General features: G+C 39.4%; 3 protein-coding genes and 1 pseudogene across 4 annotated transcripts; 2 read left to right on the top strand and 2 right to left on the bottom strand.

The window, feature by feature from the left end:
- The first annotated feature begins 3,959 nt into the window (after nucleotides 1–3,959).
- On the top strand, nucleotides 3,960–6,021 carry LOC129766421 (acetyl-CoA acetyltransferase, mitochondrial). Of its 2 annotated transcripts, XM_055766951.1 has the most exons (3): nucleotides 3,960–4,115; nucleotides 4,285–5,489; nucleotides 5,725–6,021. In XM_055766951.1, exons 1-3 carry the CDS (start codon nucleotides 4,095–4,097, stop codon nucleotides 6,014–6,016), a joined length of 1,518 nt encoding a protein of 505 aa, XP_055622926.1. In that variant the 5' UTR covers nucleotides 3,960–4,094; the 3' UTR covers nucleotides 6,017–6,021. The 2 variants fall into 2 exon arrangements, with proteins under 2 accessions (XP_055622926.1, XP_055622927.1); XM_055766952.1 differs by lacking the exon at nucleotides 5,725–6,021 and having other exon boundaries at nucleotides 4,285–5,674.
- Nucleotides 6,022–16,668: 10,647 nt separating this feature from the next.
- Nucleotides 16,669–18,023, bottom strand: LOC129769339 (ribosomal RNA-processing protein 8). Its single transcript, XM_055771548.1, has 4 exons — nucleotides 17,863–18,023; nucleotides 17,305–17,804; nucleotides 17,002–17,238; nucleotides 16,669–16,937 (listed from the first exon to the last, which is right to left on the bottom strand). The coding sequence occupies exons 1-4, from the start codon at nucleotides 17,947–17,949 to the stop codon at nucleotides 16,724–16,726; spliced, it is 1,038 nt and encodes a 345-aa protein (XP_055627523.1). The 5' UTR covers nucleotides 17,950–18,023; the 3' UTR covers nucleotides 16,669–16,723.
- Nucleotides 18,024–20,185: 2,162 nt separating this feature from the next.
- Nucleotides 20,186–20,397, top strand: LOC129772190 (U4 spliceosomal RNA; annotated as a pseudogene).
- Nucleotides 20,398–47,884: 27,487 nt separating this feature from the next.
- On the bottom strand, nucleotides 47,885–51,669 carry LOC129767251 (serine protease 53-like). Its single transcript, XM_055767949.1, has 6 exons — nucleotides 50,572–51,669; nucleotides 50,398–50,516; nucleotides 50,217–50,326; nucleotides 49,747–50,158; nucleotides 48,972–49,688; nucleotides 47,885–48,913 (listed from the first exon to the last, which is right to left on the bottom strand). Exons 1-6 carry the CDS (start codon nucleotides 50,708–50,710, stop codon nucleotides 48,728–48,730), a joined length of 1,683 nt encoding a protein of 560 aa, XP_055623924.1. The 5' UTR covers nucleotides 50,711–51,669; the 3' UTR covers nucleotides 47,885–48,727.
- Between the last annotated feature and the right edge of the window lie 20,420 nt (nucleotides 51,670–72,089).

The following is a 72,089-nucleotide window of genomic DNA, read 5'->3' on the forward strand; positions in this document are numbered from 1 at the left end:
GCCCATTTATACGTTTCTAGTAGCTGACTTCACAGTGAACAGCTACTGACCCGGTGAACTCGCTTAACAAATGGTTGACTTGTCTTGTCCGTTCACACAATGTGAGCTGCTGGCAAGAAACTAGATACTACGGCACAGGTTTACCAGAGATGCCAGGCGATTTTTCAAATGTCCATCAAATAGTCAGAAACAGCAATCAGGTCCGAATTTGTCAGATGATTGATCCGAAATCGAATTCTTTATTGGCAGTTTTCGTCTTAGGTTTTTAGTTGAATTTATCATTACACAATTTTATCGCGAAACACACGCTGGCCGTGTTTAAAAATATTTTGTGCTGAATTTCTTTGAACTGAAGGTACTATCCGGAAAAAGCAGAAAGAAAAAAGGGTTCGGGCCAGGAATTGGATGCAAAAAAAAGGAGCAACAAATACAACATTGAAGTAACTCTACGATGATGATCCCCGAGAGTACAAAGCAGTGTTGAGAATAACACTTGAAAAAGTGAAAAAAATGTTGGATTTAATTGCTCCACAAATACAACACCAAGATACACACATGAGGGATGCTATACCTACATGAGTGAAATTAGAAATGATGTGCCTTTCTTCTGGAATATCGTTCAGATTATTGTCGATATTTTTTTAGAATCTCGAAAGCATCCATAGCTAGAATAATTCTGAAAGTATGTGGTGCTACAAATGGCAGTCTAAAAGATTTTTCAAAATTTGATTTATTTCGCCTTGACAGCAGCTTCGTGTACCAATTTGTGAAATGAAAATGATAGTAGATTTGCAGGAGGAATAAATACGACTCAAAAACTAAAATAATGAATGAAAATCTACTTAAAATCTACTACTGAATTTTGAACGAAAATTGTGGCCCATAATGATTTTATATTTAGAATCACAAGAAAACTATCTCAAAAAGAAAACGTGCCCCACCAGCGTGCAAAACAAAATAAAATGAGTAAAGTTAAACGGTTTATTTGTGATTAAACATAATAATGTACTAAAAGCTAGAAAATAATTAGGCAAGTAGCAGTTAGAAGTTATCACACCTCTCCTTCATTAGTCTAGGGCATTGATGAGACTAAAATAAAATCGTGGGACATATGATGAAGTCACTAATTGTGGATAATGAAAATCCAACGTGCCCCACGATTTTATTTTAGTCTTATCAATGTCTTAGACTAATGAAGGAGAGGTGTGATAACTTCTAACTGCTACTTGCCTAATTATTGTCTTGCTTTTAGTACATTATTATGTTTAATCACAAATAAACCGTTTAACTTAAAAAGTTTTTTTTACTCATTTTATTTTCTAGTTTTTAGTACATTATCTGTTTCATTAGAATATTTCTCTACAATAAAGCCATTGAACTGTATTCTATTAGTCAAAAAATTTCATTTGATACCGATATTGAATGGATTGCAGAAAATACATAGTTTGTTCTCCAAGTCAAGTTCGTTGGTTTGATACACATATCTCAATCAACCTTTTTCTTTTGAGATGATATGGAATCAGCTATTTTGAAGCGGCGGCCAAATTGGATTTTTCAAGATAAGCAGTTTTAAAATGACAGCAGAGATAAAGGTATTTTATAAATTCGGTCAGTTCCCAGTTCTATTAATGTGGGACAATCCTACAGACATACAAACATACATACGAACAGTTCAAGCTAAATAAAACCGTTTAATAAAGTAATTTGCTATTTTGTGATTGCGGCCATCTTGGATTTTTATTTTTCATGATCTACTGTGATCTACTATTCAAGCCCTTTCATTTGATACCCATATTAATCGAAAATGAGAAAATATGCAGCCCGCCATTTGATAGTGGCAGCCATCATAGATTTGCATTTTTCATGAATAACTGTGTTCTACTAGTCAAGCCCTTTCATTTGATACACATAATAGGGTTTTTAGAAAATATGTAGTCCGCCATTTTGTAGTGGCAGCCATCTTGGATTTACATTTATCATAAATAACCGTATTCTGCTAGTCAAGCCCTTTCATTTGATACCCATATTATTGGGGTTTTGACATAATATGTAGTCCGCCTTTTGGTAGAATTTTGATGGATTTGCATTTTTCATAAATAATCGTGTTCTACTAGTCAAGCCCTTCCATTTGATACCCATAATAATAGGGTTTTTAGAAAATATGTAGTCCGCCATTTTGAAGTGGCAGCCATCTTGGATTTGAATTTTCCTTAAATAACCGTAGTCTGCTAGTCAAGCCCTTCCAATTGATACCCATATTGATGGGGTTTTGGAAAACCCACATTGATGAGGTTTTGAGGAAGAAAGGGATCCGCCATTTTGTAGCGGCCGCCATCTTGGATTTTAAAGGTCATGAAATACGCAGTTTTGTAATGACTACAGAGATAAAGGTGTGTTCCAAATTTCAGATCAATCGGTCAACAGGAAGGGTGTCAAATTTCTATTGATGTGGGTCAGCGCTACAGACAAACATCTTACAAACAAACAAACATACCAACATACAAACAGATTACAGGGCAAGCTAAATAAAACCGTTTAATAACAACGATTCCGTTTAGAAACTATGAGGTTTTTATTTGTTTTTCCAATAATTTTCAAGTCTATAAATATCTTCGCATATTTTCAAATATCTTAAAAATAGAGACATGTAAAGACAATGTAAAGATTTGGCATCCCTGATTCGAGCGCTAAATTCTGTTTTTGACGTTTTTAGGGATGCGAGTGCGAGTAAATTCAAAAAACTTTGAAGTAGCTCGCACGCCGAATCACACATGACACTAACTGGCATGATGTGTTCACACGGTGTGAATAGCTGTACTGCAGTAACTGACTAGACCGACTCGTATGCTTACTCGCACCGTCTGAACCCGGCTTAAATCAAAAAAAACTTTGAAGTAGCTCGCACGCCGGATCACACATGACAATAACTGGCATGATGTGTTCACACGGTGTGAGTAGATGCACTGCAGTAACTGACGAATGAAAATACTCAAGGTTACTAATGCTACGATGTAAAATGTACGAATCGTTGGTAGGGATGTACATTGAATTTGACATCAGTATTATAAGACTTTGGTAATATGTACAAAAAATATGTTCATTTGACTAATGTTTCGATTACTAAAGATTTGGTAGCTGCATTTACTAATGTTTTCCTCCAGTGTAGGAAGTTCACATACCAGGCATAACAGTCAGTTACTCAAATGGTACAAAATTGCGTGACCGGAATAAATCGTCGCAGTAAACAACTGCAACAGAAACAATCACTTAGAAATGTTGTGGCGCAGGAAAAACATCATGTGTATAAATGCCTCACATTTCTGTTATAAATTTATTCTCTAGTTTTCGAAAATTATTCTGAGGTCTGTTATTTTCCCCAGCGAGTTGATATGAAATCATAACCACACATCCAACCAAAATGTAAATAATTCATTCGCTAATCATATTTAACTCGAAACAATCGTCAAATTCGCGAAAATTTAAAGAAGGCGGTTTTGCAATATAAAATTTGCACGGAGATTTTTAAGTTATTCGATTAATTCAAACACGACGCTCTCTTAACCATTCGGCAGTACATTTCACAACACAAAACATTTACAAAAACTCGCCAACTCGCCGCGTTCGAATTGCGTATACATACTATGTCAGGTCCGGGCGGTTTGCATCGTAAACGAATGAGCTTTCTCGCAATCGAGCCCGCGCCCGCATCACATCGCATTCACTATGTCCTCGGCCTAACAAGCATATAACGCGTAGACATGTTATCTTTCGACTGAAGTGATTACCATACCGTTTCGTTTAGATTTAAAAGGTATTAACGCTAAAAATCTTGTTTTACCGGCGTAACGCTCTCGTTTTCGAAACTGGAAACCCCAGAGCAGAAATGAAAAACGTAGTCCTACGTCAAAAAACATTGATTCAGCAAATAGCCAATCTGGCATCAGTGTATGCAACACCAACTTTCCAAATGCTTCTCATTTGTCGTTGACTTTGTACCCTGTGTCGATCGTCTCGCTGATAGTTGGACTCGTTGAATACGATCAGTAATTTAGCGCATTTATTTCACGGGCTAACAGCATTTCAATTGGTACAAAATGTTGCTGAAATTCGACAAGGTAAATGAAAGTGCAATACAACAATATCATATTTCTATCACTGTTGCTAACCGGTTATCTTGTATTGCGTATCGGTAGTATTAAATGAATATATTTTTCATTCGTGTTGGCAGAGTTGATATTCATATGCGGTATTTATGTAATACAATCTATGTATTTGTTTCTCAAGGTCGTCGTTCAAGGAATACGCCGGTACTCGTCCAAGAAGAAGGATGTCGTCATTGTGGCCGCTACAAGGACTCCTATTGGAAGCTTTCAGAGTGCTCTTTCTTCGTTATCAGCTACACAGCTGGGCGCTGTGGCCGTGCAGGGTGCAATCAAGCAGGCAGGAATAGCTGGAGGAGACGTACAGGAAGTTTATATGGGCAATGTTAATGCTGCTGGATTGGGTCAGGCTCCAGCTAGACAAGCGGTCATTTTCGCAGGGCTCCCAAAAAGCACAATCTGCACAACTGTTAATAAAGTGTGCTCATCCGGGATGAAGAGCATTATGCTCGGAGCGCAAACGTTGATGCTGGGCCAACAAGATGTTGTCCTGGCGGGAGGAATGGAGTCAATGTCGAATGTGCCATATTATTTGAAGAGGGGAGCTACGCCCTACGGGGGAGTTCAGCTTCAGGACGGAATTGTGTTTGACGGACTGACCGACGTTTACAACAAATTCCACATGGGGAATTGCGCGGAAAATACTGCGAAGAAGATGGGTATTTCCCGCCAGGATCAGGATGAATTCGCTCTGAACAGCTACAAGCGTAGTGCTGCGGCCTGGTCTGCAAAGATTTTTGATGCAGAAATAACGCCTGTTACCATCCCTGGAAAGCGCGGCAAGCCGGATGTGGTTGTTAGCGAAGATGAGGAATATAAACGAGTGAATTTCGACAAATTCGGTCAATTGGCTACAGTGTTTCAGCGTGAAAATGGAACTGTAACTGCTGGAAATGCATCTACTCTGAATGATGGTGCTTCGGCTACGATTCTTATGACAGCAGAAGTGGCCGAAAAGCTCAAGTGCAAACCATTGGCTCGCATTATTGGATTTGTCGATGCCGAAACCGATCCGATTGATTTTCCAATAGCGCCTGCTTTGGCAATTCCTAAATTACTCCAGCAGACCGGTGTTCGGAAGGAGGATGTTGCCATGTGGGAAATTAACGAAGCCTTCTCGGTTGTCGTAGTCGCCAATCAGCGCAAATTGGATTTGGATCCAGCTAAGGTCAACGTTAATGGAGGAGCTGTATCGTTAGGCCATCCGATCGGAATGTCGGGTGCTCGTTTGGTTACCCACTTGGCACACAATCTCAGGACTGGCCAGATTGGATGTGCCTCGATCTGTAATGGAGGTGGTGGTGCTTCTTCCATCCTGATTGAAAAGCTGTAAGGTTTAGTTGGAAAATGTTACAAAAAGTGCTTCCATATTTTCTGTACAACAGAGTATGTATCTTCTATGAAATCAGGGATTTGATCAAGACAAAAGTGCATTTATTAGGTTTTCATTTTTATGTATTCAAGTGCCTTGCGAAGCTGATTTATTTTTGAAATAAATTCTATCTGCATAATAAATAACATTGGATTTTTTTTGTTTCTTCCACACGTTCGAACTTATTCACAGATCTAATCCTTCGCCTATCGATCCAGAATCAGGACTCAGAAAACCTGTTTTGACGCTGTTTACACACGATCATTGTTCGTTGTGCGACGATTTGATCGGAGAGTTGGAAGCTAGATTCTCGGGACGCTATCGCCTTGAAAAAATAGACATCACCCAGAAAGAGCACATCAAATATTTGCGACTCTATCGGTACGACATTCCTGTGCTGCACTTGAATGGGCAATTTTTGTGCATGCATCGTCTGAATAGTGACCTGCTTGAGCGTAGATTGACTGGGTTAGAACAGCAATAAATAGGAAAGAATGGAAAAATATGGGTTTCGTTTCATTGTTTTTTGGAGGTTTGTGATACATGTTCTCGGTCAAACTTTAGATAAGGTACAAAATTGCTTGAAATGGTACTGGTACGGTCGCAGAGAATCCGTAGTTGATGCAGGTGGTCACGATTGTTGTGTGCTTACCATGCATCCAGTCTGATTCTCCCTATAATGGTAAAAGTCGCCTCAAAAGAACTAACAGATATTTTTTTCTTTTGGTGCTCGGTTTATACAGTGTCAGCTATTGCTAAATCCGCCGAACATGTTTGGGGAAAAGCATCCATTTTTTTTTTTCGTTTTTACAAGGTCATTTTCCGTCTTGATATCGGCTGAACTGCACCGTTTCCATCTAGATAAGCCTAAACCATTTATTGACAAGGCTCAATTGTATCAACTTTACAGAGCCTCTATGAACCCTCGATGGATGATGGAACACCCTGGGTATGAACCACATGGACAATGGGGACCGATGGCTTGACGACCAATGCCGAGCGCTTCTGAGCGAGAAGAATGCAGCACGCGCAGCCATGTTGCAAAGAGCCAGTCGACAAAACGTGGAAAGATACCAATTGAAGCGAAGGCAGCAAAGACATCTCTTTTGGAAAAAATGCCTCCTGGAAGAGAAAGGAGAAGGAGCTGTTTGATCGTTCTCGAAAATCGCGGATGTACTTCAAGAAACTAAACGCTTCGCACAAAGGCTTCGTGCCGCGGGCCGAAATGTGCGATATGATCGAAAGGTGGAGGCAGCACTACGATAAACACCTTGAAGAACAGGACAAACAGGAGATGAAGACGGCGTTGATGAGGACTGAACCGGTGCAGTGAACAACGACGATGTACCACCTCCTACGATGGGCGAAGTTAAGGAGGCCATTAACCAGCTTAAGAACCACAATGCAGCTGGTAAGGATGACATTTTCAAGGGAGGTCCGGTAAAACTTGTAGAGTGTATACACCGGTTGATAGTCAGGATATGGGACACAGAACTACTACCGAAGGAGTGAAAAGATCTGAAAAGTAATTTGCTCCATCTACAAATAAGGTGACAAGCTGGTTTGTGAGAACTACCATGCAATCGCGATCCTGTATGATGCCTACAAAATTCTGTCTCAAAGTCTTGTTACCGATCATTTCAAAATTCTTCGGTCACAAAAGGTTGTTTGTGTAAATATTTTCTGTCTAGTGTGTAAGTCAACTTTTGTTTTGTTTCGCACTCATTCGTTATCCAATCTCACAATAATGATAAAATTACGGCAAATTCATGTCCCACGACGGTCCTTGTTTACATCTGTGTTACGGCTCAATCAAGATGAGACCCAGAATCCAAAATTGGACCGTTTGAAGGAGAAAATTGAAGCCGACAAAGTAAAGCCGTAGTTAACAATTGGCGATCCTCCTAAAACAAAAAATATTCTAACCTTCAGTTAGAATATTTTTACGGCATCTCGGGGAGACTCGAGACATTCGTCTCGAATTAGATAAAAAGTCATTCGTCTCGATTAATTTCTGCTTCGATTTTCGCACTGGAAGAGTGGGTGAAGTTTTAGGAAACCGTTTGATACTTTGTATCGAAAAAAAAGTATCGATTTGAGCTGACTGATAACAGTGACGTGAAATTATATTGCGTTTGGAGATCGGAACAAGCCCCCATCTAGGATTGCTTGTGTCCGCAGGAAGTGAACACGTGTACTTACCTTATCATCGCCATTCTATTTCAGATCTCTAGATAAATTACGTAGTGATAAAGTGTAGATAAAGTGTAGATTCGATATGGATTCATCAAAGAAATTTACGAGTGATAATTTGAAGGAAAAATGTGTGCATATGAGAGTAGATTTTCTGGACGCAGAAGAGTTAAGCCGGGTTCAGACGGTGCGAGCAAGCATACGAGTCGGTCTAGTCAGTTACTGCAGTGCAGCTACTCACACCGTGTGAACACATCATGCCAGTTATTGTCATGTGTGATCCGGCGTGCGAGCTACTTCAAAGTTTTTTGAATTTACTCGCACTCGCATGCTTCAAAACGTCAAAAACAGAATTTAGCGTTCGAATCAGGGATGCCAAATGTAAAGAAATGTCTCTATTTTTAAGATATTTGAAAATATGCGAAGATATTTATAGACTTGAAAATTATTGGAAAAACAAATAAAACCCTCATAGTTTCTTAACGAAATCATTGTTATTCTGTTTTGCACGCTGGCGGGGCACGCTTTCTTTTTGAGATAGTTTTCTGGAGAATGTCTAATATAGAATCATTATCAGGCACAATTTTCATTCAAAATTCACTCACAACTTGCGAAAAAAAGTAAGGTTCTAAGAAACAGAATACATATTCGATTTAAAAAAGTACATTTTCATTCATTATTTTAATTTTTGACGCGTGTGAATAAAATTTTAAAAAGTCTTCTAGACTATCATTTAAAGCATCACATACTTCCGGAATTATCTTAGCTATGGATGCTTTCGAGATTCTAAAAAATATCGACAACAATCTGAACAATATTCCAGAAGAAAGGCATATCAATGTCATTTATATTATCACTCTTGCAGGTACAGCATCCTTCATGAGTGTATCTTGGCGTTGTATTTGTGGAGCAATTAAATTCAACAGTTTTTCCACTTGTTCAGGTGTTATTCTCAACACTGCTCTGTAATCTCTATAAAATTGTGTAATGATACATTCAACTGAAAACCTAAGATGAAAACTACCAATAAAGAAGTCGATTTCGGACCAATCATTTGACAAATTCGGACCTGATTGCTGTTTCTGACTATTTGATGGACATTTGAAAAATCGCCTGGCATCCCAGGTAAACCCGTGCCGTAGTATCTAGTTTCTCGCCAGCAGCTCACACTATGTGAACGGACAAGGCGAGTCAACCAATTGTCAAGCGAGTCCACCGGGTCAGTAGCTGCTCATTGTCAAGTCAGCTACTAGCAACGTATAAATGGGCCTTTAGACTATGAATTAGCCATGAGGAACATATTCTTGTCAGGAGAACGTACAATGACTCGACGACGTCGAGCATTACGCGAAGTGCTAAAGCAGGAGAAGGAAAATATCGTGATCGAAAGAATTTTACCCCATGAAGAGGGAAAAGAATTAGAAATTTGTAGAGAAAAGTTGCATAACCTCGAATACTCATTAACCGCGAATCATGTGGCACCAAAATGCTATACTTCATTATTGCATATAGCAAATCGATTACTAGTGCTGATTGCGAATGCAAACGAAAACGTGAAAGATAATGCGCATGAATTGTTGAAGAAAGTTTTAGATTTGCTTAATCGTCATTATGGAGAAAATGAAGATAATTATCGTGAAAATCCTGGTAGCGTGGGCGAGGATGAAGAAGAGACAGTGGACTGTAATCCAGTTGTGAGTGATTCAAATACAATACAAAGACAATCTCAAGCAGATTTGTTTTCTATTGAGCTAGATATGATGAATTGTTTCCAACGAATGGGTTTGATTAATACTTCGAAGTCGACAGACGTTACCGATTTGCGGGACGCATTATTATCTCTTGAAAAAGAACTGTTTATGTTGAGAAAATCTCAAATACCTTCCGATAACGATTCACCGATTGCTTCATCAATTCAGATCTCACCGCGAAACGATCAAAATTTTCATTCATTTAACCCATCTGTGTGTACTGCAACTTCAGTAGCAAAATACACCGGTACGATTCCGAAAACTACTTACCCTTCCACCTTAAATACTGTAGTAGTCTCGCAATACTCGCGACCAATTTCGTCATTAATGCCATCATCATCGGTATATTCAACAGTATCGAACATGTGTTGCCCTACCGGGGTAGCTCCTGATAGGAACCGCGCCTATGAGCATTTTTCAAACTTACCATATTCAAATTTCACCAATACCTTTACCGCAAATAATCCGCTTCAGTTCTCGGACATCACTCATCCTCAGAATGTTGGGTCCTTCGGAATGAATTCCGCTCATCAGAACAAAGTCACGAACCCCATTCTGACTTATCCACAGAACGCACTCCACGCTACAAACAATTACAATCCACACTTTCCACAAAATGAACTCAATATGAATCGTCACAACTTCTTTACAAATTCCAGCACCTCTGATTCGAGACGTACCCCGATATTGCACAAGACGATACCGGTTTCACAGTGGAACATCGAAAAGTATTCTGGAAATGATCAAGGCATGAAACTCAACGAATTTCTAGTTATGGTAGAACAGTTGTCGCTTTCGGAGCGTGTTTCTGAAGAAGAATTATTTAATTCTGCATTCCATCTGTTCACAGGACCAGCATCAAACTGGTACATGTCCCTGCGCTCTAGTGGGAGATTGCATAGTTGGCAACACTTAATTCAAGAGCTTCGAAAAGCTTTCGTTCATCCTGAATTAGACACACTGGTTCGATCTAGCATTTATCAAAGACGCCAGCAGAGGAATGAAACATTTCAAGATTTTTATTTTGATATGGATAAGAAATTCAGATCCATGATTACAATGCACGATAAAGAAAAACTAGATGTACTGAAACGTAACCTCCGAACGGATTATAAAAAGGCCTTGCTGTGGAAACCCATTTACGATCTTCCACAACTCATCGAGTCTGGTCATCTCATTGATGCATCTAATTTTTCCATGTACCATAAAGTTTTCGGTAATGAAAAATCGGCGAATGTAATCACCCACAAGAACCCACCCAATACAAATTCGATACAACCGAACCCACTAAAGGGGAAATACAACAAAAGTAATAACTGGAAGTCTTCTAATAAAAGTGCTGAGTCCAGTGAAAAGCTACAATCTTTTCCTAAACCAATAAGGAAACCCAATAATTTACAATCAGTTGATACTGAGGATCCTAGAGAAGGTCCGTCTAAACCACACTGGACGCTTGAGTTTTTGGTTGCTGGATTCAAACCTCCACCTCCAAATGTGTGTTTGAATTGTCGGCAATTAAATCATCAATTAGATCAATGTCGTTCATTGAAAGGATTGATTTGCTTCGAATGTGGATTCAAAGGATTTGACTCACAACATTGTCCATATTGCAGAAAAAACGGATTTCAGGCGATCGAAAAACGCCGATCGTCAGACAACTCCGCGTAAGTCAAGATATTTCTAACTCAATTCCAGATTCTTGGGAATGTATTCCCTCGAATCAATACTGTAGTAAACCACAAATTTTGCAGATAACATTACCTGACGTGAACGACAATCGACCGTATGCTTGGGTCAGTATTCACGACGTGAACATAAAAGGCTTGCTCGATTCTGGTAGCAATCACACTATAATAAGTGATTCATTATACCGCCGTTTACCTCGTTGTAAATTGAAACAACCAGCTAATTCTTTAGAACTAAGATCAGCTGGAGGAGAATTTTTGAAAATTATCGGTGAAGTGTACATTCCGTTCAGATTTAACAATGAACTGAAGGTTGTGCTCGGCGACTAACAGAAGCAAACTTATCAATTAACCTGGAGAAATCCCGATTTGGTGTGAATGAATTACCATTCCTTGGGTATCTCTTATCCACCAACGGCCTCAGAGCAGATCCAGTAAAAATACAACCAATCATCGACTATGAAAGGCCAAATACCATAACCAAGTTGCGAAGGTTTTTGGGTATGGCAAATTATTACCGCCGCTTCATTGACGATTTCAGTGGTGTAACGGCACCCTTGAGCGATTTGCTAAAAACTAAAAGCAAGATCCTAGGATGGAATGACGAAGCTGAAAAAGCTTTCTGTTTGATAAAAGAAAAGTTAATAAGTTCTCCCATTCTAGTCAGTCCAGATTTTCAGAAGGAATTCTCAATCCAAACTGATGCTAGTGATGTCGCGGCAGCGGGAGTTCTCACGCAAAATCTAAATGGAAGCGAGAGAGTCATAGCTTACTTCTCGCACAAATTGACAACACCTCAAAGGAATTATCACGCGTGCGAGAAGGAAGTACTGGCAGCTCTCCTTTCCATTGAGGCTTTCCGTGGGTACATAGAAGGGTCTCACTTCACATTAATAACCGATTCATCCGCTTTGACACACATCCTGAATACAAAGTGGAAAACCTCGTCTCGTTGCAGCAGGTGGAGTCTGAGCCTACAGCAATACCACATGACTATTCTTCATCGGAAGGGCAAAGAGAACATTGTCCCCGATGCACTGTCGCGCTGTATTGCTGTAGTCTCCGACGGCCCTGGGAAAACGTGGTATGAGGACCTGAAAATTAAAGTTATAAATAAGCCAGATGATTTCGTTGATTTTCAGGTGAAAAATGGAGCTTTATATAAATTCGTTTCTACACCGGACGAACCTCATGATTTTCGATTCGAGTGGAAACTCGTCCCTCAAGCAAATCGAAAGAAAATTTTAGAAGACAATCACGATCAATCTATGCATATGGGATTTGAGAAAACGTTAAACCGAATTAAACTGAAGTATTACTGGCCAAAAATGGCCAAAGACATTAGAGAATATGTTCAGAAGTGCGCCGTGTGTAAAGAGGTAAAGGCAGCTTCAGTACCCGTAATTCCTTCTATGGGAGAGCAAAGGATCACTTCCCATCCTGGACAAATAATAGCGACAGATTATATAGGGCCGCTTCCTAGAAGTAAAAGAGGCAATCAATATATTTTGGTCATCACTGACCTGTTCAGCAAATGGGTGATGCTTACACCGTTGCGAAACATCAATAGTAGTTCACTATGTACAGTAAACATTCGCTAACTGGGCGAAAAGGGAAGACCAGTTATTGACATTTGCGTTTTAACTGGTCCGGCATGTTAAACGTCAAATAAAATCGAGGGGAACTTCAATGAATTGTTTGATTCACGTTGATAATGAAATTGGATAAACAAAAGGATTCCATTGAAAGTTTCGCATTGAGTGTGACAACAGATATGAAATATAATTTGAGGACATTATTTTTCTGTAATTCAATCAATGTTTTTGTCATGCGAAAATAATGTCAATTTTCATAACATTTCAAGTTTCATTCGAATTCCCCTCACAGCAAATCTTCCATTTGAATATGGCGTCGATTGTTTACGAAATTCTGCTTTTTAACTGGTCCAAGGACCAGTTAACGTTCGCCCAGTTAAAACGCAGACCAGTTAAAACAGGACCAGTTAGCGAACGATTACTGTAGTACCTTGAAAGATCACTGGTTTTTCAGATTTTCCACTCCTGAAGTAATCATATCAGACAATGCGACAGTGTTTCTGTCTCGAGAGTTTAAGGCTCTTTTAGATAGGTTCGGAATTCGGCATTAGTTGAATTCTAAATACCATTCACAAGCCAATCCAGTGGAAAGGGTGAACCGGACAATCAATGCCGCGATCCGAACCTATGTGAAAAGCGATCAGAGGCTCTGGGACAGTAAACTGTCGGAAATTGAATTTGTTCTCAACACATCCGCACACGTTTCCACAGGTTTAACGCCTTATCTCGTAAATTTTGGTCATGAAGCTTTCACTAAAGGAACAGACCATCGTTGGTTCCTCGAAAATCAAAACCAAACACCTGAACAACTGATAGAATCGCGTAGAGGATTATTCAAGGACATTTACGATTTAGTCCAAAACAATTTGAAAAATGCCCACGAAGCAGGAAAATCTCGTTACAATCTTCGACATCGACGCTACGCGGAACCCTTTCACGTAGGACAGAGGGTCTACCGAAGAAATATGAAGCTATCCAATGCTTTCGAACGATATAATGCGAAGGATACTTACCCCAAGCGCATTTTAGATCATCTTTAGCCACACAATACATTTGGTCTCTCAATTAGTTTAGGATGTCTTAGGCGGCTCGCACACCGGAGCAATAAGCAACTAGCAAGCTGCAATACGCAATATGCAACAGGCAACATATTTTGTTGTTCTTCGCATACCAGAGCAATAAAAACGCCTGACATTATGCAAACAATCTACTTAGTGTACGAAACTTGTCAAATTATGAACGATAAGTTGCTCTTCAACCGACACGTCGTGTTGCCAGCGATATGTTTTGCTCTGTAAAGGCGATAGCGATATCGTATTGCGTCGGTGTGCGAGATCAACAAAAATTAAATGGAAAAGTCCATTGGCGATAATATTGCTTATTGCATGTTGATAGTTGGTAGTTGCTCATTGCTCCGGTGTGCGAGCCGCCTTAGAATGACAACTGTCATTTGACAGTCTTCAACCGTTACAACAATGATTTGCATTGTTTATGGCGGTTCACATCTCCGCTCTTTCTATTGTGATAGAGAAGTGCGTTCAGTAGATGTGTTTTGAATTTAACGTTATTCAAGGTAAATGAGTACTTCGTTGATATAAATGCACTCCACTTTCGAACTCGTGATTCGAAGAGTTGGAAGTGCATGCAACGATAATTGATTATATCGTTAGAACAATTTGTTTGAGACATGATTCGACGATGAAGCCCTATGACCCCGAATCAGTTACACAGTTCCTCAGCCAAATAGATTAGGCAGAAGCAGGATATAGCCTAGTAGTAATAGTATCATACAGACGATAGTAGCAGATTTTGTCTCGGTATGAGGAACGTAGAAAGAAATGAGAATTATATCGTTCTTGATTTAGAAATCAGGATAGAGAGATGAGATTGATTTGATGATGGTGGGATGACGGCGTTCATTGATCGTGGCACATAGTGGTTTGAAATGGTGAGGCGCGGGAAGAAATTTTAATGTGGTATGGTGGATCGAGGTTGCCATCAGACGGTTCTTCGTAATTACCAAATCCAGTTTTCGGACCGAGCTCACTTGGACAAAGCGAACTTCAATCAGAAAGCGGTTTGACGAAAAATTATATTCACAATTTTTCTACCCGAACTCGGGGAGGATTGTTACCGATCATTTCAAAATTCTTCGGTCACAAAAGGTTGTTTGTGTAAATATTTTCTGTCTAGTGTGTAAGTCAATTTTTGTTTTGCTTCGACTGGTATAAATGTTGTTAAATGTACATACCTTGATTTAATTTATGTAAACATACTAACCCAACATCGCCCCGACGAGGTTGCGTTTCAGGCGAAAAGAGACATCTGTCAGGATTGACAGATGTCCTTCCGGTGGAAATGGGAGGGAGTAGGAGAAGGGAAGGAGCTGGATGATAGGAAAGGAGGTGACTTGGAAGGAGATGTTGGATTGAGTCGGGCACTTAGTCCGGAGTCAGGAAACGACACGGAAGTGAAGAATTTTGGTATCGTTGGAACAGAAATTTGAGGAGAAGAGAGTTGAAAGACAGTGAGTTGAGAAGATAGAAAAGAGTCGTGAAAGAAAAAAAGTGAGTGGTAGAGTGAAGTGACAGAGGTAGAGAGAGAAGACCTCTTGCGGAATAGGACCCTCAATCACGCTACACCATCCTCGGGTGTCCTGCCGAGAAACTCCGGCCACCTACCACCACGTTTCCAAGCGACGCTCTTTTGCTATACGGTCCAGAGCATCACGGACAGAACACCTCCCCCCTCCCATCCGCACCGGTGAACCGCAGCACGACGACGACGACCACGAAGGACAACGAAGGGCCCCAACGAAAACGGTACCGATACTAACCCTTTAAACCGAAAAAATATAGAAAATCAAAAACTAACTTCTCTGCTCTATTCTATTAAATAATCAATGCCAGTCCATTTTGCATAGGCAGCTTCTTGTGTCCGCATTTCGCAAATCCGCTTTGCTGGTGGTCCAACCGAGGTCGAAACAGTCCTCCCGAGGGCCAAAGCCGACCCTGAGAGAAATATAAAACACGAGGTGAGCTAAGCTGGGCAGTACGGCTAAAGCAAAGTTAACAGTCTCTTTCGCTGGGTTCATGCCCGGTTGCTCGAAGACGAACAAGATTTTTACAGTGCGGCAGATCCTCTAAAAGCGCCGAAGGTTCCTACGCACCACACATTCGTCGACTTCAAAGCCTTCATATGATACAACCGACCGACGACAGCTACGGAGAATTATAAAATCACAATCAGTAAGCAACACACACAAAGCCAAACATTGATAGCTAGAAGCGACCTATAATCATTTTCACTCTTCTCTTTTTTCGCCTGCTTTGCCATGGCTCGGATGGTTGTGTTAATTGCAATGCCAGATGCACTTCAAGTGAAATATTCGCTAGCGTTCACAGCTCGAGGGGAAACATAAACGAGTAGAATAAGCGACCTTTGCTATTTCGGGCATAGAAAGATTCTGAGAAATTTCCCGAGAGGAGAAGCAATACTTATACGCTAGCGACAGCTTACTTACTATGCAAGGGTGGAGTTTACTTCGCAAATATTCTCGTTTCGCTATTCCCCTTCGTTGTTTCTATTCTAGCGGCTGCATAAGTTGCTCGTTATTAACAACTCTGTTCGGGAAAGTACACAAATGGACAGAACAAATGTATGGCGAAATGGGAATGCTTCCAATTTTCATCAATTGAAACCATATCCAGACTATAGGATAATGTATAGCATATAAAACATAATATTAGAAAATTTCCGATTCGATTGGTATGTAGATCGTTAAAATCCGTACGAAGCAAAAATAGTTATTAACGTTAACTTTATCTCATAAAAACATGACCTGTTTTCTGATTTGGCATCCTTAATGTAAGACGTAGTCCTACGTCAATAGGGCCCATAAAAATGATGATGTTGATTTGAACTAAATAAATGTATTTATTTCACGCGCATTACACGTTTTGCATTATTATCGCTTCTTGTACAGACACGGTTTGAGACTGAAATGTTTACCTTGGGCGGAATGTTTATCAACTGTCCGCACTTTTTTGAAGTTAAAGAAATAAAACAACTTATGCTTTAAGTCTTTGTTCACTACCAAGAACCCGCATTTTTGGACGCAGTCTATGAATTGCTTCACATCGTCGAAACGAGATGAAACTTCAGCAATTCTAAGGGAACCGCTGAAATAAAAGAAAAAAAATTAAATGTAAAAACTCAAATCACGATCGTTGTTGCCGCATTTACCCAACTTTCAAGACTCTATTCGCTTCCAGCAGAAAATCTCTCACGTTGGTCCCCATCAGGGATAGACAGAAGACAACAACGTTGATTGAATTATTCTCGAGCGGTGTGTTGGCCATATCACAAACTATCACACTCTCATTGTGGGCCACCAAATCCAGCGAGTACACCTTGTGGGGCACAGATTCCGCTAGTCGAGCTTCACCGCAACCAAAATCGGCAATAATCTGATCCTGCGCCCTGGAAGTATTGAGATGTTCAAAATATTAAAGCACGACAATGTATCAAGCGTAAAGATATAATTACAATTTTTGTATGTTTTTAATGATGCGATTCAGTGGATTCATCGACCATTGCACAATTTGATGTCGGTAACCTTCATGGTACGCCTGAAATGCGCTGGGGTCTTGGGAGAAAAGCTTCCTTGCTTCATCGCCGGTGGTTTTATACATCTGTTCGTTCAGGAATCGAAATCGGGAGCCTTTCAAACTTTCCACTAACTTATCTCGGAGATTGGCGGGTGCATTATTCGATTGTTTCACATTTCTAGTTTGACCTGCTTTTGTATCGTGCACATGATTTTCTCGTTTTTTCTGTTTCAATTTTTTGGCCTTCGCAGTGCCACTCTCGAGTTTTTCGATTGCTATATCAGCCTTCCTTTTGCTAGGTTTACATTTATCTTTTGGTGGAGAATGTGGTTGTTCCACTTTGCCATTTGCCTGAGGAGCACGAACGAATTTTCCTGGCTGAAATGAATCTCCGCTCTTCTCAGATTCCAGATGTTCTTTATGTTTGTTTTTCGTAACCTTCAGACGAAACTGGGTGTTATTAGACAAAATTAATAAACAGTCTCAAATTTAGTACCTTTATCTTGGCGAAGCTGTAATCCTTATGATTATTTGCTGAAAGTTCATCATCGTCCCAATCAGGTTCAGTAAATACTTTCTTCATTACGAGCGATATGATAAGCCTGCTTATTATTTACCTGTTGCGGTGTTCTTTACAGTTATAACACCACTCACAACATAAACAAATCCACGTGCGAAGAATTGTCAAATTTGAGATGGATTCTTAAAATCATACAGTGACTCAAACCCGTAATCGTACTCCACCATGTAGATCTATTTTTTCTTCTGTTGAAAATCTAAAACAAGCTTTCGGAATATTCTATTTAGAAAAAGTCATAGTGTCACATGAGGTTTGCTATCTGTTTTCAGAATAATTGTTATCATTTCTCTATGAATGGCAAATGTATAAAATTTTCAGAATAAAAACTATTATTCTGAAAACAGATAGCAAACTTTTTAACTCTCCTATGACACTATGACTTTATCTAAATAGAATGTTCCGAAAGCTTGTTTTCGACTTTCAAAAGAAGGGAAAAGAGATCCGCATGGTGGAGTACGATTACGGGTTTGAGTTACTATATTTCATTTCACTTCCATCATTTTGTGCTGCACTGCGAGATATATTTTTGTAGTAGGATTATGTCTTTCAGTAATCATGTCATATTTTTATGAAATGGTTTCAAAGGTGCAAGTAGTGATCCCCGATTTTTTTAATTAATCGTTCATCGGCTTATCGAATACTTTTCAGCAGTTTGTTGTTCGAAACGATTAATCGCCCCAAATAATCGATTAATTGATTAATCGTCACACTGAGCGAAACAATTAGTTAGACTAATGTTTCTCATATGCAAGCCATGTGGAATCAAAAAGGAGTTCATTCCGCCTGAAAATCAATTATTGTCTTTTACGCTCCCTAAAACTCGTAAACGAAGTTCAATTTGCGTTGACGCTATTGAGCTTTGTTTACGATCCCAGAGGAGCGTCAAAAATAATTATTGAATTTCAGGATAAAACTGCAGCGGCCATACGTTTTTTTCTCTAGGTTTGGATCGATTGATCGACGTAAACTATTCGTTCGCTTCGATTATTGGTTGCGCAGTATTCGTTCGATTAATAATGGATTTCTGTAGGAAGTATTCGATTAATCGATAAATCGAACGATTATCGGAGATCACTAGGTCAAGGACACTGTTCGAACGGAAGTCAATTATTTTTGCTTCTTATCAGCAAACATTAAATTTAATAACTTAGAATATTCTATGTCGCATATAAAGTCACAGTTACAATCAAATGTAATGTCGATCAAAGTATACGTTGCATATATTTAAAATCGTATAAATTCGAAAACACCTATTTAATTTATCACTACAGACTAAATCAAAATTCGATATAATAAGCACTAGTTTTATGATAAACACTATCGTAAAATCAATCTAAATGACATAATATGTGTTAGTCACGAAAACGTATAATTTGAATTATTGTAGTACTGCGAAAATCATATTAAAAAACTGTGGAAAATCGTTCAACAGTAAATCGTACTAGATCGTAATTGAGGCCACATTACATCATATAAAGAATTTGACAAATCAGTGTTAAATTTATAAAATTTGAATGAACATGTTTAGTTCATGTTAATTGATTACTCAAAACACGTAGCATTGAATTTTGCTCAACCGTTTCTATATAAATTTCATGATATTACAACTAAAATACAATCGGTAACCGGGAATGACGTATCCGATTGCGTTTCTTCTGTACCATATGCAGAGATGCCATGTTTATATAATTTGGCATTGTTGTATAGCCAATTTCACTACACTTGCCTTGAGGTTTTGAAGTTTATTTCAATAAATGTGAACAAAGAATATATTTCACAACTGCGAACTAAGTTTCATGAGTTTCGAAATGACAATTAACCTGATATACCGTTGATTGAGTGAATATCGCCCCAGTTTTTCCACAAAAACGGAACTGTGATAACTCAGTTTGTTTATTTCTGTTTTGAAGCTTTGGTTGTAACTCAAACCATATCCATAAAACTGATTATTAAAACGGTATGTAACCGGAAAACCTTCAATTTGTGAAGGGGTCGTTTGAAAGATCTAGGTTAATCTATTGTATAGTATAGGTCTAAATTAATAAAAATACAATGTCACAATCATTCGAATTTTCTAGTGCAAATGAACTAATGTCTTCTAGAGACAAAATGTATTTAGGCCGCTTGAAGTTCTCCAGAATTTTAAGTGAAAGTCGCTTTGTCGTGGACTTCATTCAACATACTTGTTGATTTTCAGCTTGAAAAAGTTTGAAAAAAGTAAGTTAATGACCCCGAGACTAGATTTGCGCAGTGGCGATATCATAAGCATTGAGGTTAATCCAAGGTGTGATTATTGCTAGTTGAAAACTATAAAAACTTGAGCCAAAAGTCTCCGTTGTTTGCTGAGAACAAAAGTAAACATTGATAAAAAAGCAAACCAATGACACTGACACAAAAGCCCTACTTTTCTTGACGATCTTTTCGGCCAATAGTTAGAAGTTTATGAAAAAAGACGGGTGGGTAATGTCGGGGACATAACCGGAGTGACGTAGGACTATACACAGGGGACAGCTTTTGTTAAATATATATTTTAAATATATTGTTTTATTGTCTTCTCCTACGTGAATACCTACCTATCTACCTGAAAAATGGATTAGTTTACTGTTTACTCTTTATGAATATGTTGATGGTTCTGAAAAGAACCTTTGGTGTTGTGTTTTTGTTATCACTCGATATTCCCATCTTGTTCGGTTAAACCTTCCTGTTTAGCTATTGCGTTTGCCACTCGCCACAGCTTTCACAGTTGGAAAATTTCTTCCCATCCAGCTTGTGACATGTTGTTCAGTAAATTACATTTAATGCGACGTGCCGGAGAAACACTTTGCCACTCACTGAAACTAATTGTTGCCTTGATGAGCGCCGAACCGAAGCTGCTCTGTTCTTGATGCGGGTTTTCTGATTGTCGTGAGCAGCTTTGCAAGCCAACTCGGGCACTCCGACGGCCGAAACTCTATAATCGCTGTTAGGTATACTGGTGCTCCGGCACCAATCCGTTCGGCCTAGTTACCCTTGCGGAGCAATCAGTGAATGCGACCAACAGGGAACTGGAGACCTGCACGGTTCGAGTGAGACTTTGCCTTTCCCTTAACTTGTCCTCCTTTGTTACGTCCACGATGCCGATGCCGTACAACCACACGGGTTTACGGTTTGAAAGAAAATAAGATATTTTTTGGGGTCCGCGTGTTTTATACTCTAGCGGTACACACTCACAGGATAGAGACAAATCGGTAGACTAAGCCAGAGGGACGAGTCCAACGAGGCGAACGAATGAGCGTTAAAAGGGAGCGATGGCAAAAAAATACATTCATTACGATTTGTTCGCTCGTTGGATTCACATGCAGGCTAAAAAGGGTCCTTTTCAGGATCACAAAATTATCTTCAATCTAAAGAGTTTATTGTTTTGTTATCACTCGATATCCTCATCTTGTTCGGCTAAACCTTCCTGTTTAGAGATTTGTTGCCACTCGCTACAGCTTTCACAGTTGGAAAATTTCTTCCCATCCAGCTTTGTCACATGTTGTACAGTAAATTACATTCAATGCGACGTGCCGAAGCGCCACTCAGTATCGCATTGGAGGCGATTTTAACCTGTAATTGAACATTTGCGATGACAGTGGTATAGTGTCGACTTTCAATGTGGGGTCATAATTTGGATCTCTATGTTTACAAAAATTTCCAACGAAATAAGTCGCATTACATGTCCGTCCAATTAGCTTAATGTCGAACTAATTGTAAATTACTGTACTTTCAATCAGGAAACAATTTAAGAATTGGTGAAAATTGAATAATCAGGAAAGTCCCCAACTATCAATAAGCTCAGAACAACTGTCAAATTCACATACTCATCAGATCCTGGCAAACAAATTATGAAAAAATCAATTTGTGTTTTATTATTATTTTGGATAATGTTTTAGAAAGCATTGAACTGTATTTCCTCAACTCTTTTTTGGAAGGTTTAATGGTCCTGAAAAGCGCCTTGTTTTATGGAATGGTTCCAATTTAGAAAACTTAGTACTCGTGGTATTGAAGAAAACCATTTCGAACGCCCTCGATGCCGCCTTGTTCTGGATTTGCCACCAAAGCAGTTTGTATAAAGAACAAACTTTTTTCTTCTGCTACCTGATGCCGTTTTGCGATTGCGTTTGCCATTCGCCACTCGCTGCAACTGCCTGTTGTCTTGATGTCCACCGAACCGAATGTGTTCTGTTCCGAATGCGGGTTTTCTTATCGTCGCGAGCAGCTTTGCCAGCTAACTCGATCACTTCGGCGGCCGAAACTATATAACGCCGGCTAGGTGGACTGGTGCACTGGTACTAACGCGCTCGGCCTAGCTACCCTTGCGGGGAACTCCAGATCAACACGGTTCGAGCGGGATTTTGCCTTTCCCTTCACTTTTCCTCCTTTACCATGTCCAGACATGGCTGCTTGGGTTGGTTTGTTGATGTGTTGTGATGCGAACCGATGTGGTGTACGGTTTGAATGAGAATGATCATTACGGCAGCGGAGCGGGGATTTTTAAGCTGACTGGCTGGCTCGAGAGTTACGCATGTGTGAGACTGCGACCAATGTTTCGTTAATTTTTTTCTTTTTCCTTCCCAATCGTGCTTCATTCTATTTCGCTGCTGCTCTGGTTGCCCGTTTTGGTCGGTACGATTTGAGGAGCACAAAATGGACCAATCAAAAATGGGCACATAGTGCATTTTGACAATGCCTGATATTTCACAATTATTCAATTATTTATTTCAAGAAAAATGAAATGTTATTCGTTATGATAGATATATTTCCTATCAATTGATGCAAAAACCTTTGCGATCTATTGAGAAATACTCGAGTGCCTAGATTTCCATTTCACCCCCTATATCTTCCGGTTAGACGTAGTCCTACGTCAATAATATCTCTCGAAAATTCACATACGCTATCATACTGAAATGTGTTCACATATTTCATAATATCTTCAAAATGTCTTCACAAAATCGAATGTCTTCACAGTAAGTCAAATGTCTTCAAAATGAAGACATGTCTTTAAACCTGGCATCACTGATCATATGTACGAGTTTTAACTGCTCTAGAATTATATTTCAGATAGCCGTGCGAAAAAGTTGCTACTTGATAATTCAAACAGCCGGAGTTTAAATCTCATCGGAACAATTTTTCTGTGGATTCTTTTGCGTAGCAAAGGAGCGCAGTTTTTATAAACAACCGCAAATCAGGCCTGGGTAAATCGCTGGCTTGAAATAGTAATGCAGAGAGAGGATACCGAGGGAAAGGAATATTGAAACTAAAGTTTTGCACAAGAAAGGCCGAGCCATAATGAACACGACGCGCGATGTGGTGGCTCAAGCGAGTGCGTTTGCAGAGAAGCTCTTTAATTTCCGCGCATAAAAACCGCCCGACCTCATAGTAAACAGCATGCGATGCGGTTTTCAATGCTGTTCGGCCGAGGACATAGTGAATGCGATGCGATGTGGGCGCGGGATCGTTTGCGGGAAAGCTCTTTTGTTTACGACTGTGGAAATCAATAAAGAACATATTACATCATATTGAAATGTCAATTCAATGCTGATGCACTCGAAAGTTTTAACCACCGGTGAATTAAATTTCAGATAGCCGCGCGAGATAGCTGGTGGATGATAATCCAGACGACCGGAGTTTGAACTCACATCGGAGCAGTTTTCACCAAACATCAATCTGTGCCATTTTGAACATTCATATACCACTCCCAACACAAGTCAATCAAACAATTATTATTTCGTGAGGCTATAATAAACATTTGACGAAAATATTTTGCGCCATTTGTTTTTTTTTCTATGTCTGTAATAAATCGTATATGAGTATGGCAAAAGTCGTATTTGGTGCTTTGACAATTCATGAATATATTCATATTAGATCGCAATTCAGTTTCAACATAATCGCTATTATAGCCGGTCAAAGTTGCATATTCATCCAAACAAATTCGGTAAGCATTTGCCATGTATGTATATGGCTTCCACTGTTGCATGCATATGCCAGTTAGGCGCATTATATGCCAACCAAATTTTAGGGCATATGATGTTATATATACGCTTGTTATGCGATTTAATGTTTGCTGGGTTGCCAGACGATTTTCATAAATATCTTCACAATCAAACTCATGGAACGAAAATAAAGGTTGAGTTGTTAAATTATTATTTTCGTTTTGTTCGATTAATTATATAACTTTATTCTAATTTACATAATGCATATAATGAAAACGATACGTTAAGGGTTTTCCATTTACCACGTTCACAGATAAAAACGATCTCACAATTCGACTGTTTACAAACTGAAGAAATGTTATCATATCTGGCATCTTTGTGCTGGGTTGTTTACATCAAGGCGCTTGTATAAATGTATAACAGGTGAAGCCACATCATCACATCAATAAGAAGGGGATTACGGTTTGTGGAGCGGGGGTTGTTTGTTTTGTTATTGCTAGGATACGCCATTTTTGCATTTTCACATGCGAGAGTAGTGGATGAACTGGATGAGAATGAAATTCTACAAAACCATCTCTTCTTTTTCACATAAATTTGCGAAAGCCGAACATAGTAGGCATCGTTCGAATAAGCGTCGTGGCAGTTAGTAGAGAGCCGCCGGCAGCTGTTTGTAAACAATACCGACAGCGATTCTAATATGGCTGAAAGTGCATTTCATATGATTGTTTCACCTGGTATATATAGAGGCGCCTTGGTTTACATGTGGAATGAAACTCAAAAAAACGCGCGATCTGAAGCGATCAGTATGTCATACCACGCGATGAGCTCCAATTCATCGCTCCGCAGCTCATCGCATCGCACCGCGTTTAGCGTAAGACTGGTGTCACTTTAGGCGGATTCACCGCCGCGGATATCGCGACGGTTTTTTTCTCGATTCGAAATCGCTTCCAAAACCGCCCCGCTCTGTGTGACATGGCTCATTCACAATACACTGTAGATCCTCCGCTGCGGTTTTACTCGTGGAATCCGCGGCGGCGAATCCGCCTAATGTGACATCAGCCTAAGAACACACTGGACAGCTCTCCCGCGCGGATTTTGCAGACAGACCGCCGCGGGACCTCGATAATGAAATGTGAATGTGATAAAACACATACGGCGGGGCGGTTGTGTACGGTTCATAAATCACTGTTGTACGGTTCCTCGTTCGTTGCGGTGGCCCGATGAAGATGATGCGCCGCAACGGTTTTGTGAGAGTATTAGTGTTTATGCGCTTTTGAAAGGTGTGAATAAAGCAAGGCAATAATAAATGTACTATCAGGTGAACCAATACGTGAAAACAACTCTGCGGTCATGTAGCTGCGGATACTCGAATTCCATCCAAATTGTCGAGAAATGCAATATTTCAGACGTTTGTGATCAACTTCTCTCTCCCTCTCGTTCAGGTAAACATCCACTCTTCCGTTTTCCTCAATTTTGTCTTTATATACACCCCCCTCTAATCATCTTACTGTCCCAACAGTTGTACCTTGTACCATATAGGTGCGATTCACATACAACATACACGTCACGTTCACGTCCCGTCACGTCACGATACGTCAATGATTCTACCATGCAATTCACATGAAAACATTCACATACACCAGCAACGTAACGACCCGTCAGCATACGTTCAACGAAAACGACCGGCAGGGTTTGTAGAAAAGAATAATTGACGGAGACGGACGGCTCGTTTGGTTTTTGTCTGGGCTTTGTGTCTCGGCTTTTGTTTTGATTTGGTTGTACAGTAATTTACATCTACATCGACATTAAGCTAATTGAACAGATCTGTGATGCAACACGTTTAATTAGACAGTTTTACCTCTAGTTGGACATTTTTGTAAACATTGAGTTCGGGGCCCAAATTATGGCCCCACATTGAAAGTGGCCACCAGTCGCAAATGTTCAATTACTGGTCAAAACCGACTCCAATGCGACACTGAGTGGTGCCTCAACATATCGCTTTATAAGTAACTTACTGTACTTTTTATGCCAACATATCTCTTAGCTCCAAATTTCGGAGTGAAAATCATTCGCGACTAGTTGGAAGAATTATTCTATTTATTATTATTGTTGCATAAGGGTCGGACTACGGGGTTTAAGCATTTAAATAATTGAATTCAATGATTCTCATTGATTTTTTTCAAAATTTAGAACTGATTCTAGGCATGCTGATTTGAAAGAGGGCATTGCAATTTAAAATTGTTGTAGGTGGCGACACCATGAATAAAATTAAATAAATCATTCGTTTGGCATTTGACGTGTCGGTGCTGGTGGAAGCATTGACTGCATGTGTGAATTGGTGGAGACGTTGACGGAACGTAGACGTTCTTCTCCGTAACGTGCTATGTGAATCGCACAATACTCGTCTTGGATCCGTCTATAAAAATATAATAATGGCAGATAGTGAAACCGTCGAAAGCTGCTGAATGTGTTTTACATTAAGCCTCTGCTGCGACTTGTCATTGCGAAAATCGCGCGGTAGAGCCGTCTAGTGTGTTTCCACGCTTACTATGTTCTCGGCTTTAATGTTTTCATATTTAATGCAACGAATTCTCGCGTAACTTTTGAAAAGGTCCTATGTAACAAATGTAAACAAATCGAGATAATGGATGCACACTATTAGTTTTCAATCATTGAATGTATTACAAGAACAATCGTTCGAGTATTCATTCTTTTCACTTTTTAATTACCGATACAAAAAATGTGCTATGTACAGATTCGGATATTGAACAACCGACTGTTACTTCGGATGCCACTTTCCTCCGAGGCTTGAAATGTTCGAAGTAACAAAGGAATCAAAACAAGGCAAAATTGTACTTCGGTCATTTAGAGTTTTTGTTTTTTTCGGGAGTTCTTATCGCTTTTAGCGCAATCCAACGAATGTTAACAATAATACACTGCCTTTAGCACGGAGTGCAGGTATTTGGATCGTTGATCAGTAGTTCAGTGTTTGCCAAATGATCCACTCATTGAAAAAATCGCTTTCGTTCGTTCAAATATGATCTTTCAGGAAACATTTCCCCCAGCGGTATTCTATTGTTGTTATGTGCTGCAAATCACGACACAAAAGAGAACGAGACAACTCTGCATCGGCTCGCACTTCATTGCACACCAGCATGCAAGCAAAGCTATCATATACGCTTTCGGTGCAGAAAGCTTATTTTCTTCTTTGCCTCTAACATATGCATACCGACCTCTCCATGCATCATGAAACAGCAGGATCGTACGGACAACGCAAAGCGAAATATTCATATTCAGCTAATGTAGCAGATCCTGATTTTTAAGTCTCAGAGAGTGCAAACTATATGATTATTTAGCTCGATAGAGGCTAAGGGAAGGGTAGTCAGATTATATTTTCCATTTTTAACGCCTCTATCCCTTGAAATGTGTATATTCATATAGACCGCATAGTTTTACTAGCAACACCGCTCTCTTTCCCCATTTGTTGCTCTCCGCAAATGGTGACCGAATGATGACGTAATTTTTCTTGTATCATTTATTGCTTTGCACTTGCCTGTGCAGTGGGTTTCGCTGAAGTAGAGCGGGACGATATATGCGGTTCAAACTTGTATGCAGGCTTCGAAAATGGTATGCGATGTTTGATACAGATCGGATATGCAATCAACAGTTTTTGACGTAGGACTACGTCTAACCGGAAGATATAGGGGGTGAAATGGAAATCTAGGCACTGAACAAGTAGGAAAAAATGCAAGATTTGGAACGCTTATAACTCGAGCATTTCTCAATAGATCGCAAAGGTTTTTGCATCAATTGATAGGAAATATATCCACGCATCTATCATAACGAATAACATTTCATTTTTCTTGAGATAAATAATTGAATAATTGTGAAATATCAAGCATTGTCAAAATGCACTATGTGCCCATTTTTGATTGGTCCATTTTGTGCTTCTCAAATCGTACCGACCAAAACGGGCAACCAGAGCAGCAGCGAAATACAATGAAGCACGATTGGAAAGGAAAAAGAAAAAAATGAACGAAACATTGGTCGCAGTCTCACACATGCGTAATTCTCGAGCCAGCCAGTCAGCTTAAAAATCCCCGCTCCGCTGCCGTAACGATCATCCTCATTCAAACCGTACACCACATCGGTTCGCATCACAACAAATCAACAAACCAACCCAAGCAGCCATGTCTGGACATGGTAAAGGAGGAAAAGTGAAGGGAAAGGCAAAATCCCGCTCGAACCGTGTTGATCTGGAGTTCCCCGCAAGGGTAGCTAGGCCGAGCGCGTTAGTACCAGTACACCAGTCCACCTAGCCGGCGTTATATAGTTTCGGCCGCCGAAGTGATCGAGTTAGCTGGCAAAGCTGCTCGCGATGATAAGAAAACCCGCATTCGGAACAGAACACATTCGGTTCGGTGGACATCAAGACAACAACAGGCAGTTGCAGCGAGTAGCGAGTGGCAAACGCAATCGCAAAACGGCATCAGGTAGCAGAAGAAAAAAGTTTGTTCTTTATACAAACTGCTTTGGTGGCAAATCCAGAACAAGGCGGCATCGAGGGCGTTCGAAATGGTTTTTTTCAAAACCACGAGTACTAAGTTTTCTAAATTGGAACCATTCCATAAACTTTTCAGGGCAATTAAACCTTCCAAAAAAGAGTTTTGGAAATACAGTTCAATGCTTTCTAAAACAATATCCAAAATAATAATAAAACACAAATTGATTTTTTCATAATTTGTTTGCCAGGATATGATGAGTATGTGAATTTGGCAGTTGTTCTGAGCTTATTGATTTTCACCAATTCTTAAATTGCTTCTAGATTGAAAGTACAGTAATTTACACTTATCTCGACATTTAGCTAATTGGACGGACCTGTAATGCGACATATTTAGTTGGACATTTTTGTAAACATAGAGTTCGGGGTCCAAATTATGACCCCACATTGAAAGTCGACACTGTACCACTGTCATCGCAAATGTTCAATTACAGGTTAAAATTACCTCCAATCCGACACTGAGTGGTGGTAATGCGACGTGCCATTGAATGTAATTTACTGTAAAATATGTCACAAGCTGGATGGGAAGAAATTTTCCAACTGTGAAAGCTGTGGCGAGTGGCAAACGCAATAGCTAAACAGGAAGGTTTAACCGAACAAGATGGGAATATCGAGTGATAACAAAAACACAACACCAAAGGTTCTTTTCAGAACCATCAACATGTTCATAAAGAGTAAACAGTAAACTAATCCATTTTTCAAGTAGATAGGTAGGTATTCACGTAGGAGAAGAAAATAAAACAATATATTTAAAGTATATATTTAACAAAAGCTGTCCCCTTTGTATAGTCCTACGTCACTCCGGTTATGTCCCCGACATTACCCACCCGTCTTTTTTTATTCTTTTGACGTAGGACTACGTCTTTCATTTCTAAACCGGGGTGTAAAACCAAACTTTCGAGAACGAAAGCGTTACGCCGGAGACCGAGATTTTGAGCGTTAATAGCTCTTAAACAACTGAACGAAATGGTATGATAAACACTTCATTTGAAAGATAAAATGTCTACGCGTCATATACTTGTTACTTTTTCATCCAAAAACTTGTTTCAATAGTCTTAAAATTGCTTTCAAAACAGGCTATTGAAATCAAAAATCGGTATATAAGCGAGCGCCGCTCGTAAACCCACTCAGTTATGATTGAACAGCGATTGGAGCATGTTGTCGCTGTTGTTGTGAAGCTAATTTCGTTTATCATGAAAGCGCTGATGAACGGTGTCACCAAGAGCCTGTTTGTGCACCTAAGGCCAAAAGGGAATCCATCAGGAGGAGAGTGATGCCACGGTTCCGCTTGAAACATCGGAGCAGCCACCACACACACACACATACACGCGCGGAATTCTCGTTGCTATCATCGTTGCTGAAAAATAATCTGCCAGTTCCCCTGGGAATTGAAAAATACATTCATGCGAAATAGTTTATTTTAATGTTTTCTGCAACCAAATACATTTGGTTTTGTTATTTTTCAATCAATCGCAATTAACAGGAAAGCTTCTGAATATTTTTTTCCCCATCAGTGGAAATTTTCATATCCAATATTGGATGCATAACATGAAAAACGGAAAATGTTTCACATCGCGAAAATCAAGTCATTTTCGAGCGATTATTTGCTTTCTACTCATATAATGCTGCGACCAAATACATTTCGTTTTTGATTTTTTCAATCAAGTGCGATCAACGTAAGACCACGTCTTTCGGCAATTTATTAGAGGTGCAATGAATCTTTAGGAATTCCCGCTCTACGCGCACTGACAAACAATGTTTACTCAACAATTTCTCAAACTAGAAATGGGTGTTGTGAGAAAGGATTAGCGAACGCGAAAACGACAAACGGGAGAAAGATACGTTTGGAGGTTGAAGGAAATTGGCAGAAAACTTCTTCATTCTATCATTCAAATAATGTGATTAATACCACATCGTTTTGCCAGAAAGAGATTATTAATGTTCAAAGGAGGAATCGAGTCCTCCGAGGAAATTACCCAGCGCAAATTAGAGTCGACTATCAATTGCGGCATTCATACACAAATAATTTTATAATGCAGTTTCACCAAAGTGATTTCTTCGGATATATTCACTACATCATGTCATGTATTTCATATTCTTCATTAAGAAATCCATATCCATGGCACCTACCGGTAACGAATTAGTATCGAAACCACGATTTTCGCTAAATGCTCCTTTCAGTTCGGCCTGTAAAAAACTTTTCTGTACTCTAATCCATCAAATTTGGAGCCCTGAAAAGGGCCGTTGATTATATGCTAAGCTAATATAGCACGCTCTCCTCGGATACAATGGGCCAGCTGGATGTCCTTGGGCATGATGTGACGCGTTTTGCATGGATAGCACACAAATTGGTATCTTCGAATAAGCCTCCTGCAACGTCATAGCCGCGGAACTTTGGAAGCGCAAGTCGGTTTTGAAGTCCTGAGCAATTCCACGATCCAAATGCTGCAAAGGTAGCTGCGGATCAGCAATTCGGTCGACTTCTGATAGCGATGAATTTCACGCAAAGTTCCCGGTCGATAGCGATGTGGCTTCTCCACCTATCCTGCTACTGGTGCGCTTATCCGAGCTGACTTCGTGTGCCTTACCACCGAATGACTAACGAGCTGTCTGCGAAAGACTAATGAGCTCGAGTCCTCACGGTGCGAGAGTAGAGTAAGAAATGAACGAAAGCAAAGGAAGCGTTATTTTATAAACCATAAAAGTATAGAATCTAAATCCCACCTTTATTATATTCGTGAGTATACAGTAAGCTTATACAATAAAGAGGGTGGGGTTTACATTCGATTCTTTTATGTTTTATAAAATGACACTTCCCTTGCTTTCGTTCATTTCTTACTCTACTCTCGCACCGTGAGGACTCGTTTCATCGGGACTAAGCAGACAGCTCGTTAGTCTTTCGGTGGCAAGGCACCACGAAAGCAGCTCGGATAAGCGCATCAGCCGCAGGAAGCGTGAAGAAGCCACATCGCTATCGACCGGGAACTTCGCATGAAATTCGTCGCTATCAGAAGTCGACCGAATTGCTGATCCGCAAGCTACCTTTGCAGCATTTGGTTCGTGGAATTGCTCAGGACTTCAAAACCGACTTGCGCTTCCAAAGTTCCGCGGTTATGACGCTGCAGGAGGCTTATTCGAAGATACCAATTTGTGTGCTATCCATGCAAAACACGTCACATCATGCCCAAGGACATCCAGGAGAGCGTGCTATATTAGCTTAGCATATAATCAACGGCCCTTTTCAGGGCTCCAAATTTGATGGATTAGAGTACAGAAAAGTTTTTTACAGGCCGAACTGAAAGGAGCATTTAGCGAAAATCGTGGTTTCGATAATAAATCGTTACCGGTAGGTGCCATGGATATGGATTTGATAATGAAGAATATGAAATATATGACATGTTGTAGTGAATATATCCCCATATCGAAGAAATCACTTTGATGAAACTGTTTACCGTTTGTCGTTTTTAATTGTTGGGAAAGGGCATTATTTCTGCTGACTAAATTCCAAGAAAAAATCCATTCCTTCTTTAAGCGTGATTCATTCTGCCTCGGATCAACGGAACAGTATGATAATCATTCCATACAAAAGATAAAATGTCCAAGAGTTATATGATTGATATTTATTGAGTCGAAAAATTGTTTCAATAGCTTAATGATAGCTTCGAAAACAGGTTATTGAAATCATTCGTATCCGTATGTAGCGCGTCCACTTGGAAACCCATTAATCTTATTGGAATGCGAGATGGGGAAGCTCATACTTACGTCTATGCATTATGCTGTACACTACAGACTTTTTTTCTCCGTACTGATTAAGAAGCCGACCGAACTATCGGTCGTCAAGTCAGTCTGCAGTCGGCGGGGGCTCTTAATTTCGTTTTTGCAGGCCGAACAGAAAAAATTTCAGTCGAGTTAACTCTTTTTTACAGTAATGCTTTTGAATCCGGACACTTTGCATTACATTCAATATCATACCACAGCCATAACATTTTTTTCATGTTGAATTTATGCAATTAATAGTTGCTAATATAGTTACTGATAGTTTCTTGATAGTTACTATTCAATCGCATTAATTCAACATGCAGAAAATGTTGTGGCTGCGGTATGGTATTAAATGTAACGCAAAGTGTCCGGATTCAAATACATTACTGTATACTTACTTCGATGTTATTCGTTTCTCTCTCAGGGTAAGCAACGAATATAATAAGGGTGGGGTTTAGATTCTATACTTTTATGGTTTATAAAATGACACTTTCTTTGCTTTCGTTCATTTCTTACTCTACTCTCGCACCGTGACGACTCGTTTGTTTGGGACCAAGCAGATAGCAAGTTAGTCTATCAGTGGTAAGGCACACGAAAGCAGCTCGGATAAGCGCATCAGCCGCAGGATAGGTGAAGAAGCCACATCGCTATCGACCGGGAACTTTGCGTGAAATTCATCGCTATCGGAAGTCGACCGAATTGCTAATCCGCAAGCTACCTTTGCAGCTTTTGGATCGTGGAATTGCTTAGGACTTCAAAACCGACTTGCGCTTCAAATGTTCCGCTGTTATGACGCTGCAGGAGGCTTATTCGAAGATACCAATTTGTGTGCTATCCACGCAAAACGCGTCACATCATGCCCAAGGACATTCAGCTGGCCCATCGAATACAAGGAGAGGGTGCTTTATGAGCTTAGCATATAATCAACGGCCCTTTTCAGGGCTCCAAATTTCATGGATTAGAGTTTAGAAAAGTTTTTACAGGCCAAACTGAAACGAGAATTTTCGTGTGGATGCCATACAGCATCGAGAAAATTCCGGAAAGATCTAATCGTTGCTGAAAAATAATCTGTCAGTTCCCTGGGAATTGAAGAATACATCCATGCGAAAGAGTTTATTTTAATGTTTTCTAATTATATGGCGAACACAGCGACCAAATACATTTGATTTATTATTCTTTCCCATCAGTAGGATATTTTCGTATCCAATATTGGATGCATAACATGAAAAACGGAAATTGTTTCGTATCGCGAAAATTATATAATTTTCAATCGATTATTGCTCAGTCGCCGAAATTTTCATACTCAGAGAGTTCATTCTCCTCTAGTTTGCCTTCCAAATTGCCATCGTAAACCACACCTTCTCTCGATTCAATCACGCACGAAAAGCATACTGAATTGATATTGTGGTGGTGAAACCGATTCATTTTTCGTGAGGCGTCGTGCACAAATTACGTAACGCGATAAGGGGGGAGGGGGTAGATGTTGCGTTCCTTTCTGTTTATTAGAGATAGGAAATTGCGTTACGAAAGGGGGGGGGGGAGAGGTGGTTCAGAATTCGGATTTTTAGCGTTACGTAATTTGTGCACGACGCCTGAGGACATCGACAAGACAACATCGTTACTGAACGAGCTGAACGGCGAGGAATCGAGGGATTCATTACCTGGCCTGACCTGACCTGAAATGCAATCAGTTTGTTTTAACTGTGAGGGAGCGCAGAAAAGCCGATGCTGATACTCTCGTGACCAAGAGAGTATCAGCATCGAAATACGGTTCCTCGGGAAGACATAGAAGCAGCCGCCACACACACACACACACATACACGTGCGCAACTCTTTTCGTTTGCTGGTTATCGAGAGAAAACCTGGAAAGAAATGATCGATGCTGAAAAATAATCTGCCAGTTCCCCTTGGAATTGAAAATTACATTCAAGCGAGTTTATTTTAATGTTTTCTATCCATATAATACTGCGACCACATACATTTGGTTTTGTGATTTGTCAATCAAGTGCAGTTAGCAGGAAAGCTTCTGAAGATTATTCTTCAGAACAAGGTTTTTTGTATCCAATATTGGATGCATAAAACCTTGATGCTCCAACGTAACACTCTCGTTTTTGAAGTCACCCAAATATTTATTTATTCATTCATTCAGGATGGATTTAGATTCAACTTCAAACAAATGATCTCTAAATCAACGATAGTCCTACGTCACCCTTGCGGTTATACCATAGATATAACCCACTTCCTGTTTTTTTGAGAGGCTTTCAGCCTCCTGGGCTGGTTCGCCTCTGCAATCAACAGTCTTCGTTCCTCTCTCAGTTTAATCACTAAATATTACACAAGTGATTACTGACATTCATACAAGTATCTGAATGATCCTCTCATATTTGGTTATATGTTCGTGAGAGTTTACTTGCATGACACATTGTGTATCATTCGATTTTGTTCGAAATCCAAACACTGCAGTGTAGGAAAGAGATGTGGTACAAATAAAAATAAATAAACATTCACCGGATTGAGTACTTAATTCATAAGCGTAAAGAAAAAGAAGAAAAATATACCCCTAATATCTCCCCTTGTATTTCGATGGGCGGGTGAAACGAAAGAATATCGTCGGGAGGGAAACATAATGAACGCCGCTATATAAACGGCGCGCAATTTCGAGCGAGCTCATTCTTAACTTGGATGCAGAAGAACACACAGTGGAAAGCAGCAAAACCAACTTTTCGGACATTATCCACGGGCACAGCAGCAGCAACAGAGGAACCGACCATTTGGACAGTAGCGGAGCACACATCGGACAACAGCAGCAGAGGATCCAACCTTTTGGACAGCAGCGGAGTGCGCATCGGGCAGCAGCAGCAGAGTTCAGTCGTATAGTAGCGGAGCGTACTTTTGGGACAGCATCAGCGGAGCACACATCGAGCAGCAGCAGCAGCGGAGTACTTTTCAATCGGCGGAAGGAAAATCGTAACCAGACAGCAAATATGATGTCCGGATACGACAATGGCGCAGCAGATAGGAATGAAGAACCTACTGATAAAAGTGAGTTCTCTGAAATATCAAAATTTTAGGAAAGTGTCTTAACCATAGAATTTCTATATGTAAAGACTCCGATTGTAAAGGCGGAGTACCTGTGAAAAAAAAAAATGGAACTATGATTGGAAAGGCATAGTAGAGACTCCGATTGAAATGGCGGAGGACTCTTTTATTCGAAAACTATAATGGAGAAGATATAGTTTTTTTTTTAGTAGAGTTTTAAATTAACTAAAATGGAGGAATATAATTATAAAATTCTTATAAGTAAAGAGTTCTATTTTACTAGCGGAATATTTTTTCACGCAAACGAACTATGATTGGAAAGGCATAGTTGAAAAAAAAAGAGAAATTTGAAACATCAAATGTGAATGTTGTTTTGATGAAATATGATCTGTACGTAAAGTAATTTAGTGTTATATTTACAGAAACAAAAAAAGAAAAAAAGTCTCGGAAGCTGAAGATGAAGATTTTAGAAATGAAAGCAGAATTGGAAAGAACACGTATGGAAAACGAGCAATTAAGTCATACCCTGGCTTCCATTGAGCAGAATGATAATTTCCTCGAGGCAAGATCAAGCACGATACGTGACGAACAGAACAACGGTAACGAGACACTGCTTACTACAATGAACAACATATCATTGAGCAGTCTCAGCATCCCGATATGCGCCCCCACAGCAGGAGATACGGAAATTAATAAGAGATCATACGATCACTGGAAAAACGTGCTGAACGCCTCTATGAATTTGATTCAAGCCATCGATGAACCAACCAAAATGGATTTATTTCGTATAAAAGCAGGTCCATCACTTCTAGAACTGTTTGAAGGAACTGCCACGCAACCAGGAATGCCAGATGAAATTCTTCTTCCATACTCGAACGCGATTGCTCGATTGGATGCCTATTTTGGTTCAAGAGCATATATTTTGTCGCAACGCAGCAAGTTGGCCAATATGGTACAAAAGACGAACGAACTTAACATCGAATACGTGAACAGAGTGGCAGCGGCCTCGAAACTGTGCAATTACAAAACAGATGAAATATTCGAAGCAATTTCTCGTACGATAACTAGAGGATCAACTGACAGCCGTGTCAGAACGTTAGCTTTTCGGGTCCTAACTGATGGTGGGACGCTGAATGAATTGATTGACAAAGTACGAAATCGTGAAGTTGAACTGGATAATGAAGATGATTATCGTAGACTCCATCAACCGAGTTCGGCCAGAGTGGCAGCAGTTTCACACCAACCAAATGATTATGGTCAACGACGTCGGGTTCAGAACAATTCTTTGAGGGGATACAGCGGTGGTCGCGGCAGAGGAGGTTTTCTTCACGGTCCCGTGAGAAATCAAAGGGTCAGCCAATCTTGTTGGAGATGTTTAAGTGCTTATCACACTCCGGATAATTGCTTCCATATCGATAAAGTTTGTCGCAAGTGCGACCGTCGCGGACATTTGGAACGAGCTTGTGAAACAAAGCAGGAGCCTCAGAAACGACGATGGGCAGGTGAAGAAGCAGGTCCTTCGAGCAAGGTAGCAGTTGTCCAGAAAGCGGAAGAAGATAATGAGCAAAAAAAGGTAAAAGAAGTTGACACTGAAACATAAAAATAATTTTTAGATGTTGAATTATATTTTCGTGAACAGAGAAATAACATGAACTAAAGAATAAAACTATTTCAAAATGAATTAAAACGGTTTTCTTTTTTCATAAATGCAACCATTACAGGTATTACAGCCATCTGAAAAGAAAATAACCGATATAAGTAAAATCGACTTTTGTGTCCCAAACGATGAGACTGGATACGTTGCGGCATATGTTGCAGGAATAAAAGTTCTATTTTTCATAGATTCGGGTGCACAAGTTAATACTATTACTTCAGAGTCGTTCGATACTATTCTTCGAGATAAAAACGCTAGACAGAGTATTCATGAACTAAGTTACGATTCGGACAAAACGCTCAGGGCTTATGCTTCACAAGGAAATATTCATGTAGTGGCTACGTTTTCGGCTGAGCTGTTTGTTTCGAAAGAAAGACCAGTGACTATTGAAAAATTTTATGTCGTTCGTGAATCGAGAGCCCTCCTCGGGCTCAATACTGCTGCAAGATACAGTTTGTTGGTGGTAGGCATAAATGTACCAGTGGCTGGAACTGCGGAAACAGACTGGCGATGCGAATTTGCTACAGTACACAGCATTCTAGGGGCTCACGTCGCAGAATTTCCGAAATTCAACGTACCGGCAGTTAAATTACGTTATGATGATTCCATGCCGCCTTCCAGAAATGTCTACACGCATATTCCAGTAGCATTCAAGGAGTTAACTAAACAAAAATTAATGGAACTGCGAGAGTCCGGTATTATAGAAAAAGTAACAACGGATATGAATAAAAGTTTTTGCTCTTCATTGTTGGTTATTCCAAAAGGTAAATCAGATATTCGTCTTGTCATTGATTTGCGTGGACCAAACAAATGCATTTATAGAATGCCATTCAAGATGCCAACATTTGAAGCAATTTTATTTGAATTGCACGGAGCGAATTACTTCTCCACGATAGATTTAACCAACGCCTTTTTTCACATTGTCCTGGACGAAGAATCACGACATCTTACAAATTTTTTTGCGGGTGAAGCGCTCTACAGATGTTGCCGATTGCCTTTCGGACTTACAAATGCCCCTGATATCTTTCAGGAGGTTATGCAAACCATAATACTTGCCGGATGCGAAGGAACTGTTAACTATTTGGATGATATTTTGGTGGTCGGACGAACGAAGGATGAACATGATCAAAACCTGCAGAAAGTTCTCAAAAGGCTGGAAGAGCATAACGTAAAAATAAACCATGAGAAATGTTCTTTTGCGCAACAAGAAACAAAATTTTTGGGTTTCAAATTGTCGAATAGAGGATGGCAAGTTGATGTAGAGAAAATAGGTGCAATCAAAAACTTCCGAAAACCTGAATCACAAGCAGAGGTCAAAAGTTTCCTAGGCTTAATTACCTTCATTGAACGATTCATTCCTCAGCGTGCAGATAAAACTCGTTATTTACGAGAATTGGCGAGTGCTAACGACTTCTACTGGAATCAGGACTTGGAGAATGAATTTAACTACTTGAAGAGTACAGCCTGTACACAGATAAAAGAATTGGGATATTTTTGTCGTGAAGATGTAACAGAGTTGTATGTAGATGCATCGCCTCATGGCCTAGGAGCCATTTTAGTTCAGTATGATGCGGATTATAATCCACGCATAATTTCATGTGCATCAAAGACGTTGACACCGACTGAAAAAAAATATCCCCAAACTCAGAAAGAGGCATTGGCAATGGTATGGGGTGTGGAGCGCTTCCATATGTACCTGCTAAACATATATTTCACAATCAGAACGGACGCGGAATCGAACGAGTATATTTTCGGCGGTTTACACAGAATAGGAAAACGAGCTGTTTCAAGGGCTGAAGCATGGGCACTACGATTGCAACCGTACAACTTTAGAGTTGAACGAGTTCCAGGACATGAGAATGTAGCTGATGCGTTATCCCGATTGGTCACGGAGTCACAGTTTGCTGAACCTTTCGACGATACTACAGAGAAACATATGTTGTATTTTCTGGACACAGGTACAATGGAGTTTACATGGAATGATATTGAGGTTGAGGCCGAGAAAGATGTTGAACTGATTTTAGTACGTGAAGCATTGAAAAGTGGTCGATGGGATAAGACATTAAGAAGATATGAATCAGAAACAAAGAATTTAAGAGCTATGGGAGCATTAGTTTTTATTCGAGATCGAGTGATTTTGCCCAGTACTCTTCGGAACAGAGCACTCCAATCAGCACACGAAGGACACATGGGAATGGTTTCTATGAAAAAGATTCTACGAAATTACTTCTGGTGGCCAGGAATGGCTAAGCAAGTAGAAAAATTTGTAGAGAGTTGTGAAACATGCGTCAGACTTTCACGGAAAAATCCACCTGTACCTTTGACGAGTCGTGAGTTGCCGGAAGGGCCATGGGAATTTCTTCAAATTGATTTTTTTTCATTCAAAGATTGTGCATCCGGAGAATTTTTAGTAGTTGTAGATACCTACTCGCGTTATCTTCACGTCATAGAAATGAAAAACATAGACGCAGAGAGTACGAATGATGCGCTGGGCAAAATTTTTCAACTGTGGGGATATCCGCTGTCAATTCTCAGTGATAATGGGCCTCCATTCCAAAGTGAAAAATTTGTTAGGATTTGGGAGGAAAGAGGTGTGAAAATTCGAAAATCAATTCCATTGAGTGCTCAATCAAATGGAGCTGTTGAGCGCCAAAATAAGGGAATTAAAGACGCTTTAGCCGCCGCGAAGATTGATGGAATTAATTGGAAAGTTGCTCTTGAAAAATATTTGCACATGCATAACAAGGTACGTCCACTCTCGCGGCTCGGTGTTACGCCGTTTGAACTACTTGTCGGATGGAAATTTAGAGGAACATTTCCGTGCTTGTGGGAAACAATCGATCCTGACCAGCTTGATCGAACGGATGTACGCGAGAAAGACGCTTCGTCTAAACTATGTAGTAAAACGTATGCTGACACAGTTAGAGGAGCAAAAGAATCGGAGATAATAGTTGGAGATAAAGTATTTTTAGCACAAAATAATAAGCAAAAAGGGGACCCAACATTCTTGAAGGATCGTTTCACAGTTCTAGCAAGAGATGGACCAAAAGTTATTCTGCAAAGCAGCAGAGGTGTACAATATTCGAGAAATGTTCAAGATGTGAAGAAAGTACCAATTTTTTTACAAGAGATAGATAACACAGAATTATTGGATACTGGTGAGATGCAATTTTCAGAAATGTGTACAAATAATAATGTGGTAGATTCTAATAGGTTTAAACGTACAATGAAGAAACCTTCTCGTTTCAACGATATGGTTTTATACAGCATTTTTGATTAGAGAGTACAGGTGCGTGGTATTGTAGGAAAGAGATGTGGTACAAATAAAAATAAATAAACATTCACCGGATTGAGTACTTAATTCATAAGCGTAAAGAAAAAGAAGAAAAATATACCCCTAATATCTCCCCTTGTATTTCGATGGGCGGGTGAAACGAAAGAATATCGTCGGGAGGGAAACATAATGAACGCCGCTATATAAACGGCGCGCAATTTCGAGCGAGCTCATTCTTAACTTGGATGCAAAAGAACACACAGTGGAAAGCAGCAAAACCAACTTTTCGGACATTATCCACGGGCACAGCAGCAGCAACAGAGGAACCGACCATTTGGACAGTAGCGGAGCACACATCGGACAACAGCAGCAGAGGATCCAACCTTTTGGACAGCAGCGGAGTGCGCATCGGGCAGCAGCAGCAGAGTTCAGTCGTATAGTAGCGGAGCGTACTTTTGGGACAGCATCAGCGGAGCACACATCGAGCAGCAGCAGCAGCGGAGTACTTTTCAATCGGCGGAAGGAAAATCGTAACCAGACAGCAAATATGATGTCCGGATACGACATGCAGTAGTTATTTTCATGTTCATATCATGCAACGTAGTTAGTCCAATGTACAAACGCAGCCACTCAAAACGACCAATGTGCCATTTTTTTTTGCTCTGAGGCATTAAATTTAAACTTAAATCAATAAACAACAGTTACTATTGGGTTTTCAGAATTATTATTGACTGTTAGTGGTGAAAATCGTGATAAAGATCGATTCATTTTTTAAAACAATCCGCGGACCAATGGTTCGATCTTCACCTTCGTTTTTCTCGAGTAACGTAAATGTCACATAGGACCTTTTCAAAAGTTACGCGATAATTCTAAAAAAACCGGTGAAATGGAAATCTAGACACTGAACAAGTAGATAACACGAGCATTTCTTAATAGATCGCAAAGATGATTGTATCAATTGTTAGAAAATATTTCTACGCATCTATCGCAAAGAATGACAATTTATTTTTATTGATAAATAATTTTATTTATATAAGATAAACAATTGTATAATTGTGAAATGTCAAGCATTGTTTTGACTGGTTCAATTTGTGCTTCTCAAATGGTTCCGAACAAAAGGAGCAACCGGATTTGGAGTGTTCAACGAATTTTTTAGCACCTCACACAGTCTTCAGAATCCTTGCTCAGTGTATATTGCTGAATTGGCAGCAATTCATTGGGCGCTGGACAGCGTCGCCTCACGACCTGTTGAACACTATTACATTGTAACGGATAGTCTTAGCTCTGTCGAAGCTATCTGTTCAGTGAGGCCGGAAAAGCACTCGCCGTTCTTCCTTGAGAGAATACGAGAAATTTTGAGTGCTTTATCCAGACGCTGTTATGTCATTACATTTGTGTGGGTCCCTTCTCATTGCTCAATTCCGGGTAATGAGAGGGCTGACTCATTAGCAAAGGTAGGTGCGATTGAAGGCGATATTGACGTAGGACTACGTCTAACCGGAAGATATAGGGGGTGAAATGGAAATCTAGGCACTGAACAAGTAGGAAAAAATGCAAGATTTGGAACGCTTATAACTCGAGCATTTCTCAATAGATCGCAAAAGTTTTTGCATCATTTGATAGGAAATATATCTACGCATCTATCATAACGAATAACATTTCATTTTTCTTTAGATAAATAATTGAATAATTGTGAAATATCAAGCATTGTCCAAATACACTATGTGCCCATTTTTGATTGGTCCATTTTGTGCTCCTCAAATCGTACCGACCAAAACGGGCAACCAGAGCAGCAGCGAAATAGAATGAAGCACGATTGGAAAGGAAAAAGAAAAAAAATGAACGAAACATTGGTCGCAGTCTCACACATGCGTAATTCTCGAGCGAGCCAGACGATCATTCTCATCCAAACCGTACACCACATCGTTTCGCATCACCTCACATTAACAAACCAACACAAGCAGCCATGGTTGGATATGGTAAAGGAGGAAAAGTGAAGGGAAAGGCAAAATCCCGCTCGAACCTTGATCTGGAGTTCCCGCTCGTGTTGATCTGGAGTTCCCCGCAAGGGTAGCTAGGCCGAGCGCGTTAGTACCAGTGTACCAGTCCACCTAGCCGGCGTTATATAGCTTCGGCCGCCGAAGTGATCGAGTTAGCTGGCAAAGCTGCTCGCGACGATAAGAAAACCTGCATTCGGAACAGAACACATTCGGTTCGGTGGACATCAAGACAACAACAGGCAGTTGCAGCGAGTGGCGAGTGGCAAACGCAATCGCAAAACGGCATCAGGTAGCAGAAGAAAAAAGTTTGTTCTTTATACAAACTGCTTTGGTGGCAAATCCAGAACAAGGCGGCTTCGAGGGCGTTCGAAATGGTTTTTTTTAAAACCACGAGTACTAAGTTTTCTAAATTGGAACCATTCCATAAAACAAGGCGCTTTTCAGGGCCATTAAACCTTCCAAAAAAGAGTTTAGGAAATAAAGTTCAATGCTTTCTCAAACATTATCCAAAATAATAATAAAACACAAATTGATGTTTTCATAATTTGTTTGCCAGGATTTGATGAGTATGTGAATTTGGCAGTTGTTCTGAGCTTATTGATAGTTGGGGACTTTCCTGATTATTCAATTTTCACCAATTCTTAAATTGTTTCCAGATTGAAAGTACAGTAATCTACAATTAGTTCGACATTTAGCTAATTGGACGGACATGTAATGTGACTTATTTAGTTGGACATTTTTGTAAACATAGAGATCCAAATTACGATCCCACATTGAAAGTCGACACTGTACCACTGTCATCGCAAATGTTCAATTACAGGTTAAAATTACCTCCAATCCGACACTGAGTAGTGGTAATGCGACGTGTCATTGAATGTAATTTACTGTAAAATATGTCACAAGCTGGATGGGAAGAAATTTTCCAACTGTGAAAGCTGTGGCGAGTGACAACAAATCGCTAAACAGGAAGGTTTAGCCGAACAAGTTGGGGATATCGAGTGATAACAAAACAATAAACTATTTAGACTTTTTGTGATCCTGAAAAGGACCCTTTTTAGTCTGTATGTGAATCCAACGAGCGAACAAATCGTAATGAATGTATTTTTTTGCCATTGCTCCCTTTTAACGCTCATTCGTTCGTCTCGTTGGACCCGCCCCTTTGGCTGAGTCTGCCGATTTGTCTCTATCCTGTGAGTGTGTACCGCTAGAGTATAAAACACGCGGACCCCAAAAAAATATATAATTTTCTTTCAAACCGTAAACCCGTGTGGTTGTACGACATCGGCATCGTGTACTCAACAAAGGAGGAAAAGAGAAGGGAAAGGCAAAATCCCGCTCGAACCGTGGTGGTCTGCAATTTCCCGTAGGTGTATCCGCCAATTGCACCGGAAAAGGTAGCTAGGTCGAGCGCGTTAGTACCTGTGTACCAGTCCACCTAGCCGGCGTTATATAGTTTCGGCCGCCGGAGTGATCGAGTTAGCTGGCAAAGCTGCTCGCGACGATAAGAAAACCTGCATTCGGAACAGAACACATTCGGTTCGGCGGACATCAAGACAACAGGCAGTTGCAGCGAGTGGCGAGTGGCAAACGCAATCGCAAAACGGCATCAGGTAGCAGAAGAAAAAAGTTTGTTCTTTATACAAACTGCTTTGGTGGCAAATCCAGAACAAGGCGGCTTCGAGGGCGTTCGAAATGGTTTTTTTCAAAACCACGAGTACTAAGTTTTCTAAATTGGAACCATTCCATAAAACAAGGCGCTTTTCAGGGCCATTAAACCTTCCAAAAAAGAGTTTAGGAAATAAAGTTCAATGCTTTCTAAAACATTATCCAAAATAATAATAAAACACAAATTGATGTTTTCATAATTTGTTTGGCAGGATCTGATGAGTATGTGAATTTGGCAGTTGTTCTGAGCTTATTGATAGTTGGGGACTTTCCTGATTATTCAATTTTCACCAATTCTTAAATTGTTTCCAGATTTAAAGTACAGCAATCTACAATAAGTTCGACATTTAGCTAATTGGACGGACATGTAATGCGACTTATTTAGTTGGACATTTTTGTAAACATAGAGATCCAAATTATGACCCCACATTGAAAGTCGACACTGTACCACTGTCATCGCAAATGTTCAATTACAGGTTAAAATTACCTCCAATCCGGCACTGAGTGGTGGTAATGCGACGTGCCATTGAATGTAATTTACTGTAAAATATGTCACAAGCTGGATGGGAAGAAATTTTCCAACTGTGAAAGCTGTGGCGAGTGACAACAAATCGCTAAACAGGAAGGTTTAGCCGAACAAGATGGGAATATCGAGTGATAACAAAAACACAACACCAAAGTTTCTTTTCAGAACCATCAACATATTCATAAAGAGTAAACAGTAAACAAATCCATTTTTCAGGTAGATAGGTAGGTATTCACGTAGGTGAAGAAAATAAAACAATATATTTAAAATATATATTTAACAAAAGCTGTCCCCTTTGTATAGTCCTACGTCACTCCGGTTATGTCCCCGACATTACCCACCCGTCTTTTTTCTTTTTTATCAGCGTCAAATCGCCTTCAATGAATTTTACTCTTTAGTCCGTAAAAATACCATCGCTAACTGGCAACGCAAATGGAACGAAGATGAATTGGGCCGGTGGCTTCACTCGATTATCCCTAAGGTTAGCCTCAAACCATGGTTCAAAAGTCTGGACTTGAGTCGGGACTTTATTCGCACCTTCTCCCGACTCATGTCCAATCACTGTTCGTTAGACGCGCTACTCTTTCGTTTCAATCTGGCCGGCAGCAATATCTGCGTTTGTGGCCGAGGTTACCACGACATCGAACACGTTGTTTGGTCGTGTGAGGTGTATCTTGTTGCCAGATCGAATTTAGAGAACTCCCTTCGGGCTAGAGGAAGGCAGCCCAATGTGCCGGTGAGAGATGTGTTGGCTCGGTTAGACCTTGATTACATGTCCCAAATATATGTTTTCCTTAAATCTATCGATGTTCGTGTGTGATTATCCTTATATCCTTATACCCTCCATTTCTTCCTTTGTGAGTAATTGGTCCGCTTGCTATAAACAGGAGAATGAAATGTAAATTCACAACAGATGTACGAATAGATTTAAGAATTGAGTGTGTGTGATTATCAACATTGTAATAATTTCCTTATACCCCATCCTTTTCCTGAGAAAAATATGTCACCCTTTTAATCTCGAGTCCACCGCGAGTAATCGGTTTCCCACATTACTAACCATAGATTTAAGAAAATTGTTCATATATATAGTTTTAAAAATATATTTAAGATTTCGGCTCCTATAAACTTATGTAACTGAGCCTGTAAAAATAAACGAATTTATAAAAAAAAAGGAGCAACCAGATTAACAGCGGAATATAATTTGAATACAAATCTCGCGTAACTTTTGAAAAGGTCCTATGTAACAAATGTAAACAAATCGAGTTAATAGATGCACGCTATTAGTTTTCAATCATTGAATGTATTACAAAAACAATCGTTCATGTATCTATGTTCTTCATCTTTTTATCGCCGATACAAAAATATCCAATGTACAGATTCGGATTTTATGCGCCCGGCTGTTACTTCGGACGCCTCTTTTCTCCGACGCCCGAAACGTCCGAAGTAACAAAGCAGTCAAAACAATACGAATTCGTACTTCGGTCGTTTTGAGTTTTTGTTTCATACAGGTGTTGTTACCGATTTTAGTGCAATTCGACGAGTGATAGCAATAATAATCTGCCCTTTAGAATGAAATGCTGTTATTTGGATTGTTGTTTAGTAGTTACTTTCAAATTCTTATCGTGCAACGTAATATGTCCAATGTGCAAATGCGGGCAGTCAAAAGGTCCAATGTAACATTTTTCGCTCCTAGTCTTCAACTTTAATCTCAAATCACGGAACAACAGTTACGATTGGTTTTTCAGAGTTATTCTTGACTGCTAGTGGTGAAAGAAGCGATAAAGATCGAAAGCTTTTAAGACAATTCGCGGGATAATGTTTGGGTCTTCAACTTCGTTTTTCTCGAGTTGACGAAAATGTAACATTGGACCTTTTCAAAAGTTACGTGAGAAATAAAGAATTAGGGGGGAGTCGGGAAAGACGGACAGGTTTGGAAATATGGATATCTATGTATGATTGATAAATTACATTTTTATTTTAGATTTTAATGATGTACATACTCGCAATACAGTGTATCAATACTTTGTACTTACTGTGTACACATAGCTGGCCTTCTGTTAAAATTGTAAATAAAAACAAAAAAATTATTTACAAAGAGCAGCTTTATGTAAATTTTCGTCTGCGGGGAATAAGGTTCTTAATGTTATCGGGTAATTTGTGAGGTATTTTTCATTACGTTTCACCATCACTTTCCTTCCAGTTTATCGTATTAGCGGTGAAGTTTTCTCATTTTTTACTCCAGAAATATTGATGAAAAAAAATACTTATCAAGTCGGGTAAGACGCACACTGCACCGAAGGGAAAGACAAACATTTTGTTTTGAAAACAATCTGATTATCTCCTCCTTCTTTTGTTAACAGATGCCCACGTTTGCAAGTGCAACCAGATATCATGGACGTATCAGCAAAGCGGTTTTTAACACTTAGAGATGAGAGCCGTACTGCACTCAAAAATTATTCCGCTGGGGCCATGAGTGCAGTACTACACACGCGAAATCTTCCAAAGTTTCAAACGTGTGCGCTACAATTCATGTTTTTACGTTAAAACTAATGTGTTTTTCGTTTTCTACTGGCCTCAATACATAGTAGGACACTTCGATATTATAGTTTGACATCATTGCTTGTATTATTCTACCAATTACAACTTATCACTGCCCGAAATGCTCCGAAAAGTTTTTGTATGGATTTTTTTAATAGAAGACATTTTATGAGTTTGAAATAATGATATAAAAATGTAGTTTCGAAAAAAATAATTGTTTTATGAAGATATTTATCGATATTTTACTCGTTTACCTCGAGTTGGGGCCGCGTGTGCAGTACTGCACACGGGTAATTTTTACTATTATATGGCAGATGGGGACGAAATTTTATGCTAGATGGATTCCCTGGCACTATATAGTATAAGAATCAACCATTGGTCCCTCCAGGTTTTTACGAACATTTTGGGCAAAACACCATGGCTGTCAAAGTGTTAACACTTTCGACGCCCCGTCACCCAGATATGGGTGACACTTTCCTCGCTCGAATTGAGTAGGATTTTTAGAAGGTATTTGATAGAATAGGCACCTAAATGTAACTATAGGATATGAAGAAAAATAATAAAATCATAACCATAATATTATTCTGTTTATACTATACTTTTTATTAATTTATAGTACGGATGGTTTGTACTGTAGTTTTTTGCAAAACCCATATACCCATATTGTCATCAATTCGTCTTCAATTGAAAACAAACATTGCTAGATCATGTAAAAGTTATCTATAAACTAAGTTTGATCTTCATTTAATAATTTAATCGCAAGTTGGGCTCTGCAAGAAACTTAAAAACGTCGCGACGTGTTAAAATGTAATCCGAATTTGTCATTCCGAATGCCGGAAGCTATTTTAGACATGGAAAAATTAAAAAATTTACGAGCCCATTTAGTTGATTTTAGTCAAGCCTTTTTGTTCGATCATTTTTAAGGCCTATTGAAGACCTCCAAAACTTATCGAGTACATAAACATGAATTTTCAGTTAGTGTTGCTTTATTTATCATTAAATTTATTAAAAATATTTTCAGCCGAAAGCCTCTTTACTTTTCATTTTTGTAGATATACCTGGGATTCTAAAGGCGCGTCCACATTATGCCGAATGATACCGATCGGCCTGTACCAGGCGGCATATTCGGTTCGTTATGTAATGTGGACGCCCCATCGGGTGCATGAAGCCGAAGTCCCATCGGATGCACGAAGCCGTCACGAACACACGAAGCACTATGTCGTCAACGCTAGTTTACTTCGTTTTGTTTTGGTTCGACTTTCTCGAACCGGACCCACTTGTTTCGGTTTGGGTTCAGTTTGATTCGAGTCGGTTTTCGGCACGTCGGCAAGCGGGCGGTACGTCCACAATTAGTCGGCTTTACCGGGCGGCCAAGGCCGATTGGCGTAATGTGGACGCGTCTTAAGAGTTTGAAAAATTGACACAAATCACAAATCAAGACTCCAAAAATGCTAGTAAATTGATAACCTGCCAATTCTGGAACATAAAATCGCACTTGTAGTCAAAACTATGATCCTACTTTACTTGTTTTCATATGAACTACATATATACATTCTTCAAGTTTTTCAAAACTTGTTATTTCATAAACCGTGCAAAAGCGAAATCGTGTAAAACAAGTACCGTGTAAATAGGGGGATAAGTGTACATCGACAATTTTAAGTACAATCCAAACTTGGAAATATTCATTGAATATTTTTCATTACGTGAAATTCAGCCTGTTGTAATAAGAGGAAAAATGCAGTTTTCTGAATAAGTAAAACTAAAATTGATGAAGCAGGTATCACGAAATCTCACGGAATAATCTACCGAGTTCATACGAACACGAGCATATCTTCTTTCTGCATTCGAAACACAACACTATCGATCCATTGCATATGTGGCTGCACCAAGGTACCATACAGTTTCTGATCACAACCGGTACTTTGTCTTGAAACGATCCCGACTATCGTGCGGACTTCTGTGCTGCGTCCATCCAAAATTGGTCCACCATGTTCGAGCTGTAAGACGGGTCAGTTCCGTTGGAAATTGGATATATCTAAAATTAACTGTACCTACATTGCAGAAATTTGGAATCACCGGGAAGCTGTTTTTGAAACAGATTTCGTTCAATCGCAACCGTTCCCCGCACTCGTTGTTTGTCATCCATTTGGAGTAGTATTTGAACTCAATTTTGGATTGTGATTTTCTATTTTTTGTGTTCATAATGAACGAGAACGATTGCAGTTCATTGGCCGCGTCCTGTGATAAGCAGGTTGGTTTCAACGATGAATTTGATTTAAGATATTGAGTTAATTTGAGCAAAGCGATGTCATTTGTTGGATTGCCCAATTCAAACTTCGGGTGAATAAATATCTCATCGATTCGAACAACTTCACGGCTATCTGAAATGTATACGAAGCTCGGAGATTCTCTCGCACTGATGGCACATGATGCTGCGGTTAACACAAAACGATCGTCAATCAGTGTTCCAGAGCAGTTGTAGTGACTTCCGACGGTCTGATCTGTGAGAAGATGGACGATGGCACGGAAACTGGTAGGTACAACACTATTTCCTCCGTACATCCTCATTTGACATCGGGTGGTGCATTGAAGGTAATTGAACGTTTCGCCAGTTTCTCTTTGAATCCAATCCAGGTATGGAGCAACTTTTGTGTATACTCCGGTTGATCCATTCACGCAAGGGGATCCGAAAGAAGTGACACCGACAACAAGCGGGTGGACGAAATCGGACAAATCAATACGTTGAACTTCGATTGGACCTCCGGAGTCTCCCTGCACGAAGAATGTTGTTAATTGCATCCCATTATACAGGAAATTCATTAGACTTCACCTGACAAGTATCCATCGATGCATGGGAAGCACAAAACTGACTGTCCATTAGGCCATCTGGTAGTCTTCGGTTTCCAACAAACTTTTCGTTGCAAGAATCTCGAGGTAGGTAGGTAACTCTACCTTGCTGCAGTGTCGAACTTAGTGCTTCCGCAAAACTTTTCGCTCCAAAACCAACAATACGCATCGCTTCATCAGGTACGTAACTCTCCAACCAAAGACAAGCAGGACAAACATCTTCGTTGAGCTTCGCATCCTCTGTGAGTTCAATCAACGCAATATCATGATAGTTGCGAGTTAACCGATGCAGCGGATGACGTGTGATGCGCTTAATCGTGATCTGTTGTGCTGAGAAATCATACTGCGAGCTTCCTAAATCTGTATCGCCCAAACGCACCGTGCTCGGTTCAACACTGGATTATATAAAGATAACGTTATTAAAAAAAAAGTAAACTCTGCTTCGAATATTACCCGTCCATTGCAACTGCACAGTGAGCTGCAGTGAGTAAAAATCTCGTAGTGATGAGTATCCCTCCACAGTAATATTTTATTTCACCTCTAATTAGCCAACCGATCGCAGCCTATGCGTATATACGTATATGTTACTAGATCACAAGCCGTGAATATTGTGTTAATTTTATTTTCAGCTTACCATGTGTTGGTATTCCCCATTGTATGCACGGAAACCATTCGACACAGCTGGATCTTCTCCAAAACTTGGGAACGGGTCTACGAGGTCTGGTTTGGGTGGATAAAACCTGTCGATGCAATCTTGGAACCATACATGTAAAATAATTATGAGTTGAAAATATGAATAGAAACTTACCAGAGATAGTATTGCGACTAAAATAGTCCCTTGCTGGTATTCTGCTGAAATATTCCAATCCCCTCACACTCGCAAGTACCATTGGAAGAATTAGAAGAAATGTTTGACTAAACATAATTGAATCGGCACCGATTGCCATCGGTTAAAATTGCGCGATGCGTGAATTCGAATCCACTGGCGAAGTCACACTTATATACCAATTCGCCCCGATCGGTAGGAACACTGTTCAGAAATGTGAAGCGCATGATGCTGTTAAGGCCAAATGCGTACAATATGTAATGCTATCAGAGGCACTGCTTAACCATGTGTCCCGGGGATTCACGAAATGTTAATTGAACCATTCGAAACAATATTTATATATAATATGTCAAAAGGCGGAATAATTTTTTCATTGCTCCTTTTTTACGCTATTCCGATCTTCGTATGGCAATTGGTTTAAACGCCACAGCACCTTGCAAATGACTGGGATTCCCCTTCTCCTGATTTGATTAACGTGTCTTTACACATGAGACAAACCGCTCTTTTCAGTTGTTCCATTCAGCTAGGATCCGAGAAAGTGTACTACAACTGAAAATCTCACTAGAGTTCATGACGGAAGTTCATTTTTTACAGATCCGTGCACATGCCGTATGAGGCTTTGATTAGTGAACGATTTTTGAATCTTTATCTTAGCTCATTAACGGAAACATCGAAATGCAATTTTGATAATTTTTAACTCTTCTGTACTCGCGCGCGAAATCATAGCTCGTATACCCACGCACGGTGTCACAGACCGAAAGTTAAACTTCTCTGTAATATTGTTGTGTTCTTTTTAGGCGTTACTGGTATTTATTTGAAGAAGAGTATATAATTGAATGAAAAAACTCAAGAAAATATGTTTTCTTCAAATTCATTCAGTTTCATTTTTTCTAACGATCTTCGATGCAAAGTGTGGGCGTATCAATTGTGATTGACATGTACTTGACTAATGAGTTGTCTATGCAGAAGTCCACAGCATCTCTCACAGACTCCAGTTTCCCTGCTCAGTGTATATTGTTGAAATGCCAGCGATACACTGGGCGCTGAACAGCGTCACCTTTTGACTAATGAATTCACAACTTTACACTTGATGAGGAACCGAAGAGATAACAAATTTAACTGATCTCTCAGTGAGAGTAAGCCTGCCAAAACCTCGAGACTCATTTCTATTTCCGCACATTTCAAAATTCAATACACCACTGCCTTAATCTGATTTCACTTACTATCCCATTCCCGTAGGGGAGGAGGGGGTAAGACGGCAACCCGAAGCATGGGGTACAATCAAACACAATGTATATAAAACTGAAGCATTTCATTGTGCCAGTATCGATCTTTAGGATGTTTTCCACAATCAAGTTGATTTTCAGAAGGTTCACTTTTTATTTTATAATGTTATAAAAAGGTATAAAAATTGTGATACTAAAATCATGCGGGGTAACGTTGGCCACCACTAGGGGTATGAAGGTCACATGATTCTAGCCGTATAGAGGATTATTGTTTCCGGCAAAATTGTACTACAGATCAAGACCGTTGTATTGCAGATCAAGTGTGACAAGAGTGGGAGGTGTTATTTTACTTGAATTACCTATAACATGTTTAATGCACAACCCTTATCATAATAAAACATTATTATGACCCATTTCATGAGGTTATTCACTAAAGAACCAAATTTCAAACCTAGGAGAAAATTGAAAACGTTGTTTGAATAAATTCTTTGAAACGAATTTGATTTTTATGCACCAACATTTGAGTGAGGCGATTTTAAAAAACTACATAATTATATTTAAAATATTTTAGGTTTTCAGTATTTATGTTTCTAGAGATATCTCTGTATTTGCTTGCCAAAATATCAATGTCGATATACCATTGGATGGATAATTAAATACTTGTTTGAAGAGCTGTTGGTAGACCTAGGTTTGATTTTGTAATTTGTAAAAAACAAGGATTTGAATGACAGTTTTTTTTGAAGCGTTATCACGTTACAAAAATAGAGCTTTTTATTAGTTTATCAGAACCTAAGTTAAAACATTTTTATACTTGGTTTTCTCTGAGCAAACAATGAGGGTCAACAACCCACAATATTTGGTTAAGATTGGTCCACAAATAGAGAAGAAACAACTGTCTCCAGAAGTTATTGTCACGTCACGCAAAGTTGTCACGTGATGTGACAACATTTTAACGCATTACTAGACTTTCAGAGATCTCGCACATCATGCAAAAGAGACAGTGTGCTTTGCGTTATCTAGTCTTGCATCTCCCAATGTCATTGGGAGCTGTCTGCAATAAATGAGCGAGGCAGAAGGCAGCCGAGCCAGGCGGGGCTCTGGCAACTCTATCCCATCCAATGCAAATTGAGCGTAGGCAGCATAAAACAGGGCTCGCGCTTAGGGGGCTCACGTATTGTTTAATGTTTGGAGTCATATATTGGGTTGGGGAAAAAGAAATGTCGTATATTCTCAATATATGGCAACACTTAAACATATCTTGTGTTGTACTTATCGCATCGGATCATACTATATGGCTATTTAAAGACGACAATCTGTGCTACAAGTGTCGTTTTGACAGTGTTGTGATTGTCCTTTTCAGTCTCATGTTGTAGCGCGTCAAACGAACAGAAGATTAATCAATGAACAGTTCTGCAATTGGACCCATGAACTTACTCATCGTAAGAAAACGTGAATGTTTGAAGGTATTGATAACAACAAACACATTTTGGGCGGGACGAAGTTTCTCATAAAACTGGAAAATTGTTCTTAAAAAACTGGAAGAAAACTGGATCTTGAAAAATCGTTTTATTTTAAGAAGTTAGGCTTTGAAAATCATTTTTTTTATCTATCTCAGTGCTTGAGAAACATAATTTACTTCGTAGTTTCGTGTAGTATTTATATGTAGTTTTTAAAATAGCGAAATAAACCATTAAGTATCCATTCGAGTAGATCAAAATAACGTCCACTACTCGAACATTACTGTAAAACAATATTTGAGTATATTTTCTTCTTGAACCTGTAGAAAATACGGTTTTATTTGGATAAAATTTGAAAAATCAAGTGTTTATTGCCCTTTTTCATATAGCCCGACTATGTGAAAAATAGAGGTACTTAGGGACACGGTTTCAGATTGTAGATCACTGCATCAAACCTAACCTCAATCCTCTGTTCTTTTCTTTCTAAGTCGAATTTTGACATTTCTGTAGTGTTTCTTTTGACCATCTTCATTGCTATATTTTTCGCACTAACGCAGAGTGCGAAGAAAGATAACTCTCCGCCGGCTTAGAGGCGAATAAACTTCAAAGTTTAAAGCCTCTTAAAAACAAAGAAAGAAAGAAGAACTCTCCGCCGTCGCGATTGAAGTTTGATACAGATTACGCGTGATTGATAACGGAACATATCGTCGGGAGTATTGGTCTCAGAGGAGTTCTCTCGGTTACCTTCTCAGGCTATCAAAAATAACTCTTCTCCGCCGCGATTGAATTTCTATATAGCGTACGCGCGATGCATAATGGAATATATTCCCAAGACGATTGTTTCTAGAGGAGTTCTCTCGGCTTCTCAAGTTTCCAAAAGATAGCTCTTCCCCTGGTTACCTTTTCAGATTTTCCAAACATAACTCTCCTTGTTCTGTAAAGTATATACACTATGAATAACATAATATATCGCCGGGACAATTGATTTTAGAGGAGTTCTTTCGGATACCTTCTCAGGTTTCCCACCGTCGCGATTAGATTTCGCTTGAAAAAGATGCGAAACCAGAAAAACATACCAGGGTGTATAGGTTTCCTATAATTTCATGGGAAATATTTTCCCTATGGACCATAAAAGTAAATAAACGAAGAGTTAAGGCCGTTTTATATTATCAGGCACGTAGCGTAAACGGCACGTACCGACACCGGCAGACAAATACATGATGTATTCATATCATCAGGCATAGCAACTTCTCTGTACGGACCGGCAGCGCAGACGGAGCGGAGAAATGCTACTGGTGATTGAACCGATGTCGTACCGAAGAGCGACGAACGCACCCACACCACGAACTTCGACGTTGGGTTTGTATGTATGGTGCTACTCGCCCATGTAGTTCGTGCCCGGCACCGGCAAAATATTCTTTTCGAGAATTCCTTCATGCATTTGTCTGAAGCGTTCTGTGTATGCCCGGAGCCGTTTCGCTATATATACGCATACACATTTGAAACTCACGCAATAATATTTGTCTTGCATGAAACGTGCCGTGCCGGTTACGCTACGTGCCTGATAATATAATATTACCTTTAGGATTATTATATCGGTATTTTATTTATTGCATTGTATATATTTCCAGGACGATTGTTTCTAGAGGAGTTCTCTCGGCTTCTCAAGTTTCCAAAAGATAGCTCTTCCCCTGGTTACCTTTTCAGATTTTCCAAACATAACTCTCCTTGTTCTGTAAAGTGTATACACTATGAATAACATAATATATCGCCGGGACAATTGATTTTAGAGGAGTTCTTTCGGATACCTTCTCAGGTTTCCCACCGTCGCGATTAGATTTCGCTTGAAAAAGATGCGAAACCAGAAAAACATACCAGGGTGTATAGGTTTCCTATAATTTCATGGGAAATATTTTCCCTATGGACCATAAAAGTAAATAAACGAAGAGTTAAGGCCGTTTTATATTATCAGGCACGTAGCGTAAACGGCACGTACCGACACCGGCAGACAAATACATGATGTATTCATATCATCAGGCATCGCAACTTCTCTGTACGGACCGGCAGCGCAGACGGAGCGGAGAAATGCTACTGGTGATTGAACCGATGTCGTACCGAAGAGCGACGAACGCACCCACACCACGAACTTCGACGTTGGGTTTGTATGTATGGTGCTACTCGCCCATGTAGTTCGTGCCCGGCACCGGCAAAATATTCTTTTCGAGAATTCCTTCATGCATTTGTCTGAAGCGTTCTGTGTATGCCCGGAGCCGTTTCGCTATATATACGCATACACATTTGAAACTCACGCAATAATATTTGTCTTGCATGAAACGTGCCGTGCCGGTTACGCTACGTGCCTGATAATATAATATTACCTTTAGGATTATTATATCGGTATTTTATTTATTGCATTGTATATATTTCCAGGACGATTGTTTCTAGAGGAGTTCTCTCGGCTTCTCAAGTTTCCAAAAGATAGCTCTTCCCCTGGTTACCTTTTCAGATTTTCCAAACATAACTCTCCTTGTTCTGTAAAGTGTATACACTATGAATAACATAATATATCGCCGGGACAATTGATTTTAGAGGAGTTCTTTCGGATACCTTCTCAGGTTTCCCACCGTCGCGATTAGATTTCGCTTGAAAAAGATGCGAAACCAGAAAAACATACCAGGGTGTATAGGTTTCCTATAATTTCATGGGAAATATTTTCCCTATGGACCATAAAAGTAAATAAACGAAGAGTTAAGGCCGTTTTATATTATCAGGCACGTAGCGTAAACGGCACGTACCGACACCGGCAGACAAATACATGATGTATTCATATCATCAGGCATCGCAACTTCTCTGTACGGACCGGCAGCGCAGACGGAGCGGAGAAATGCTACTGGTGATTGAACCGATGTCGTACCGAAGAGCGACGAACGCACCCACACCACGAACTTCGACGTTGGGTTTGTATGTATGGTGCTACTCGCCCATGTAGTTCGTGCCCGGCACCGGCAAAATATTCTTTTCGAGAATTCCTTCATGCATTTGTCTGAAGCGTTCTGTGTATGCCAGGAGCCGTTTCGCTATATATACGCATACACATTTGAAACTCACGCAATAATATTTGTCTTGCATGAAACCTGCCGTGCCGGTTACGCTACGTGCCTGATAATATAATATTACCTTTAGGATTATTATATCGGTATTTTATTTATTGCATTGTAATACAAAAACACGATGTAAAAACAAAACACACGGTACAAAAATACGATGCTAATAAAAATAATCAGAAAAGTAAAATAAATAGTTAGTTCTGGTTAGTTATTCTACGCAACAATGTCGTTTACTCGTGAAGCACAAGTGAACATTGCACATAATACATGTATTATCAGATGTCAGACCGGACCATGTTTGACAGTTCTTTTTTTTATTCGTTCAGAAACACATTTGCTGTCTTGGACAGAAGAAAAATAACATTGAGAGCGTGTAAGAAAAGAAAGATCGATCCAAGGTAAATACACCTTTGATCGATCGAACGAAAAATGTCAAAAAACAAAATTGGTCAAGAAATAGCAAAGGTGAAGGAGGGATCATATTTATGCATTGTGAGTTTATTTTTTTTTCATGAAATTGGTAAAACTAAAACTAACTATAAAAAACTAGGTAAAACTGGACAATATTTAAAAAAAACTGGATGTTTTTAGCGTTCAACTGTTTGACTGCATCGAGCAAAACAAACTTGAATAATGCTGTTTAAACTGGAACATTGGCAACGCTGCTCACAACTCTTCATGTGCAAGCGATGAGACCGGGCTTTAGCACGCGGGCTTGGGATTGGCTTTTTCTCTTCTCTTACGTAAAATTCTGTGATGCGTTCAGGAATGCCTCATAGCGTTTCGATGCGAACGATGCACATGTGTTATGTACACGAAGAGATGCTCGTGTATAAGTGCTCGCGAGACTTTCTCGTGTAACTGCCTCAAAGTGACATTTGGTCAGGCCTTCTGAGATCTCGCACAGCACGTAGAAGAGACAATGTGCTTTGCCCTATTCAGCCTCGTATCTCACACAATCATTGCGAGCTGTGTGCAACAAATGAATGAATTGATTGGATGACTTCAGCAGCGATATTTATGTGAAACAGTTCTTCATCACTAATTGATCTACGTGCCATATTACTCATGCTCATGTTGAGGTACAACGCGGTATTCTTGAGCGCATCTCAATATTTTACGAAAGAGAAGAGAAGAAGCCGAACCCAGGCTCGTGTGCTAAAGCTTGGTCTCATCGCTTGCACATGAAGTGTTTGTGAGTAAGAGAAAATCAATCTCTCGAAATTAAGGCGCGCGCGCACAGGAAGTCTGCTCGCTACAAACACAATTTTTACGTTTTCATGTATAAATCACACAAAGTTAAACTGTGTTATAGTGTTATACTATGCGCAAGCTCATGGGTCCAATCGCAGAACTGTTCATTGATTGATCTTCTAATCGACCCCGTTGAATTTAACTTTTACTATAAAATTCCTAGTATTTCTAACAAAACTCATCATTATAATATCAGATTATTTTGAGACACAATTCTCGCTCAAGATTTTTCAACCACTTGCAAATAATATGTTTCTCCGTTGCATGGAATAAATGTTTTATACAGAAAATATGATAGAATAAAGACAGCCCTAAATGGTTAAATTCCTTCCTCGAGTTCTGCTTTTATCAACACATCCGGCGATCCGTTTTTTTTATATAGATAGAAGAAGATATAGGAGTGCGTTTCATCACATTATAATCTATTTCCAGATTCAATTCAATTTCGCTAGCTTGAGTAATGCAGAAATTTGTGTTTCATTTGTTTGGCAGTCCCCCCTAAGAGAAGGGGGAGGAGTATCTAACCACCGTAAAAACATTCATTGCACCCTAAAACCTCCACATGCCAAATTTGGATTCATTTGCTTGAATAATTCTTGAGTAATGCGGAATTTGTGTTTTATTTGTATGGCTAATTTCACAAAGTTTAACGTATAGTGATGCCGTGTCGGACTCACCAAAATGGAGATATAATTTTTTGAAAATTTATTCAAATTTCAATACTTTGTGAAACCGTAACCATTTAAGAAAAGTAACATAAAAAAAAAGAATATAAATGCAATTCAACATGAAAAACGATATATAAGGTTTTATCCTAGGACCAACCGTGCTCGAGATATAGTCAATGTCTTATAATGTAAAATGTTGAATGCTCAGTCGTAGTGTTCAGCAGCAGTGTACATTTTCTAATATTTTACGAGTATGATTTTTTCAATATTAAAATGGTTATATCTCGAGAACGGTTAGTCCTAGGACAAAACGTTATATATCGCATGTAGATTCTATTTTTTATGTTACATGAATGACAAAAATGATGGAAAATTTGTTTTTTGGGATAACAGTCAATCTCGACGTTTCATGCGATTCTAAGACATTTGGCACTAATTTTTTTCTTAAAACCCTGATTTCATGTACTCCTCCCTTGGATGATTTTTCGATTTTTAGAAAACTTTAATTTTGACATCTGCGACAATAGTAAATGAAGTCCGAATGAGCTAATATCTTGCATAGGGTATTTTATCGTGCAAATCAACATTTCGCAGGAAGACCCGTATGAAAAGTCTATGACGACTTTCATTGGCACCCTAAACTATACGTTTTGCCTCGTATTCCGAAAAAACGACCCAGAGTGTCGATTTTCGTCAAAAAATTGAGTTCTAGTGGTTATTCCTACTTGAAATGTTCTCTTTCCAAGTTTTATTTATTCTATTGTTGATCATTGATCTAGTTTGAGAAGTGCATAGTAATAATATAATTCTCTGTAATTTGATTAACAAGAATTAATCATCAACAGTGCACTGTAAACAGATCCGACAGCACGCGTAATCGGAATAATTCTTCCTGAATCCTCTCAGCGCTGTGTATGTGTGTGTTGAATTAAAAATGCAATCTCAAACTGGCTTTGCGATTCGCAAATAATCCCATTTCACGGTTCGATAACCGCTTTGTCCGACGGTTGTGGGTGTGGGTGGGGGACCTGCATTGGTGGATGCATGTGCTCCGCTTAATGACACTCGGCCACTCATCTACACCTTTGCGGTGCAAAAGCCAAGCCGTGTGCAATCACCTGAATAGCGTATGCTATTGTGATGCTCTGGAATGTTTAATTAATGATAATATTGGATGCTTGCCGTCCCGTGTTGATCTTCTCAGGCAGGTTATCAAATACCTGGCGTTAATCGAAACACGTGAAGTACTGCCGACAGGTTGAATGTCCGGTCAGCGCGGTGTGAATTATTGTGCAGCTAAAATGTCTTTGTGTTGCACAATATGTTTTCCAGATGAAAAATTTCCGCTTATCGAAAATTAGATTACTGTTATTGTAGAAGGATTTAGACTCACTCGTTTTGATCGTTTTGGTGCATCATATTATCGTCACACAACATTTAATTTTTTTGAGAATTATCTTTCTTTGTTTTGTTTTCTGTTTGTTTATATATATTTTATTTATAAGCATTGCATCCCATATTTAATTTACAATGATTGTATTTTAAGAGGCGAGACATACACTTGCTTCATAACGGTACATTTCCATTTATTTAACTGCGAACATGGTAATGTTTGGAGGAATTTGATTGTTAACTTTGTACTTTAAATGTAGATATCTGTAGAAATTCACACCAGGATGTCTTGCCGAAAGATGGACGTTCCATTAGGCGAAAACTTCTTTCACATGGCAGCTAAAGAAGACAGACCTCTCTAAGAAGATATCCCATTCAGAATCTGTAATCAATACAATTGTGGATTGCATTCTCTGGGGGCACTAAGAATGAAACGATTTCAAAAAACCGCTTCGGCTTCTTTCTATACTGCCGTTCTACGCAAAGTTGTCCCATGTTACTTTTTGACAATTTTCACATTTCTTCATAAAACGATGTTTTTATGCCTAATTTTCCGGAAAAATACAAAAAAAATTATTGTTCAACGGGTGTTAAATAAAAAATGAGAATTTTTTCAATACCTTTCAGTAATTCAAATAAAGAGCGTAAAATTTTCTTTCTCCAAGAAACTTGCTCTTTGGGCTCCCTAGAAACAGTAGGCGTGTTTAGTTTTGCTAGTTTGAATTTAGTCAATGCAAAGATGGCGTCGAGATAGCACGTGCTCTGCGAACGCATTGTAAGGTTCTACGAAACGCATTTCCAACAAGGAAAAAAGTTCACGGTGGCACATTTTAAAGAAGGAAATGTACTTGTCAGTACGGTATATCGTATCCTGGGTTCCCTGAAAACAGAGCGGAAGGTCGGAAGTGGTCGTCCGGTGACGATAATGACGAAGCAGAGGAAGACATCGTTAAAGAAGCTGTTTGACAACAAGGACGGAACCAGCCTGCGTGACACCGGTCGAAAATATGGCTGCTCCCACGTATTGATCCATCGGACCCTCAAGAAGGAAGGAATCGTCTGCAGGAAGAAGACAAGGTCGCCGGAGTACACGGAGGAGCAGATTTAGACGGTTAAATCACAGTGTCAGTGGATGACCAAAAAATACCGCGGGACGTCTTTCGTTCTGGACGACGAAAGCTATTTTCCGCTGTCCAAAACGCATATTCCAGGAAATGATAATTACTACTCCAGCGACAAGTCATCCACACCGCCTGAAGTGAAATACAAGTTCAAGCACAAGTTTGAAAAAAACGATATGTTGTACATCGCCATCTCCAACCGGGGCATTTCAAAGCCTTGGTTTAAGCCGAGCGGTCTGGCAATCAACCAACAAATCTATCGAGAGGAGTGCCTCGATAAAATCCTGCTGCCGTTCCTGAACGAGCATCACGCGGATGGGAGGTACGTCTTCTGGCCGGACAAGGCGTCTTCCCATTACGCCAAGAAGACGCTGGCGTATCTTGAGGAGAAAAAGATACCGTTCGTGCCGAAAGATCGTAACCCAACAAACTTGCCCCAGTGCCGCCCAATAGAGGATTTCTTTGGCTCACTCAGTGCCCTAGTATATGAAAACAATTGGAGGCCCAAGGACACGAAGCAACTGACTATAAGAATCCGGAATTGTATCCGGAAAATGGACGTAAGTGCCGTACAACGTTCTTGTGAGAGCATCGCGACAAAGTTGCGTCGAACAGCAGACCACGGCCCTTACTCAAACATTCACTGACATTTTTTTGAAGAAAATACATTATGTTATTAATAAAAAAAATACTGAAATCGATGAAAAAAAAATTATATGTGATTGAAAAAAACAGGAAGTGGGTTATATCTATGGTATAACCGCAAGGGTGACGTACGACTATCGTTGATTTAGAGATCATTTGTATGAAGTTGAATCCGAATTCATTCTGAATGAATGAATATTTGGAGAACTTCGAAAACGAGAGCGTTACGTTGGAGGCACAAGGTTTTATGCATCCAATATTGGATACGGAAATATCCTACTGATGGGGAAGAATAATCTTCAGAAGCTATCCTGTTGATTGCGATTGATTGAAAAACCACAAAACCAAATGTATTTGGTCACAGTGTTACATGGATAGAAAACATTCAATTAAACTCTTTCACATGAATATATTTTGAAAATTCCCAAAGGAACTGGCAGATTATTTTCAGTAACGATTAGATATTTCCACATTTTCCTCGATACTGGAAGCCCACCAGTGGTTAATGCCAACTCGATAACCACCTGTTAATAGCACTTGATTGAAACATATTTGGTCACAGTGTAACATAAATAGAAAACATTCAATTAAACTCTTTCACATGAATATATTTTGAAAATTCCCAAAGGAACTGGCAGATTATTTTCAGTAACGATTAGTTATTTCCACATTTTCCTCGATACTGGAAGCCCACCAGTGGTTAATGCCAACTCGATAACCACCTGTTAATAGCACTTGATTGAAACATATTTGGTCACAGTGTTACATGGATAGAAAACATTCAATTAAATTCTTTCACATGAATATATTTTGAAAATTCCCAAAGGAACTGGCAGATTATTTTCAGTAACGATTAGATATTTCCACATTTTCCTCGATACTGGAAGCCCACCAGTGGTTAATGCCAACTCGATAACCACCTGTTAATAGCACTTGATTGAAACATATTTGGTCACAGTGTTACATGGATAGAAAACATTCAATTAAACTCTTTCACATGAATATATTTTGAAAATTCCTAGAGGAACTGGCAGATTATTTTCAGTAACGATTAGATATTTCCACATTTTCCTCGATACTGGAAGCCCACCAGTGGTTAATGCCAACTCGATAACCACCTGTTAATAGCACTTGATTGAAACATATTTGGTCACAGTGTTACATGGATAGAAAACATTCAATTAAACTCTTTCACATGAATATATTTTGAAAATTCCCAAAGGAACTGGCAGATTATTTTCAGTAACGATTAGATATTTCCACATTTTCCTCGATACTGGAAGCCCACCAGTGGTTAATGCCAACTCGATAAACACCTGTTTTTTTTTATTAAATAAAATATAACGTTTATTTCAAAAATATAAAAGAGTATTTACATCAAAAAAAATAATTTTCGCATCTTAAGTAGAATGCAAGTGCGCCAACATCAATTCTTCCATTAATTTCATTAACATAATTGATGAACAGAATTAAAATTTTCAATATTTGACTTCGTTTGGTAGTTGCTATGTTCAGTAGTGCTGGTCGCATTAGTTCTTCGAAAGAAAGACGTTTATTTAACTGCGAACATGGTAATGTTTGGAGGAATTTGATTGTTAACTTTGTACTTTAAATGTAGATATCTGTAGAAATTCACACCAGGATGTCTTGCCGAAAGATGGACGTTCCATTAGGCGAAAACTTCTTTCACATGGCAGCTAAAGAAGACAGACCTCTCTAAGAAGATATCCCATTCAGAATCTGTAATCAATACAATTGTGGATTGCATTCTCTGGGGGCACTAAGAATGAAACGATTTCAAAAAACCGCTTCGGCTTCTTTCTATACTGCCGTTCTACGCAAAGTTGTCCCATGTTACTTTTTGACAATTTTCACATTTCTTCATAAAACGATGTTTTTATGCCTAATTTTCCGGAAAAATACAAAAAAAATTATTGTTCAACGGGTGTTAAATAAAAAATGAGAATTTTTTCAATACCTTTCAGTAATTCAAATAAAGAGCGTAAAATTTTCTTTCTCCAAGAAACTTGCTCTTTGGGCTCCCTAGAAACAGTAGGCGTGTTTAGTTTTGCTAGTTTGAATTTAGTCAATGCAAAGATGGCGTCGAGATAGCACGTGCTCTGCGAACGCATTGTAAGGTTCTACGAAACGCATTTCCAACAAGGAAAAAAGTTCACGGTGGCACATTTTAAAGAAGGAAATGTACTTGTCAGTACGGTATATCGTATCCTGGGTTCCCTGAAAACAGAGCGGAAGGTCGGAAGTGGTCGTCCGGTGACGATAATGACGAAGCAGAGGAAGACATCGTTAAAGAAGCTGTTTGACAACAAGGACGGAACCAGCCTGCGTGACACCGGTCGAAAATATGGCTGCTCCCACGTATTGATCCATCGGACCCTCAAGAAGGAAGGAATCGTCTGCAGGAAGAAGACAAGGTCGCCGGAGTACACGGAGGAGCAGATTTAGACGGTTAAATCACAGTGTCAGTGGATGACCAAAAAATACCGCGGGACGTCTTTCGTTCTGGACGACGAAAGCTATTTTCCGCTGTCCAAAACGCATATTCCAGGAAATGATAATTACTACTCCAGCGACAAGTCATCCACACCGCCTGAAGTGAAATACAAGTTCAAGCACAAGTTTGAAAAAAACGATATGTTGTACATCGCCATCTCCAACCGGGGCATTTCAAAGCCTTGGTTTAAGCCGAGCGGTCTGGCAATCAACCAACAAATCTATCGAGAGGAGTGCCTCGATAAAATCCTGCTGCCGTTCCTGAACGAGCATCACGCGGATGGGAGGTACGTCTTCTGGCCGGACAAGGCGTCTTCCCATTACGCCAAGAAGACGCTGGCGTATCTTGAGGAGAAAAAGATACCGTTCGTGCCGAAAGATCGTAACCCAACAAACTTGCCCCAGTGCCGCCCAATAGAGGATTTCTTTGGCTCACTCAGTGCCCTAGTATATGAAAACAATTGGAGGCCCAAGGACACGAAGCAACTGACTATAAGAATCCGGAATTGTATCCGGAAAATGGACGTAAGTGCCGTACAACGTTCTTGTGAGAGCATCGCGACAAAGTTGCGTCGAACAGCAGACCACGGCCCTTACTCAAACATTCACTGACATTTTTTTGAAGAAAATACATTATGTTATTAATAAAAAAAATACTGAAATCGATGAAAAAAAAATTATATGTGATTGAAAAAAACAGGAAGTGGGTTATATCTATGGTATAACCGCAAGGGTGACGTACGACTATCGTTGATTTAGAGATCATTTGTATGAAGTTGAATCCGAATTCATTCTGAATGAATGAATATTTGGAGAACTTCGAAAACGAGAGCGTTACGTTGGAGGCACAAGGTTTTATGCATCCAATATTGGATACGGAAATATCCTACTGATGGGGAAGAATAATCTTCAGAAGCTATCCTGTTGATTGCGATTGATTGAAAAACCACAAAACCAAATGTATTTGGTCACAGTGTTACATGGATAGAAAACATTCAATTAAACTCTTTCACATGAATATATTTTGAAAATTCCCAAAGGAACTGGCAGATTATTTTCAGTAACGATTAGATATTTCCACATTTTCCTCGATACTGGAAGCCCACCAGTGGTTAATGCCAACTCGATAACCACCTGTTAATAGCACTTGATTGAAACATATTTGGTCACAGTGTAACATAAATAGAAAACATTCAATTAAACTCTTTCACATGAATATATTTTGAAAATTCCCAAAGGAACTGGCAGATTATTTTCAGTAACGATTAGTTATTTCCACATTTTCCTCGATACTGGAAGCCCACCAGTGGTTAATGCCAACTCGATAACCACCTGTTAATAGCACTTGATTGAAACATATTTGGTCACAGTGTTACATGGATAGAAAACATTCAATTAAATTCTTTCACATGAATATATTTTGAAAATTCCCAAAGGAACTGGCAGATTATTTTCAGTAACGATTAGATATTTCCACATTTTCCTCGATACTGGAAGCCCACCAGTGGTTAATGCCAACTCGATAACCACCTGTTAATAGCACTTGATTGAAACATATTTGGTCACAGTGTTACATGGATAGAAAACATTCAATTAAACTCTTTCACATGAATATATTTTGAAAATTCCTAGAGGAACTGGCAGATTATTTTCAGTAACGATTAGATATTTCCACATTTTCCTCGATACTGGAAGCCCACCAGTGGTTAATGCCAACTCGATAACCACCTGTTAATAGCACTTGATTGAAACATATTTGGTCACAGTGTTACATGGATAGAAAACATTCAATTAAACTCTTTCACATGAATATATTTTGAAAATTCCCAAAGGAACTGGCAGATTATTTTCAGTAACGATTAGATATTTCCACATTTTCCTCGATACTGGAAGCCCACCAGTGGTTAATGCCAACTCGATAAACACCTGTTTTTTTTTATTAAATAAAATATAACGTTTATTTCAAAAATATAAAAGAGTATTTACATCAAAAAAAATAATTTTCGCATCTTAAGTAGAATGCAAGTGCGCCAACATCAATTCTTCCATTAATTTCATTAACATAATTGATGAACAGAATTAAAATTTTCAATATTTGACTTCGTTTGGTAGTTGCTATGTTCAGTAGTGCTGGTCGCATTAGTTCTTCGAAAGAAAGACGTTTATTTAACTGCGAACATGGTAATGTTTGGAGGAATTTGATTGTTAACTTTGTACTTTAAATGTAGATATCTGTAGAAATTCACACCAGGATGTCTTGCCGAAAGATGGACGTTCCATTAGGCGAAAACTTCTTTCACATGGCAGCTAAAGAAGACAGACCTCTCTAAGAAGATATCCCATTCAGAATCTGTAATCAATACAATTGTGGATTGCATTCTCTGGGGGCACTAAGAATGAAACGATTTCAAAAAACCGCTTCGGCTTCTTTCTATACTGCCGTTCTACGCAAAGTTGTCCCATGTTACTTTTTGACAATTTTCACATTTCTTCATAAAACGATGTTTTTATGCCTAATTTTCCGGAAAAATACAAAAAAAATTATTGTTCAACGGGTGTTAAATAAAAAATGAGAATTTTTTCAATACCTTTCAGTAATTCAAATAAAGAGCGTAAAATTTTCTTTCTCCAAGAAAATTGCTCTTTGAGCTCCCTAGAAACAGTAGGCGTGTTTAGTTTTGCTAGTTTGAATTTAGTCAATGCAAAGATGGCGTCGAGATAGCACGTGCTCTGCGAACGCATTGTAAGGTTCTACGAAACGCATTTCCAACAAGGAAAAAAGTTCACGGTGGCACATTTTAAAGAAGGAAATGTACTTGTCAGTACGGTATATCGTATCCTGGGTTCCCTGAAAACAGAGCGGAAGGTCGGAAGTGGTCGTCCGGTGACGATAATGACGAAGCAGAGGAAGACATCGTTAAAGAAGCTGTTTGACAACAAGGACGGAACCAGCCTGCGTGACACCGGTCGAAAATATGGCTGCTCCCACGTATTGATCCATCGGACCCTCAAGAAGGAAGGAATCGTCTGCAGGAAGAAGACAAGGTCGCCGGAGTACACGGAGGAGCAGATTTAGACGGTTAAATCACAGTGTCAGTGGATTACCAAAAAATACCGCGGGACGTCTTTCGTTCTGGACGACGAAAGCTATTTTCCGCTGTCCAAAACGCATATTCCAGGAAATGATAATTACTACTCCAGCGACAAGTCATCCACACCGCCTGAAGTGAAATACAAGTTCAAGCACAAGTTTGAAAAAAACGATATGTTGTACATCGCCATCTCCAACCGGGGCATTTCAAAGCCTTGGTTTAAGCCGAGCGGTCTGGCAATCAACCAACAAATCTATCGAGAGGAGTGCCTCGATAAAATCCTGCTGCCGTTCCTGAACGAGCATCACGCGGATGGGAGGTACGTCTTCTGGCCGGACAAGGCGTCTTCCCATTACGCCAAGAAGACGCTGGCGTATCTTGAGGAGAAAAAGATACCGTTCGTGCCGAAAGATCGTAACCCAACAAACTTGCCCCAGTGCCGCCCAATAGAGGATTTCTTTGGCTCACTCAGTGCCCTAGTATATGAAAACAATTGGAGGCCCAAGGACACGAAGCAACTGACTATAAGAATCCGGAATTGTATCCGGAAAATGGACGTAAGTGCCGTACAACGTTCTTGTGAGAGCATCGCGACAAAGTTGCGTCGAACAGCAGACCACGGCCCTTACTCAAACATTCACTGACATTTTTTTGAAGAAAATACATTATGTTATTAATAAAAAAAATACTGAAATCGATGAAAAAAAAATTATATGTGATTGAAAAAAACAGGAAGTGGGTTATATCTATGGTATAACCGCAAGGGTGACGTACGACTATCGTTGATTTAGAGATCATTTGTATGAAGTTGAATCCGAATTCATTCTGAATGAATGAATATTTGGAGAACTTCGAAAACGAGAGCGTTACGTTGGAGGCACAAGGTTTTATGCATCCAATATTGGATACGGAAATATCCTACTGATGGGGAAGAATAATCTTCAGAAGCTATCCTGTTGATTGCGATTGATTGAAAAACCACAAAACCAAATGTATTTGGTCACAGTGTTACATGGATAGAAAACATTCAATTAAACTCTTTCACATGAATATATTTTGAAAATTCCCAAAGGAACTGGCAGATTATTTTCAGTAACGATTAGATATTTCCACATTTTCCTCGATACTGGAAGCCCACCAGTGGTTAATGCCAACTCGATAACCACCTGTTAATAGCACTTGATTGAAACATATTTGGTCACAGTGTAACATAAATAGAAAACATTCAATTAAACTCTTTCACATGAATATATTTTGAAAATTCCCAAAGGAACTGGCAGATTATTTTCAGTAACGATTAGTTATTTCCACATTTTCCTCGATACTGGAAGCCCACCAGTGGTTAATGCCAACTCGATAACCACCTGTTAATAGCACTTGATTGAAACATATTTGGTCACAGTGTTACATGGATAGAAAACATTCAATTAAACTCTTTCACATGAATATATTTTGAAAATTCCCAAAGGAACTGGCAGATTATTTTCAGTAACGATTAGATATTTCCACATTTTCCTCGATACTGGAAGCCCACCAGTGGTTAATGCCAACTCGATAACCACCTGTTAATAGCACTTGATTGAAACATATTTGGTAACAGTGTTACATGGATAGAAAACATTCAATTAAACTCTTTCACATGAATATATTTTGAAAATTCCCAAAGGAACTGGCAGATTATTTTCCAGCAATGATTAGATCTTTCCGGAACTTTCTCGATGCTGAATGGCATCCTAACGGAAAGAGTTCTGCGCGTGTATGTGTCGATCCTTCGCCGCCCACCTCCTCCAGCACGTTAGGCAACGATGTTGTCTTGTCGATGTCCTCACGAAAAATGAATGTGTCTCACCACCAGAATATCGCTTAAGTATGCTTTTTGTGTGTGATTGAATCGAGAGAAGGTGTGGTTTACGATGGCAATTTGGAAGGCAAACTAGAGGGGAATGAACTCTCTGAGCTCGGAACTTTCGGCGACTGAGCAATAATCGATTGCGGGCGCATACAATATTGGATACGGAAATATCCTACTGATGGGGAAGAATAATCTTCTGAAGCTATCCTGTTAATTGCGATTGATTGAAAAACCACAAAACCAAATGTATTTGGTCACAGTGTTACATGGATAGGAAACATTCAATTAAACTCTTTCACATGAATATATTTTGAAAATTCCCAAAGGAACTGGCAGATTATTTTCAGTAACGATTAGATATTTCCACATTTTCCTCGATACTGGAAGCCCACCATTGGTTAATGCCAACTCGATAACCACCTGTTAATAGCACTTGATTGAAGCATATTTGGTCACAGTGTAACATGGATAGAAAACATTCAATTAAACTCTTTCACATGAATATATTTTGAAAATTCCCAAAGGAACTGGCAGATTATTTTCAGTAACGATTAGATATTTCCACATTTTCCTCGATACTGGAAGCCCACCAGTGGTTAATGCCAACTCGATAACCACCAGTTAATAGCACTTGATTGAAACATATTTGGTCACAGTGTTACATGGATAGAAAACATTCAATTAAACTCTTTCACATGAATATATTTTGAAAATTCCCAAAGGAACTGGCAGATTATTTTCAGTAACGATTAGATATTTCCACATTTTCCTCGATACTGGAAGCCCACCAGTGGTTAATGCCAACTCGATAACCACCTGTTAATAGCACTTGATTGAAACATATTTGGTCACAGTGTAACATGGATAGAAAACATTCAATTAAACTCTTTCACATGAATATATTTTGAAAATTCCCAGAGGAACTGGCAGATTATTTTCAGTAACGATTAGATATTTCCACATTTTCCTCGATACTGGAAGCCCACCAGTGGTTAATGCCAACTCGATAACCACCTGTTAATAGCCGCGCGTGTATGTGTGTGTAGCGATGTCTTCCCAGGGAACCGTTTGTGGCATCACTCTCCTCCTGATAGATTCCCTTCTGGCCTAGGGTGCACAAACAGGCTCTTGGTGACACCGTTCATCCGCGCTTTCATGATAAATAAAGAGCTTCACCGCAACAGCGACAACATGCTCCAATCGCTGTTCAATTAGAACTGAGTGGATTTCCGAGCGCCGCTCGCTTATATACCGATTGGTGATTTCAATAGCCTGTTTTGAAAGCAATTTTAAGACTATTGAAACAAGTTTTTGGATCAAAAAGTAACAAGTATATAACGCGTAGACATTTTATCTTTCGAATGAAGTGTTTATCATACCATTTCGTTCAGTTGTTTAGGAGCTATTAACGCTCAAAATCTCGGTCTCCGGCGTAACGCTTTCGTTTTCGAAACTTTGATTTTACACCCCGGTATAGAAATGAAAGACGTAGTCCTACGTCAAAATCTCATTTTTTATTTAACACCCGTTAATACCAGCTTCTAAAAAAACAACATCAAGCTCAATTGTCCCATGTTGATGTTCTAAGCATAAAAGTTCCACCATGTATTTTTGTCGTTCCCTTATAAATGAATCGGTTCAATAACAAGAATTGTCACCCTTTCAGTAGTGTTGATGAACTCATTTCTGATTTGGAATAACCTACTAATCTCAAACAAATAATTTTCTTTTTACAGAACATGTTTACTCCTTGTAAGCGAATGTCTAATAACAATGAGATTTATATTCTGCAAAGCTGTTACAGATCGCTCACTTCTTTATAAAATGATGTTACTATGCATAGTCGGAAAAAAACACGAAAAAACTTATTGTTTGTTCACAGTTATTAGAAAACAACAAGTTCAATTGTCCTATGTTGATATTCTAGGCATAATTGTCCCATCATCAATGGGATCAGAATTTGATCGTCCAAGGATGTATTTAGCCACGTGGTTGCTATGAAATTCATGGACAAAATAAGCCTCTTTTGGGATTAGTCGTGCTAGACTCTTCTCATGCACAAAACATCAACTAAAATATGACGAACGGTCTCGTGAGAGATGATAAATTCACGGGCTAGCTCCCTCAAACTTAAATGGCGATTTCCGAGCACCATTCCTTTGATTTTGTCGATTTTTTCATCAATTGAAGAGGTGGCAAATCGTCCATCTTGTCTCGGTCTTGTTTGAATGTTTCATACAGGGTGGGCCATTTAAAGTGGAAGGATTTGTTTTTGCAATAGCAAAGTAAAGAAGTGGAATTTTAAATTTTTTTTTTAAATTCATTTATTTTGGTCCAAGGAGATTTGTTCTAACTACTTTTTGATTATGATATCTCGTAAATGACCGCCTCTGGCCTTGACCGCAAAATGTGCCTTTTTTTCGGCATTTTCCATCACTTTGCCCAATATTTCGGCCGATATGGCAGCAATTTCTTGTCGGATATTGTCTTTCAGCGCAGCCAGGGTCCTTGGTTTACCAGTGTATACCTTGGATTTTAAATATCCCCATAAAAAAAAATCAGGAGGCGTCAAATCAGGTGATCTCGGTGGCCAGTCATAATCGCCGTTTTTCGATATTAATCTTCCGGGGAACATTTCGCGCAATAATTTGGTCGTGGCAGCCGCTGTATGGCATGTAGCGCCGTCCTGTTGGAACCAGTAATAGTCCAATTCATTTTTAAGAACAAATGGCAATAAAAAATCGGCCTAACTCTTGCGAACGATGGCGACCTGATGTCGATGGAGTCTCTGCTCGAACGGCATCAATATTCTCGTCGAAACGTCTTGGTCGTTGTCTGGACAGATGACTGGCATTACCAACTTTACCAAACGATATAAATTTGGCATATAATCGACGTATAGTGTTGTCTCCAGGCGATGTTTCAACTTTATTTTTATTTTTCCACGCACGTTTAGTTAACACAATTGAGAAGTTATTTTGAATGTACAGCTGAACAATTTCAGCGCGTTGTTTAGGTGTGTATTGTTCCATGGTTAAAATTGTACTGAAATGACGCTTCCAACGCGGTATGACATTTGTTAATCTGACATCTCTGTCAAAAGTTATGGGGTTGCCAGATGCTTCCACTTTAAATGGCCCACCCTGTATTTGTCAATCATCCACATCAAATA

Source organism: Toxorhynchites rutilus, chromosome 2 (assembly GCF_029784135.1).
Source record: "Toxorhynchites rutilus septentrionalis strain SRP chromosome 2, ASM2978413v1, whole genome shotgun sequence".
In the NCBI taxonomy this organism is placed as follows: Eukaryota; Metazoa; Arthropoda; class Insecta; order Diptera; family Culicidae; genus Toxorhynchites; species Toxorhynchites rutilus.

Excerpts from the sequence above, each read along its gene's own strand:
- LOC129766421 (XM_055766951.1), top strand. The coding sequence starts at position 4,095 with ATGTTGCTGAAATTCGACAAG. Across the intron at positions 4,116-4,284 it reads TGTTGCTGAAATTCGACAAG|GTCGTCGTTCAAGGAATACG; the intron begins GTAAATGAAAGT and ends TTGTTTCTCAAG. Across the intron at positions 5,490-5,724 it reads TCCATCCTGATTGAAAAGCT|ATCTAATCCTTCGCCTATCG; the intron begins GTAAGGTTTAGT and ends ACTTATTCACAG.
- LOC129769339 (XM_055771548.1), bottom strand. The coding sequence starts at position 17,949 with ATGAAGAAAGTATTTACTGAACCTGATTGGGACGATGATGAACTTTCA. Across the intron at positions 17,805-17,862 it reads ACAGCTTCGCCAAGATAAAG|GTTACGAAAAACAAACATAA; the intron begins GTACTAAATTTG and ends TTTCGTCTGAAG. Across the intron at positions 17,239-17,304 it reads ATTAAAAACATACAAAAATT|GGCGCAGGATCAGATTATTG; the intron begins GTAATTATATCT and ends CAATACTTCCAG.
- LOC129767251 (XM_055767949.1), bottom strand. The coding sequence starts at position 50,710 with ATGGCAATCGGTGCCGATTCAATTATGTTTAGTCAAACATTTCTTCTA. Across the intron at positions 50,517-50,571 it reads TAGTCGCAATACTATCTCTG|ATTGCATCGACAGGTTTTAT; the intron begins GTAAGTTTCTAT and ends TATGGTTCCAAG. Across the intron at positions 48,914-48,971 it reads TGATTCCAAATTTCTGCAAT|CTCGAACATGGTGGACCAAT; the intron begins GTAGGTACAGTT and ends CCCGTCTTACAG.